Consider the following 72,089-nt stretch of genomic DNA (forward strand, 5'->3'; position numbering starts at 1 on the left):
AGGTGATCAAAGCATTTGGGTTTATACAAGTGGTTGGAGAATCTTGTATTTACAAGAAAGTGAGTGGGAGCTCTGTGGCGTTTCTAATATTATATGTGGATGACATATTACTGATTGGAAACAACGTAGAGCTTTTGGAGAGCATAAAAGGTTACTTGAATAAAAGTTTCTCTATGAAGGACCTAGGAGAAGCTGCTTACATTCTAGGCATTAAGATCTATAGGGATAGATCAAAATGCCTGATAGGACTTTCACAAAGCACATACCTTGATAAAGTTTTGAAGAGGTTCAAAATGGAATAGTCCAAGAAAGGGTTCTTGCCGGTGTTACAAGGTACGAGATTGAGTAAGACTCAGTGCCCAGCAACTGATGAAGATAGAGAGCATATGCGCTCCGTCCCCTATGCTTCAGCCGTAGGCTCTATCATGTATGCAATGTTGTGCACTAGACCGGATGTTAGCCTGGCCATAAGTATGGCAGGTAGGTTCCAGAGTAATCCAGGAGTGGATCACTGGACGGCGGTCAAGAATATCCTGAAGTACCTGAAAAGGACTAAGGAGATGTTTCTCGTGTATGGAGGTGACGAAGAGCTCGCCGTAAAAGGTTACGTCGATGCAAGCTTTGACACAGATCCGGACGACTCTAAGTCGCAAACCGGATACGTATTTATTCTTAATGGGGGTGCAGTAAGCTGGTGCAGTTCCAAGCAAAGCGTCATAGCAGATTCTACATGTGAAGCGGAGTACATGGCTGCCTCGGAGGCGGCTAAGGAGGGTGTCTGGATGAAGCAGTTCATGACGGATCTTGGAGTGGTGCCAAGTGCACTGGATCCAATAACCTTGTTCTGTGACAACACTGGTGCCATTGCCTTAGCAAAGGAACCAAGGTTTCACAAGAAGACCAGACACATCAAACGACGCTTCAACCTCATCCGCGACTACGTCGAGGAGGAGGACGTAAATATATGCAAAGTGCACACGGATCTGAATGTAGCAGACCTGCTGACTAAACCTCTTCCACGGCCAAAACATGATCGACACCAGAACTGTATGGGTGTTAGATTTATTACAATGTAATTCACATGGTGATGTGAGGGCTAGATTATTGACTCTAGTGCAAGTGGGAGACTGTTGGAATTATGCCCTAGAGGCAATAGTAAATGTATAGTTATTATTATAATTCCTGTATCAAGATAATAGTTTATTATCCATGCTATAATTGTATTGAATGAAGACTCATTTACATGTGTGGATACATAGACAAAACACCGTCCCTAGCATGCCTCTAGTTGGCTAGCCAGTTGATCGATGATAGTCAGTGTCCTCTGATTATGAACAAGGTGTTGTTGCTTGATAACTGGATCACGTCATTGGGAGAATCACGTGATGGACTAGACCCAAACTAATAGACGTAGCATGTTGATCGTGTCATTTTGTTGCTACTGTTTTCTGCGTGTCAAGTATTTATTCCTATGACCATGAGATCATATAACTCACTGACACCGGAGGAATGCTTTGTGTGTATCAAACGTCGCAACGTAACTGGGTGACTATAAAGATGCTCTACAGGTATCTCCGAAGGTGTTAGTTGAGTTAGTATGGATCAAGACTGGGATTTGTCACTCCGTGTGACGGAGAGGTATCTCGGGGCCCACTCGGTAATACAACATCGCACACAAGCCTTGCAAGCAATGTAACTTAGTGTAAGTTGCGGGATCTTGTATTACGGAACGAGTAAAGAGACTTGCCGGTAAACGAGATTGAAATAGGTATACGGATACTGACGATCGAATCTCGGGCAAGTAACATACCGAAGGACAAAGGGAATGACATACGGGATTATACGAATCCTTGGCACTGAGGTTCAAACGATAAAGATCTTCGTAGAATATGTAGGATCCAATATGGGCATCCAGGTCCCGCTATTGGATATTGACCGAGGAGTCTCTCGGGTCATGTCTACATAGTTCTCGAACCCGCAGGGTCTGCACACTTAAGGTTCGACGTTGTTTTATGCGTATTTGAGTTATATGGTTGGTTACCGAATGTTGTTCGGAGTCCCGGATGAGATCACGGACGTCAGGAGGGTTTCCGGAATGGTCCGGAAACGAAGATTGATATATAGGATGACCTCATTTGATTACCGGAAGGTTTTTCGGAGTTACCGGGAATGTACCGGGAATGACGAATGGGTTCCGGGAGTTCACCGGAGGGGGGCAACCCACTCCGGGGAAGCCCATAGGCTTTTGGGGGACACACCAGCCCTTAGTGGGCTGGTGGGACAGCCCCAAGGGAGCCTATGCGCCAAGATAAGAAAATCAAAGGAAAAGAAAAAAAAAGAGGGAAGAAGTGGGAAGGGAGGGGGACTCCTCCCACCAAACCAAGTCCAACTCGGTTTGGGGGGGAGTCCTCCCCCCCTTGGCTCGGCCGACCCCTTGGGAGTCCCTTGGACCCCAAGGCAAGGTCCCCCTCCCTCCTCCTATATATATGGGGCTTTTAGGGCAGATTTGAGACGACTTTCTCACGGCTGCCCGACCACATACCTCCATAGTTTTTCCTCTAGATCATGTTTCTGCGGAGCTCGGGCGGAGCCCTGCTGAGACAAGATCATCACCAACCTCCGGAGCGCCGTCACGCTGCCGGAGAACTCTTCTACCTCTCCGTCTCTCTTGCTGGATCAAGAAGGCCGAGATCATCGTCGAGCTGTACGTGTGCTGAATGCGGAGGTGCCGTCCGTTCGGTACTAGATCGTGGGACTGATCGCGGGATTGTTCGCGGGGCGGATCGAGGGACGTGAGGACGTTCCACTACATCAACCGCGTTCTCTAACGCTTCTGCTGTACGATCTACAAGGGTACGTAGGTCACTCATCCCCTCTCGTAGATGGACATCACCATGATAGGTCTTCGTGCGCGTAGGAAAATTTTTGTTTCCCATGCGACGTTCCCCAACATTAATCCCTTCCAATCCTCTCCAAACCCCTTCAATTTTGAAGGAACCGAACAAGGCCTGAAGGGTTAGTGTGATGCTTCCCTCTCCCCCTCTCTCCTATCCCCATTCGCCCAACACCAGCCAACTGCTCAACGACCTCGGGAAACGCATCCATCCATCTCTTTCCTGCAATTTTTAGGGGAGAAGACAAACTTGTGGAAGAATATTTGTGAACAATATTTTCACATGTTTGGGATTACACCGTCGTTCTGGGTACCCATGGCTGCCCTGAATTTTTTAGACTTGGCTCGATTTGGTTACAATCCATCCAAAAATATCTCCCTAAGTTTGATTGTGATGCTTTAATCATGTTGTTGTGCATGCGTTTCAGCCACGGTCGACACCAAATGTTGATCCGACAGTTTTACACTGTCCAACAAACTTCTTCGGTTGCAGATTACATTGAAAAAATCGAATTGATCATTAACCATTTAGAGTTCATATTCTGACATGATCCACCCCTTTTATTTCCTCACTCATTTTGTGGAGAGGTTGCAGAAGGATATCCGGACGGTGGTCCTGGTGTAGCGACCATCCGAGCTGTACAGGCGTGCGCCCTCGCCTTGTTGCAAGAGGAGGTAGCGGATGGGGTGTTCGACACCCTTCCTCGCCCACCCGACCCGACACCGTGACCAGGCATAGGGTTTCCCCTGCCACCACTTGTGAGTCGATCCATCACCATGACGGGAGGCTGGGATCACCACAGCAACGAAGCGGCGCGAGCGGACACATCTAAGGTCAAGGCACTATGGGACTACCGGCGAGCCCAAGGTTTATGCTTCAAGTGCGGCAAACGATGGGGTCCTGTCACGTATGCCCTTCCATTGTGCAACTGCATGTGGTTGAGGCGATTCTTGATCTTTTCGGCATCAACTCCTCTCCTGACAGTGGCAACGAGGTTCATCAAGAGTGTGACACAGACATGGCAATTTCCATACGTGCAATTGATGGCGGTGTTCCACCTAAAGCATTTCAGTTGCTCACCACCATGCAAGACCAAGAGGTGCTCATTTTGGTGGATAGTTGCAGTTCTACTTCCTTCATTAACGATAAGCTAGCTAAACACATGACAGGAACAGTACCTCTGTGGCAGTCTTGCCATCCTAGAGTTGTTAATGGAGGCAAACTTCTCTATTCGGCCTTGATTCCGGCATGTTGTTGGTCTTCCCACGGCCTCGATTTTGTTATGAAGATTATGTTGTTGGGTGTGTATAATGTCATGCTTGTGATGGATTGTTTTGAGCAACACACTCTAACGATAATTGATTGGAAGAACAAGCATCTCCAAATTCCCACTCCGTTGGGCTCGACAAGTTTGTTTGGTCATGAAGCTCGTTCAACCACTTGTCACGTGATCAACAACACTCACTTGCATCAACGACATCATCAAGGCTCCCTTCTACACATTTTCCTCTTGTAACTAGTGAGCACCGACCAGGGGATTGACCAACCAGAACCTTAAGACCAGCAAAATATGTTGGCAGAATTTTCTAATGTGTCCGGGGAACCCAAGGGCCTACCGCCTTGGCGCTCCCGCGATCATACAATCCCTCTCATGCTCGATGCACAACCAGTCAACATCCACGCCTATAGGCGCAAGCCAGAACTTAAGTCCAAAATCGAGCGGCAAGTCCAAGAACTGCTCTAGTCTAAGGTGATTCGGTGCAGTCACGGCAACTTCTCCTCTCCGGTAATCCTCATTAAGAAAAAAAGAAGCTTCCTGGAGGTTGTGCATCGATTACATACATATAAATGACATGACTCGTGTCAGTAAGTTCCATGTGCCAATCATCGAGGAGTTGGTAGATGAATTGCATGGGGCAAGGTGGTTTTTGAAACTAGACTTGCGAGCCAGTTATGACCAAATCAGATTGGCGGAGGGCAAGGAGTTCAAAATGACCTTCCAACCCCATTCGAGGCACTATGAGTTCAAATTGTTATTGTTTGGTCTGGTGGGTGCTCCTGGTATGTTTAATGGAGCCATGACAGATACTCTTCACCCTCTCCTTCGGATTGTGTCCTCGTGTTCTTCGACGACATCTTGGTGTTTAGCAAGTCATGGATGACACGTTTGGAGCATTTGCATCAAGTCCTTGAGCTCTTGCGCTAGTACCAATGCAAAGTTAAGAGGTCCAAATGCGAGTTTGGCAAGCAGCAACTATCGTATTTGGGGCATGTAAGTAGCAGTCAGGGGGGTGGCCACAAATCCTAGCAAGATTCAACTCGTGGAATCATGGTAGACACCAACAGTACAAAGGCAGTGCACAAATTGTTGGGGCTAGAAGGGTACTACCGTCAGGTTCATGCGCGGTTTCGGCATCATCGGTCACTCGTTGTTCAACCTACTAAAGAAAGGCATCCCGTTTGTGTGGATGGTTAACACCAACTAGGCATTTCTCCTCTTGAAGCAGCCATTGATGTCAGCGCCTGTTTTAGCCTTGTCGGATTTCAGTAAACCTTTCACGATAGAGACGATGCATGCGAAAAAGGCATCAGGGCGGTACTACGACACGAAGGCCATCCTATTGCTTTAATGAGCAAGAGCCTCAGTCCTCGCTATCAAGGCTCTCAACTTATGAGAAGGAGTACCTTATGATAGTGGTTGCGGTCGACCAGTGACGGCCATATCAATAGCAAAGTGAGTTTGTCATTTGGACTGATGAGAAAAGTCGCATTCATCTCGAAGAGCAGCGTTTGACGACCCCGTGGCAAAAACGGGATTTCACCAAATTGATAGGGCTTTGGTACATCATCCGTTATAAGAAAGGCTGCGAGAACAAGGCCGCTGATGCTTTTTCACACGCCCAATCTCCGAAACTGCTTTTCGATATTACTACTTGTCAACCGAGCTCACTCGAGGATGTAGCTGCTAGTTACAACTGCAACCCCCATGCACAAAATCTTTTGGAGCTGCCAGTTATATATGCGCAGACCCGAAGGACCGTTTCACTCTCGAGCAATACATGTTGCATTTTCGGGGCAGGATTTGTTTGGGCGGCTCCACATCCATGGAACAGAAGAGCATAGCAGCATTCCATGATAGTCCAATGAGGGGCACACTAGATTTCTAGTAACTTTCCAGCATGTCACGAGTTTGTTTGCTTGGCCCAAGATGAAATCCCATGACATGTGGTATGTGTAGTGTTGTTTTATATTCCAACAAGCCAAGCCCGACCGATCGGCGTCCCCGGGGTTGTTGGAGCCATTGCCCATTCCTCGGCATCCATGGGATATGATCATCATGGACTTCATCGACAGCCTGCCGCGGTCTGAGAAGTTCAATTGCCTCTGGGTGATCGTCGATAAGCGTATGAAATTTGCCCAGTTCTTACATTTGGCACACGCATACACATCATCCAAAGTGGCGCTCCTCTAGATGTCTAGCATCTACAGGATTCATGGGTTCCCTGGCTTAATTTTCTTCGATCATGATCATGTTTTCACCACGCATTTCTGGTGTGAGCTATTCAATTATGCAGTCACAAAACTCCTAATGAGCTCGACTAATCACCCCCACACGAATGGTCAAACAAACGGGTAAATCAGTGTGTCGAAACATATTTGTGATGCTTCGTCCATGCTTGCCCGAGCCACTAGAGCCACTGGATTCCCTTGGCACAGTTCTGGTACAATTCCTCTCATCATTCCAGCATCATGTTCGGGCATGAGCCATGGTAGTGGGGCATTACACCCACCGATGAATGATAGGTCCCTTTCTCTCCATTCTTGTCTAGACAAAAGAGCGATGATATAGGAACTTCTTCATCAACACTTAAACCGGGCGCTGCAACATTTGAAGGCCCAAGCGGACAAGCACAGGTCTCTGCACACCTTTGTCGTCGGTGATCAAGTTTATCTCAAGCTCCAGTCATATATCGAGACTTCCGTGACGCGAAGAGATAATCACAAATTGGCTTTCAAGTACTACGATTCATTCCGCGTTATCGCCAAGATTAATGACGCGGCCTACAAACTGCAACTCCCGAAGCATTCGCAAGTGCACCACGTCTTCCACGTTTCCCAGTTGTATCATTGCTTACTCTTCGATAGGCATTCTTCTTCCGAGCTTCTGTGGTGCCTGTCGCAGTCTTGCAACACCGTTGGTGCAAGAAGAATGGCTCATTGTTCGAGCAGGTGCTCGTTCGTTAGTCTGGTTAAGCTGCTTCCAGCGATAGTTGGGAAGATAAGGAGATGACGCAAACTGTTTCACCGCGGCTGAGGCTTGAGACAAGCCACGTCTCAGAAAAGAGGGGATGTCAACGCCCCTCAATGCTCTGACCGACCATTGCCACTGACAAGAGAGCCCACACGGCTCGCTGCACTCCCTGCCTACCCCAAGACCGTCACGGACCAAGAGGCCCAATTCCCATCCAACGCTGGGCCACAGCGGGTCCAACGAAGCTCGACGGCGTCGAGGACTACCTAAGCTAGAGCGGTTGTTTCTTTGTCTTTTGACAGATATGTTTGGTTGGCTGAGAAATCAAACATTATTTGTACCTGACAATATTTTGAGTTAATAGAGTGTGGGGAATTCTTAAAAAAAAAAAGGCGAGGCGACCATCGTCGGCGGTGGTGTCACGCGGCCGGGCGCGGCAACGGCACGGCCGCTTTTCACACATTGCCGCGGGCGGGACCAAACCAACCAACACATCAATGGGCGCCGTGTGTCCCGCGCCCGCCCGCCCATACACATCAGCGGGCCTTCTAGAACCTACCAGATAATGCATACGGCCCAGCCTCGCCGACGGGGTGAGCCCACGCGTCAAAACCCAGGATACCTCGCGTCGGCGTGCGTATATAGATCTCAGCCCAGAGAGACACGGGGACGTGTACCCCAAGAACCACAGAGCCAACCAAACCAGCTAACCGGGAGCATCTCCGGCCACGCATCAAGCTAAAGCACACGCAAAACAGCCGGCCCCCACGAGTCGGTCACGATACTCACGAGGCTTCTTCCCCTCCGTTCGCTCTCTTGTTTCCCCCATCCCATGGCCACCCCAGCGTCGACGCCGGCGAAGATGCGGGCCGTGCAGTACGACGCCTGCGGCAGTGGCGCCGCCGGCCTCAAGGTAAGCAGTTACTATTCGGGGTAGCGGGTCGAAGCTTGTTAATATTATTGCTTTGCTGTATGTTCGGGTCGGCGCGCGAGATTGGTATGATTGGTGCTGGATGATTTGGCCGATTCACTGGCTAATTGACTAGTTAGTACTACCAAGTAGGAGTATTAGAGTATGGATCCCCTTCTGTGGAGATCGCAGTCAGTTCACCTGAATCCTTTCTTTTGAATTGTTTTCTATGGCAAGACAAGCAGTCATGTAGCTAGCTGTGGCTTGCTGAAGCAATAGAACTTTGCTCTGGTGGCTTTTACTGTATAATTTGTGATGGGCACTGGGTCTGGGTGCTTGTATGATCTGTTGAGTATTTGAGTGGTTTCTTTGGTGGTATGTGTTACACTAGATATATAATATATGAACTCTCTTTCTCGTGTCTACTTGGCTTTAGGAATTAGGAGTAGTTAAGATGTTACAGTGAAATTAGTTGAATGTAGGTCGCGCATACCTGCTGTTGGATGCTCGGAAAAAGCACTGCACAATACTAGTTTTTCGTATTGTGAACCATGAGTCAGCACTCCTGGATCCCAAATATATTCTCATGACGAGTGAGTGCTCATTTGTGAGCGAATCGGATATTTATTATTTAAAAGTTAGCACATGCCCTGAACTCGTGACTCCCGTGTCAGCACCTCTAAATCCTAATAATATTGAGATGACCAAGTCAGTTGTGCGAACACTGATTGTGACTCAGTCGGTTGACAGGGGATTCTTATCACAATCCCTATTTTTAGCTTAGAGAGAATTGACTAACGACTTGACGCTTTTGCCGCTTAACAAACACGTCAAAGGAGTTTGATTTTTGAAAAGAAAGGAAAACATTAAACATCAAGATTTCCTTCTTCCATGAAGATTAAACAGTCAAACCTATAAATATGTGATTCTGAAATCCCTCTGATGCAGCATGTAGAACTCCCCGTCCCTTCAGCAAAGAAGAATGAGGTCCTGTTGAAACTGCAAGCTGCAACCATCAATCCAGTTGACTGGAAGATACAGAAAGGGGACTTGCGGCCTCTGCTGCCTCGTAGACTGCCTTTTATCCCAGGTAACTCCTCGTTCATAGTGTCACTGCGTAGATGCTAGCCATTTTCTATCAATCATGAATTTTGTTTGCAGGTTTCCTATGTACAGAGCAAAATAGCACCAAGGGTAGTTATGAGAACGTTATTTGATCATGTCTGTCTTTCAGTCTTGCTATATGTTATTTGGTTCTCACCTTTAATAACTATCCAGGATGTCTCTTACTCAGGGCCGTCTTCAGGAATTTGAGGCCTCGGTGCGAAATGCAAAATGAAACCCTAAAATATGATAAATCTATATAACTTTAAATGATTTTTTCGGCACCAAAATGGTACTTCCTATTTCTAGACAAGAAGAGAACTGAAATATATCTATTGACCCTTTTTACTGTAGGGCAATGAGTTGTCACAAGAAATTCTGCTTCTACACACTAAGAGCAGCTAAACTAGCTAGAAGAGAGAAAATATCACACAAATAAATCTAAAACCTAGCGACTGATCACACAGAGAAGAAAATATAAACATAGGCCTGAAGTTATAGTATGTGCTTGGATGGAAAATTCTGACTTGATCTCCTGGACCTAGTATATGGCTCTCCTAGATATGGTGTATACGTCGACCAAACTTGCTTCTAAAATATAATACTACGAACAGAATTAGGGCAATAGGGCTCAAATATGGACTCAAGAATTAGGACTCACAAGATGTGAAGGCAAAGACCTTCTGGCCAGCCCAATCGATCGGCTCAACTTGATTGGGCAGACGAAAAGGCAGAGGCATGGCAGGCGGCGCGCCGCGCAGACAAACCGGAGATTAGGAGAATACTTTCACGCCATGTAGATTTAGGGCTGGGCGACTCGGGGATAATTAGCCGAACACAGGACAGATTTTTTCCCTCGGGTAATTGTCGCTAATGGGCCTCCTAATGACACAACGATTTGGGGCCCCCATGTTTTGACGGGCCTCAGGTCGCACATGCCTGTCGACGGCCCTGCTCTTACCTGATAATTAGCTTATGATAAAGATAACATATATGTGTGTGTTGCTCAATTCATCAGACAACTTGCTGATAGCTGCATCTCTACTGCTCCTTTTCCTGCAGTGACTGATGTTGCCGGAGTAGTTGTTGATGTTGGTCCTGGAGTAAAAGGTCTCACAGCAGGCGATCAAGTCGTCGCCATGTTGAACTCTCTTGTGAGTGAACTTCATTAACTCATGACAACATATTTTGTTTGTCATCTTCATACTTTGAAAGAAGATGATTTCAGACTTCATTTAAAAAATAAATTGCTGCAAGCTGATTGATGTGACAATGTTTTTGCTGTTCAAAGCTGATTGATGTGACAATACTTTTGCTGTTACAGAACGGAGGTGGACTCGCAGAGTACGCAGTAGCGTCCGCAAACCTGACTGTCAAAAGGCCAGCTGAGGTTTCTGCAGCTGAGGGTGCTGGGCTTCCCATTGCTGCGGGCACTGCGCTCCAGGCACTGAGGTCCATTGGTGCCAAGTTTGATGGCACCGGCAAGCCATTAAACGTGTTGGTCACCGCTGCCTCTGGCGGCGTAGGCCTGTACTTGGTGCAGCTTGCAAAGCTAGCGAACCTTCATGTTACCGCCACCTGCGGCGCCCGCAACATGGATCTTGTGAAGAGCTTGGGCGCGGATGAGGTGATGGACTACAAGACCCCAGAGGGGACGAGCCTGCAGAGCCCCTCCGGCAGGAAGTACGACGGCGTGGTTCACTGCACCGTCGGTGTCAGCTGGTCGTCTTTCCAGCCATTGCTGACTGACGCCGGGAGAGTTATCGACATCACCCCCAATTTCTCGGCCATCCTCACATCTGCGCTGCACTGGGTGACGTTCTCCAAGAAGCGCCTCGTGCCCCTGCTCCTGTCGCCCAACAAGGCGGACCTGGAGTTCTTGGTCGGGCTGCTCAAGGAAGGCAAGCTGAAGACGGTGATCGACTCGAGGTTCCCCTTGAGCGACGCAGGCAAGGCGTGGCAAAGCAGTATCGATGGCCATGCCACTGGTAAGATTGTTGTTGAGATGGAGAGCTGATTGTCGTCGATGCTTATATAGTACTCCCTCCGTCCGGAAATACTTGTTCTAGAAATGTTTGTTCTAGAAATGTACAAAATGGACGTATCTCCATAACTAAAATAAATCTAGATACATCTATTTCTAGGACAAGTATTTATGAACAGAGGGAGTATTACAAAAGGACTTGCATACAGACAGTGGAGACGAATACGTAGGATGTAAACATACAGACCAGTCATTTGTGCGTTTGTTTATTGTGGTGATGTCCCTTTATTTATCTATCTATCTTATTATAGTACGTATAAGGGTATTGAGAGCTATGAGTTGCAAAAAACTGACTAGTCATTTGTGCGTTTGTTTATTGTGGTGATGTCCCTTTATTTATCTATCTTATTATAGTACGTATAAGGGTATTGAGAGCTATGAGTTGCAAAAAACTGGCTACCATAAGACAATTGCATTGTGCTGTCAAAATACACTTCGCTGATGCTTTGTGCAACCACCACCAAGTGCTGCAACAGTCATGTCTAACGGCATTTCCAACGCCAACCCTCAAACCTCATGCAACGATTGTACTCCCTCCGTTCCTAAATATAAGTCTTTTAAGCGATTTCACTAAAGGGTCACATACGGAGCAAAATGAGTAAATCTACACTCTAAAACATGTCTATATACATCCGTATGTAGTCCTTTAATGAAATATCTAAAAAGACTTATATTACGGATGTAGTCCTTTAGTGAAATATCTAAAAAGACTTATATTATGGGACGGAGGGAGTAGAAGTCATCCAACGCGATGTGGGTGGTTTAGATGTGTTTTCTTGACCGGAGATACACGTGCAACGATTGTACTCCCTCCGTTTCTAAATATAAGTCTTTTAAGATATTTCATTAGAAGTCTACATACGGAGCAAAATGAATGAATCTACATTCTAAAGTATGTCTATATACATTCGTATGTATTCTACTAGTGGAATCTCAAGAAAGACTTATATTTAGGAACGGAGGGAGTAGAAGTCATCCAACGCGATGTGGATGGTTTAGATGTGTTTTCTTCATCGGAGACGCACGTGAAACGTTCTCCACTCTCTTGCCCATCCAAAAAGAAGACGGAGCCCGTGCTATTTAGCATTCCTACGTCAAAAACCGCCACTCTCTTCTTTCATTCCCCATTGCTCTCCGCCCAATTCTCGCTCTTTTCTCCCATCCTCTCATTTCTTTCGCCGTCAATGCATGGAACTGTAAGAGAAGCCGTCGAAAATGGAGCTGACACGGGTGCGTGACGGAGTATTCGAGTATCACACTCGTTCGGAAGATCAGCTCGTCGCCGCGGAAAATTCGACGTGCCAAAGTGAAGGTCGCAAAGGAGGGGAAGCTCAAGAAGTGGTTGGCCGTCGGTGGGCTTGATGGTGGCGATGGGCATGGCCGACGAGGCGGTCGGCGCGGGTGTGGCGGACATCGCAAAACAGACAAACCCACGATATAAACGGCGTCGCGGCTGGAGCCTTACAAGCCTTTGTAGTATTATGCCGCCAAGTAGCTCGGAACCCCCGTTGGTACGCTACCTTACACCATCGACATTAACGCGGTGCCGCTCTTCTCCGAGTATTATTCACCGTAGCTTGTCCAGGCGTAGACGGCGGTCGGGGAGTAGATGGGTGATGGCATGCTATTTGTTGCAATGCTTAGAGTGGGGGAGCCGGCGTACGACGTGGACAGGAAGATGCTCGATATCATCCACGATGGAGGCGAGGGAGGAGGAGGGGGCTACGAGGATGGGCAGGTGGAAAAGTCGGATCCCATCCAGCCCGACAACTACCAGCAACAGTAGTCCTACACCCAGACGGTCACACGTCAGTCCTACACCCAGACCAGTGATGGCATACAACAACAACAACATTGGGTCGCCGAGCAGTAACCGGAGGGGAGGGGAAGGAGAGGAGGAAGGCAACGACGGTGATTCGGATGATACAGTCGGTGATCCGAAGAAGAAAGGTAGAGGAGAAAGCTTCACATGCGGGAGGACGAGCTGTTGTGCGATGCATGGTTGGCCACTAGCATTGATCCGATCCATGGCACGGAGCAAAACACCACAACCTTTTGGGGGAACATTCACATATGGTTCCATTAACACAAGCATTTCGCGCCCTACTCCGACGCGCTTACCCATAACCGTGAATTGAAGTCCCTCAACCAACAATGGTACACCATTCAAGAGGCTGTGTCCAAGAATTGCGGGCAATTGAAGCATCTCATCGCACGATGGCCTAGCGATGCATAAAACACCAAGCAAGTAAGTTGATCCTTTAGTTTTGTTGATCACTAGTCAGACATGTATTGTTTTGTTGCTCACTAGACGGGTATGCATTGTCGACATTGTTTCACTTTGTAGTCTACTCGTGTTTGTGTGTTGTACAAGAAATTGGGGAAGAAGTTCTTCACTTTCATGAGTTGTTGGTTGAAGTTGAATGGGCAACCGAAGTGAAACCTTTTCGTCGCCAAGACCGCCACCCAAGCCAATGAGGATGAAACCGATGACCCTGCCAATCCAACCTAAGAACGCCGAAGAAAGTTACAAGGGCTTTACGGGGGAAGAAGTGGGAGGAAGAGAGGGTGGAGAAGGTGTGACGGCCAAGCTGACGGAGAGGTTTTAGGACATCTTGACGAAGGAGGAAGAGACAAGCGTGAGGCGTTCGCACAGGAGGAGACGACGGAAAGATTCAAATTGTTGATGACAGCAATGGAGAAGAAGCTCAAGCTCGAAGAGAGGAAGGTCATGTTCAAGGAAAAGAGGGTGAAGATCGTCACCAATATAGAAGATTGGTGACACTTAATTTAATATTAAATTGCGACACTTATTTTAAAACGAAGAAAATAATATTTTTATAGTCAATCTTATAGCTAATCTTATTGTATGAGTAACTATAAATGGTAACTATATATGACATGAATAACTATAAGTTGGCTAACCTATTAAGGCCTTGTACAACACCTAGTGCTTATGCACCGGTGCTTAAAGAAAAAGACTAAAGCTGCGTCTCAAAACTTTTGTACCTTACAACGCTAAGTGCTAAATTGCATTGATTAAGGTACAACAAAGCTACTCTTTCTATCATACTCCCTCCGTTCCTAAATATAAGTCTTTAAAGAAGTTTTGTTAATGGACTACATACGAATGTATATAGACATACTTTAGAGTGTAGATTCACTCATTTTGTTCCGTATGTAGACTCCTAGTGAAATATCTTAAAAGACTTATATTTAGAAACAGATGAAGTAGTTTAGAAGATATGCACGTGTATCTAAATCATTAATTTGACTTATATAAAATATATTATTTAACATAAAAATATATCATTAAAAAATAAAACATCTAAAGTTTTTAATGATGTATTTTTTGTTATATATGCCTCTTATTGAGTTGATCAAATTGACGACCTAGTTATAAATGTGCCGGACTTATAAACTGAAACGAAAGGAGTAACTGAGAAGAGCAAGCACCGGCTGGCATCGGGAGCCAAAGTTTGCTTCCATGCCTCTTCCTAAGCACCTGTGCTAAGCAGTCTGATAAAAAAAAACGGGTTTTTCAGTTGAAGCACCTGCATTGCACAGGGCCTAACCATGCTCTTACTCGTTCCCATAATGGGCGGTTTGGTGCAGTGATTTTCAGCAACTCTAAACAATTACGCAACCATTTAATAAAAACTAAACTTAAATGCACAGCAAAGCAAGCTAGTTTCTCTCTCAGTCGTGACGATAATGTAATCGGCCTTGTACTCCGTCTAGTGCGAAGCAAATGACCCACTTTAATAAATAATCAATCAAAAATGCTAAAAATCTGACAACAGAATTTTGATTGTGCCAAATCTTAACTTTTTTGGCGAATTATGATGTGGCGAGGATGGCAATTTTTTTAAGCAAGCAGAGCAATTCCTGACAAAAAAACTAAACGTGGCAATGCTACTTAAAATTGCCATCCATTTGTCATCTCGGATGTTTGATTTGCCACCGTAAGAAAACAGATTTTGATTTGTAACATAATACGTAAATAAAATCCAACGCATCAGCTCAAAAGAATGCCAAAACTTACTAGGACTGCATCTGAATAGATTGTAATATTCTACAATTAGTAACCAATATCACCACTGCTTTCCTTGCCACAAAACAAGGAGAACATCAATTTATGACCTGAATACGCTGACAACGACCTCACAGGAACCCAGCTCACGACACACCTTTTTTGTGAATCTTAGTACGTTCAACGACAATGAAATAGCAAACTTCTACCAACGCATAGCTACCGAACTCACTTTGCGGCTGCCCGGGCACCACCACGACCACCGGTGGCAGAGTGATCGACCCGCTGGTAGCCAACATCACCTCCACGACCTGACCCACCTCTACCACCGCCTCTGCCTCCATACTCAGATCGATAGTTGTACTCGCCCCTTCCATAGCCTCTCCCTCCAGTGTAACTACCACGGCCTCTCATGCCTTCACCTCGGAAGCTGCCACCTCTACCCGGTGGAAACCTTCCCCTGCTACTACCTGAAAGCCAGAAGAAAACAGCACATGTATCAATCAACTGAAGAAAAACAGCAGACATCCATCATTATTTTTTCAAGCAATACGGAAAATGCAATTTGTCATATTTCGAATAAAATTAGATTATGTACAAACAAGGGTGGGTGCTTCAGTGTAAGTTTTAGCCACATCTGCATCTAAAATAATTGCCAGCGATTACATTATGTGCTTCATGTTCATCTCAGAAATTGTAATTTGCACAATATACAAACAAATACATAGTAGTAGACTAAAATGAGAAGTGGCAAGCAGTGGGCTGCAATAATATTAATTTAAACTGGAATAAATGGAAGTGCTAATAATAATACATGTGAGCCAAATATATACTCCATGCCAACATTTCAAATGTCAAAACACTGAAACTTCAAGCATAACCTACATCACAGTGGATTAGTCATGCATTCATTGTCATTATTATCATTAAAAAAGTATATAAATATATATGGAATTTCTCGCACAAGACCAACAACTAGGTAGTACATTATTACAGTCAGGGCCTAGTTCGACTTTCAGAAACATACCACGTGAACCAGGAGTTCTTTTTTCTTCAACATGGCATGGTCGGTCATCAATCGTCACAGGAGAAGCCTAATAAGGGTTAATCAGATAAAATGAAAATGTCAGTATGGAGCTTATGAAATTGATTTAGGCATTTGTGGAAGTCGATTCATTAAGAGAAGAAAACAAAAGCAGATGCATAACTAACAATCCAGGAACATATTTCGTTTAAAATAAGGAGTGTAAACTTAATTGGAATCTGATTACTCCAGAAATGTAAACTGCTTGGTTCAAAATAAGCAATTTAAACTTAATTGGGATCGGATTACTCCAGCGGTGTAAAAGGCATGACCAAAATCAGACACTTGTTTGTCTTAAGCTACGGACTGTAACGTAATTAATTCTTATCTTATCCTCCGCTTGCTTTGTTGGTAAGATGCAACAAAACAAAATCTAACAAAATTGACCTGAAATTGATTTAACCAACCCAATTGATCCCACATCTATTTCACAAATAACAAATCGACCAAGCGAGCAGCGCAGGACAAGCAAATCAAAGCAACCCAAGATCTGACCCTCGGCCGATCTCCACCACATCTACAGCAATGCCAGCTGCATGGCTTGCTCCCGCCACCACTCGACAATATAGTTTGTTCGCAGACGTTCAAGTTCATTCAGGCGTTCTAAGGGTAAAGAATATCAGTGGCCGACAGCCCGACACTGCTCTTTCCATGATGGTGCTTCTCACATGGAGCAACATGTCTCTGCTTCTTGGCAGGAAAGAGGTCAGAGGAAAGGGTATGTGAGTGGGATATGTGATGGATGGAAAAGAGGATTAGGGTGCAGGAAGAGAGAAAAGCGATGCAGCTTTTTTTGTTTCCAGAAGGAGGTGGGTGCAATCATCACCCGTAAAGAGAGGTGTTATCCGACATGGTATTCGTTTACAGCCGAACTGAAACAAACATATGTAACAGTTTAAGTCGCCAAAACTACGGACAAGCACAATCTAGGATGAAGAGGGCACGAGAACAAGTGGAAGCTACAATTAAATGTCGTCACGATAGCATGACCAAAAACAACTATATCAAGCAAAAGAAAAGGTACATTCCTCAAGAACCTTGTAAATGGAACAGCAAAGAGCATGGAAGAGCATTCTCTACAGAGAGTCAGATAGTGAATGACTCGTGAATAGGGTTTGAAATTCCAGCTCACACACTCCCTAACTAAATTGTAGCACTAAATTTTATTTTCTATAAATACATCCATCATTCCAGCTAGTATGTCTATATTAGGAGTTACCTAGTATAACTAGTAACAAAAAAGAGTGATAAAAACTTTATCCGCTAGTCAATAGCTCCATACATCCATCCTTCCCTATCAAGAAATCGAAGTAAGCACCAATCAAGTATATTTCCTGCTGCTCTCCATTTCCCATGATCCTTTGGACCAGAAACCAAAGGCAGCACCAACCAAGTATATAAACAAACTTGCTTTGTTTTTAGTAGTTTAGGTAAGACAAAGTTTTTAAAACAAAGTTTCAAGGCAACAGACATAGAAGGAAAAGAAGAATTAGAAGAACGTTATCACCCAAAACAAACTCACTACAGGTATTCACATTAGCTACACACGGATTATGCAACTAGAATAAAAACTGATAAGCATCGTTCAATAACAGAGAGCAAGCTGACGAATTAATAGGTAGACTAAAATTACCGCGAGTGCACTTTGAACTGAGCTGGCATCCTCAAACTCTATGAAGCCGTAACAGAACCCTTGAATCTGTGTTTTCAAATGAAAATACAAGAGAAGATATTAGTTATGTTTACTGAAGAAAAAAAAAACACTATCATCATGTTGAGATAAGAAAACATACCTTGTGGCTTCTAACTTGGATACCATCATGTTTAATAGTACCAAATCTTTTGAACTCCTCTTCTAATTGGCTTGGTGTGGCATGTAGGGGCAGATTTTTTACATACACCGCAAGCGCATCAACTTTGAAAAAGATTGTCAAGTATTTCTGTCAGATGCTAGTGTACTAAGAAGGTTTTTTATGCAATATTGAATGTAGATAATACCTTCTGGGTCTTGAATGTTGCTGCTCTCAGGATTAGGACTGAAAGTTGGAGCATCAACAGCCACAACAGGAGCAGGAGCAGGAGCTTGCTTCTCCGGTTTTGGTGGTGCAGGCCTGTAAGGAACGGCGGAATTTGGTGGCAGAACTGCTTTCATGACTTTGACCTGGAGCAAAACAATAATGGTAATGATAATTTGATAATCTCAAAAGGTGAATTCATAAGCCAACGTACATATCATCCACAACATCAACAAGCTTCAAACAATTCTTCCACCAAAGGCACTAGATAGACGACAGTGATGTATATAACATGTATTTCCATTTATGTTCTCCAGCAAAAGATAAAGTAAGAACACTCACTAATATTTATTGTGCTCTGTAGTATTGTCAATCCAGAATCAGTTAAGCAACAAAAATAACCCTTAAAAGTGAGACCATAGAAGCTTCATGTGAACATTTACCCTCCAGATTTTAATAAAAGCATTAAAACCCCATAAAATTTAACTATTGATTAAACATCTTCACGCAAGACTTCAATATATGCAGAACCTGTAAAGGACTGACAGTTATATCTTTTCTCTTAGGCTCAGATTTAGAGACTATGAAATATATACAATTTAAATATCAGACATATATGATTTATACGAAAATAACAGGTTACCAAGACCTACAATTGAAGCGTACGACTTCTTAGGGGCCTCCTCATGCGGTACAGGGGGAGACGAAACCGGTATGGAGGTTGCTACATTATTTGGCACTTCATCTATGACCTCAGGAACCGGTGTTTCCTCCACAACAGGCACCTCCGCCTCATTCGGTGGGTTGTAAACCTCCTCCTTGGGATCATCCTCCTCGTTAGGACGAGGCACAGACTCAGAGAGAATCGGCTCTGGCTGCGGCGAAGCCTCTACAAACAGTACAATGTGCAATTTAACAAAGGATCACGTGGTTCACAGGAAAATAATTGTAAAGAAATTCGAGATGTTACACACTACGCACCCTGCTCGCGAGGCACAGTCTCCGCAGGGGCAACAGTACCATTTGCCAGGGCGGCAGCAGGGGCAACCACTGCATCCAACTCCGGTGCCGGCAGCTGCTGCTGAGGGGGCGGCAATGACGGGTCGGCCTCACCCTGGCCGACATAACGTAATATGTCGTTGAGCACGAAGTAACCCTTCTCCTGCGGCGCAAGGAAGAAGGACTGCGCGAACTCGCGGCAGACGTCGTCCTTCCCAGTGAGGTGGCCCGTGACGAGCACGGTCACACCGCCACATAGCGACTCCTGCGCGTCCACACCCCTGATCTCCGCCCGCGCGATGTCCATGGACATGATCTTCTCGTTAATCGCCTGCAGGAAGAAACCATTCAGAACCCCTGAGAAAGTCTCCCAACATTCAAGGCCAGCCCCCAGATGCCCAGATCTGAACCGAGGGAACAAGGGACGGGGAGTGAGCGGTACCTCCATGGTGGTGACGGTATCCATGTCGGCACCGGTGGTGGCGGGGCGGCCGATGCGGCTGGCCTCCTGGTAGAAGCGGAAGACGAGCTCCGGGGACTGGTGGAGGATGTTGTAGTACTGCTGCACGAAGGCGTTGCCCACCTGGAAGACGAACACCGTACGCGAATCGGGTCAGGGCGGATCGAGCCAGCTCGGCAACGGACGGATCGGGAGGGGGAGTCGCCAGCTTACCACTTGCGCCGGCGGCGTCGGTCCTGGCGCGGCGGCGGCGGGGGCGGGGGCGGGGGCGGCGGGCGGAGGCGTCGGCGCGGCCATCGTATGAGGAGGAGGAGGAGGAGGGGCGAGGGTTTTGGCAAGGGGGAGGCGGCGTGCGGGAGGAGGGTTTCTCCGGGTGGCGTCGCGTTTCCCGCAAAATTTGGCCAAGGGAGGAAGAGAGGGGGAGGAGCGGCGGCGGCTGCGGGAGTTATACGGGAATGGGAGAGTGGTGGAGGGTGGAGTGGGGTGAGGCGAGGGCTGGCGCGGGGGGCGAGCCCGCGGCCGTTGCGTGGGAGATTCGACGGCCGCGATGGGACGGCCAGGGAGTGCGTGTGTTTTCCCCACTGGTTTTTGCCCATTTGGGGCTGGGGTTTCAAGCCAGTGGCACTCATCCGTGATCTGCTCCAGCCGGCCGAGGATGTGAGATGCGCGCCGTGCTTTCGGTTGCCGCGATCTGATCTGACGCACGCCACACACCCGTGTAACGTGTCAGGGTAGGATTTGAATTAGATTTTGACCAACCCCAACTCCACAAAAAGGTGGAGCCTCCCCGGTCCTACTCCTACCTTGTGTACTTGTGTCAGCTCCGTTGTGTTTCGTTTGGTACCTACTAGTACAAATGGCCGTGCGTTGCAACGGGCTAAAAATATCGTAAAACTTGCTCCATGTGTTAGTTTTTTATATCCGGTTCCGATAAACATCGGTTATAGTTTATAATCTTATTGTTTTTCGGAGTATGACGCGACCTGATGATGGAGTCCCACGCGCTCGTCCAGAAACCAGGCGGTCTGACGGACATCTTGTTATACAAAGAATTCTTCTAATTTTGTGACATTTGAATATATAATGATTCTTACCTGGACACTGGGGCTTCTGTCATGAAAATCTTGGTTTCAAAACTCTAAAGATGTTCTACCTGGTGGAATTTAGCGAGTGTCACACAAGTACTCCCTGTAAACTAATATAAGACATTTTAGATCACTAATAAAGTAATGTTTTAAAACGTCTTATATTGGTTGACAAGTATAACACAACTTGTGCCATAACCATGTAAGGAGTTGGGGCCCATGAGCATCCTGCAATTATGAGGCGTTTCGTGTATTGAGTCTCAGTGATCATGCCTAAGTAGTTTCCTTCCCGCCATCAGAAAAGCTGAACCTCCGACTTTTTTTTCATGCCATGTGTTCGATCCTGCTATGCCCCGTCAGATTATAATGTGTCTGCTCGCTCGAAGGGGTGTTGACGAGTGTTGGATGGGAGTCATACGATCTTGACTATACACAAATACCCCCTCCATTTCTAAATATAAGTTTTTTAAAATATTTTAATATTCTACATACTGACTAAAGTGAGTGAATCTTATATTTTAATATATATATACGTCCCTATGAAGTTAAAAGATCTCTAAAAAAACTTGTATTTAGAAACGGAGAGAGTAAATGATAAGCTGTGATAATTATGTCAATAAACAAAACCATGAAACAATTCTAAGTCGACTCCCATTTATACCTCTCTCTTGCATCACACAGAAAATTTACACAGATGGTCTTCAACTTAACTGGAGAACGTATATGCAAACTTAATCTAATGATGACGAGGGCATTTCCTAAGTAATCAACCCAGTGGAGTGAGAAAACAAAATGATAATAGAACACAAATTGGCTCAATCCTTGTCAACAAATGCCAACTGCTATAATAGGTACATGCCTCTCTCAACAATTCATCTCATTATCTTACTCTCCAACGTTGATGTCAATCCCAAATTTGTTATCCTTCTTCCGATGATCAACCTGCACAAGATTGTACATCAAAATCAGCCTTCCAACTCAGATTCCTACGGCCCTCCAAATCGTCTATCAGGGGAAAACCATTGAAAACAATTGCTCATACACCTTATTAACCCTAATGTCCTTACCCCTAATAACAGATCCTTGCATGGAATAAGGGAAGAGGTAATGTAAACTGACCTCTGCGGAAAGAACCAAGGTAGCGTGTTGGTTGATTCTCTCCTCCAAAAGAGCGGAAATTGTGCCATTGGTATCTACCTTCCCCCTCAGACGACTCTGCAATGTTGAGCCATAGTGTCATTAAGCTTTTCACATATGAATTAACTGCAAACTCAAATACACTTCAACAGAAACAGTATTTTAAAAGACAAGTGTGTGTGTGATTCTTTTGTTACGGGAAGTTTCACAGAAATAGTCGAATATGCCCCAAATTTGCGGCTACTTCTATGTTCTAAAAGTCTTGCCAAGGTGATGAATGCCATCAAACATGAAAAAACTCTCAATAGTACGCCTGTCTCCAGGAATAACCATAAATAAATAAATAAAACTCGCGGTTACATCTGCAGTCATGATTGTACGTGAAATCCAATACATGGTTACATCTACTATCATATCATTGTACATGAAATCCGATGCATGGGCAAAACAAAAACATGTCAAACAAACTATCAATGCATATAGAATACCTATCTCATGATATAATCATAACCCACACTTGCTGTTACATCTTTTGACATATGATTGTACATGAAATCAGTAGCAAGGGAAACCTGCATAAAGAAGATTGCGTATTAGAAGAAGATAACAACACAAAAAAGTTTCAAAATGCTACAACAGAAACGTAACCTTTTCAGATACTTTCTGAACATAACTGAGTGAAACCAGTCCAGTGCTTGCAATTTGTCCAGTTTGCAACCTGAAGATATCAATGCATGGCTCTCAGATAATAAGAAATATAATATAATATACTGTAGTTTTTAATTTGTTGTCTATCCAATCATCCACCATCAATTGTGATAATAAAGTAATATCAGCATCAGTTCTAGAGTACATCTCGTGACAACTTATAGTGAGAAAGAACTATTTCACAGAGGCTTGAAAAGAGGTCAAATTTATTACTAATCACCTAAATGAACAACCTGACTTTACCATGTGCACGAGATGATACCCTACACAAAACATAGAATCACAACTATGGCGTACTTGTCACATGATACAAAGCAAGAGAAATACTTGAGCATTCGTAACGCTTCAACCATGAGAATCAGAAACTCTGGAAAGTGTAGTGACTCAATGGAGGCTGGGACTAAAATAAATGCTTATAAATTTGCACCATTATTACTATTTTCCAAGAGGAATTAGCTTGGCACAGTTATTAACTGACTGGTAGTTAGATTTCATCAATACACAGCAAACCGAGTGATTTAGGTCCAGTTTCCTGCACTTAATTTTCACTATTAACACAAGGTGGATACTTTGTGCTTTTCCACACTGGACGTTTTCTTAGCTTCCAGATAATTCAGGATTAGAATCTCATAAATCAGCATGTATTGTTCCAATATTAGCAACCTGAACTAAATGTTGTTGGGTAACAATGTGTAAAATGGCATATCTAACCATGGTCAAAAGGATCAGCAGGCAAAACCTGATCAAGCGACAAGTGCTCAAATGCAGTTTTTAGGCCATAAATATGATTGTAAAATCAATGCATCATAAACTCCTAATGCCTAGTATTTTATATGGATCATGGTTATGAACAGTTCAAAAAACTTTACCATTTTCTTCGTGTCATATCTAGCAAGAAATCCAACTCCTGATTTCCTTTGTTGTCCAAGCCAAAAACCTTCAGTTCCCAGGGATAGGTTCTTTGTTACACACTGAAATGCAAGTAAAATATGTTACAATAGTCTAAGTAACAAAAGGATGGAACAGAAAAATATTCACAGAATATATTGTCTGAGTTTTTTTGTTATTGTAAGTTGTATTTTAAATTGACAATTGTATGCTGTCTTCTCTATGTGATTCATTTTTCCAGCTTCCAGTATACGCAACAAACTATGAGGGAAATATGACTGCCCAACTAAGATTGGAATGATAGATCTATGGTTATTATATTGGTAGCGTTTGGCTTGGAAACATGCTTGGGTCTGCTTAATATGAATGCCAAGCTTCTTTGGACACGTAAACTTTGAGCAGACTAAGAAAAAAGGAAAATCTTCACTTTTAGACTAAAATTGTCTGAAGTAGTAATTCCTATGCACAAAGAGTGGTCTACTGATGCACATTGAGAGCGTACCCATCTACTGCATCTACACCCTGCCAGCCTACTGCACACCATACCGTCGTTACCCTGAGTATTTTAGTTGCAAACACAATACTTTATATTTATCAGCATGACCGTTCTGCTATAACAATGGGAATTTAACTTCACCTCCATGCATAAATGGGCAATAGTTTTCCTCAATAGTTGCTTAAATCACAATGGATTTTAGCAAGGTGCATCAATGCTAAAAACTACAGAATTCATACTGCCATTAACATTTTGTTTAAGAATAACCATATTTTCCAAATGTAGTCACAAAAGGTGGATGCTAGTGAGTTGTCATCAAATAGATACAAAGGCTCTATTCATGATACCCAAACATAGTAAATTGTTCTCACTACTTAATGGTCTTTATGTGCAAACAATTGACACAAATCGGTGCATCATCTAACCTGGATGTAGTTCGCTCCATAGAAGCCATTATTCCCGAATTGACATTGGGTTCTAAAATCTTTTCCCTGGAATAAATGACACAAGAGAAAAATAAGTTATGAAATCATGCAGATCTTCAGATAGATAAACTAAGAGTACATCAGATTTAGGAGGTAAAATACCAAATATGATACTATTGAACATTAAGAACCTAACAACTACATATTGTAGTTGGGTATCTATAGGTTTTCTGACACCAATAACGGAAGACTACAAAATATTATCAGAAACAACAAATGCATCAATACCAACATTCACACGATCAACAATTCATGTGTAACTTGTGCTACCATTACATGTACCACAAAAGGCATCTTGGATAGACTATAAATTCAACGGAATATTTGAGGAAAGAGATAACTAAACATGATATCCTCCAGCCGGTCCCTCCCAACCAGCATGCCATCCTCCACCAGAAGCCTTCTGTCGTCGTCGAACACCTCTACCAGGAAGGCCGAATGCCGCACGTCCTTGATGCTCACGTAGAACAACTCCGGGTGGCGCACCAGCAGCGCGCGCAGCCGGTTGGGCAGCCCGAAGTCCCTGCGGAAGTGCGTGAGGTGGTACACCAGCGTCCGCTTCTCCACCGTCATCTCGAGAACCTCCCGCACCACCGCGCACGCCCGCCGCTCCGTCGTCTCCGCGCTCGCGCCCTCCTCCAGCGGCTCGAACGAGGAGGTCTCGGGCAGGCTGTGGAACCGGAGGAGGTAGTCCCGGTGCGCGCGGCGGAGGTTGAGCCCGCGGCGGAGCGGGAGGTGCGGGAACCTCCGCGGCCGGTCGATGAGGCGGTCGGTCCGGACGGCTGGGCGGAGCGGCAGAGGGAGCGGCGGCGCACGTCGGTGAGGAGGGGTGGAGCGAGGCGGGGCTGGAGTCCAAATGGGATGAGGAAGCGGCGAAGGGGGCGGCGGCGCACGTCGGTGAGGAGGGGTGGGGCGAGGCGGGGCTGGAGTCGAGATGGGATCGAGAGGAAGGGTCGTGCTGCTGTTTTTTTTTCTTGCACGTAACGCTTCAGGTTCACTTAATGCGAGGATTGCGGGTTTATTCAGCCAAACGACAGGGACTTTTTTGTAAAATTGCTGCGGCGGAAATTCCGACAGAAGCGATAGCCTCTTTATTATTAGGTAAAGATGTAATGACACGGTTGACACTGTTTCACTTCGTTAAAATCAGCTTCACTTTTTTAAATTCATTTTAAAAGAGTTTTATACAAAAACTATAACACTACAAAGAGAATGTTCGACTTCCATCTAACTTTAACTTCAAGAAAGAAAAAAAGGTAAAAAGAATTTATTTGATTGGTTGAGGGGGAAGACGTGAAGGGATATCCGCTTACTAGTGATAGTGATGGGTAATTTTCCCCCAACTTCACCTTATAGAGTTTATTGGGTGAGGTCGGTGAGCTCCAGCACTGAGCCAGCCTAAGGGAACGCCGCCTCCCAGGTCCGAGTTAGGCCCCTGGTGACAGCGTGGATGGCTCAGGCGCACGTTGTCGGACGCGCTCCTCCGCCTCCCTCTCTAGATGCTCCTTCTCCTCCGCCTAGCGGCACTCCAGCTCCATATGTCGTTCGGCCTGGGCACGCTCTGATACGTTCATTTTGCATCATGATTTTTTATTGGATATTTATATTATTCTTGGTCATTATTTCACATTATGATGCAATTATTATGCCTTTTCTTTCTGAACTTATAAGGTACATCACAAAGCGATAAATTGCCGGAATCTGGAATTCTAGACCTAAAAAATCAAGAAAAATGCTGAAAATTCACTGGACTCCAAATGACCTGAAATTTCACGGAGAATTTTTGGAGCAAAAATATACCAAAGAGGGGCACCTATTGGTGCCAAGCTAATAGGGGGCACCCACCCACTCGGCCCTGATGGCTTGAGACCACCTCCTAGGTGCCCCGATCTCCCTCTTCTACTATTAGATGGGTTTTGACCTGCAAAAAAATAAGAAGGAAATTTTGGGACGACGTGCCACCGTCTCAAGGCGGAAACCTGGGCAGAGCGCCTTTTGCTCTTCGGCAGAGTGATTCTGTCGCGGAAACTTCCCTCCGGGAGGAAGAAATCTAAGTCATCGTTATCACCAATGATTCCTTCTTTGTGGGAGGACAAATCTTCATCAACATCTTCACCAACACCATCTCATCTCAAACCCTAGTTCATCTATTGTATTCAATCTAAGTCTCAAAATCTCAGATTGGTACATGTGGGTTACTAGTAGCGTTGATTACATCTTGTAGTTGATGCTAGTTGGTTTATTTGGTGGACAATCATATGTTGAGATCCTTAATCATAGTTATTATACCTCTAATAATGAACATGGTGGTGATTTATGAGTAGTTACTTTTTCTCCTGAGGACATGAGAGAAGTCTTGTTATAAGTAATCATGTGAAGTTGGTATTCGTTCGATATTTTTATGATATGAATGTTGTTGCTTCTCTTAGTGATGTCGTGTGAACGTCGACTATACAACACGTCACCATGTTATGGGCCTAAGGGGGGCATTGTTGAGTAATAAGATGAACATGACTAGACAAAAAATCCCATGTGTCCTCGAGGGCGCCTTGCTTCATATAAGAGTACTCTCAGACCTGTCCTTTGCTATAAAGAGTATTGGGCTATCTTGTTGCACACATGCTACTATTGTTACTTGTCACTTGTTATGAATTATCTTGCTACAAAACTATCTATCACCGTTACTTACAACACTTGCAGAAAATACCTTATTGAAAATTGCTTATCATTTCCTTCTGGTCCTCGCTGGGTTCGACACTCTTACTTATCAAAAGGACTACGATTGACCCCCTATACTTGTGGGTCATCAAGACTCTTTTCTCGTGTCGTTGCTGAGGAGTGAAATGCCTTTGGTAAGTGGAATTTCGTCATTTTTGGTATATGGTGAATTTATTGTGGCTTGTTACTATGGATAATAATCCTTTGAAGGGTCTGTTTGGGGTATCTTCATCCTAACCAAAAGTGGAAAAGTTGCCCCTCAACCTACTGAACTTTCTGAAAATATTTATTATGAGATTCTTTCGGGTATGTTAGAGAAACTACTAGCTAATACTTATGCAGGAGACGGTACAACTCATCCTGATTACCGCTTGATATATGTAAATGAGATTTGTGGATTGTTTCATCTTGCAGGTTTATTCAAGGACAAAGTCAAGAAGAAGGTTTTCCCTTTATCTTTGGAGGAAAAGCATTGTTGTGGTATAGGCTATTGGATGATATTGGATCATGGGACTCGAATCGCTTGAAACTGGAATTTCATCAGAAGTTTTATCATATGCATCTAGTTCATCGTGATCGGAACTATATATATATATATATATATATATATATATATATATATATATATATATATATATATATATATATATAATTTCTGGTGTCGTGAAGGAGAAAGCATCGCTCATGCTTGGGGGTACTTAAATCTATGACGCACACTTGCCCCAATCATGAGCTCTCAAGAGAAATGATTATACAAAACTTTTATGCTCGGCTTTCTCGTGATGATCAATTAATACTCGATTCTTCTTCCATTGGTTCCTACAAGAAGAGAACTATTGAATTCAAATGAGATCTTCTCGAAAGAACTAAATGCAACTCTGAATATTGGGAACTCAACAAAGGTAAAGAGTCAGGTATAAAGCTTGAATTTGATTGTGTTACATCTTTTATGGAAACTGATACCTTTCATAAGTTTAGCAATAAATATGGACTTGACTCTTAGATAGTAGCTTCTTTTTGTGAATCATTTTCTACTCATGTTGATCTCCCTAAGGAGAAGTGGTTTTAATTTCATCCACCTATTGAAAAATTATTAGAGGAACCCATTAAAGTTAAGGAAGAAACTATTGTTTACCATGTCGATCTAGTTGTGCCTACTCCTTATATTAAGAAACCACCTTTTCATGTTAGTATTAAGGAACATGCTAAAGATGTAACTATGGTTAACAAAAGTCGTGTTAGGACACCTAAATTTCTGAACAAATAAAAGTGGAACCCAATATTGCTATGGTTAAAGATCTCCTAGCTGATAATATTGATGGACATGTTATTTACTTCTGTGAATTTGCTAATTGCGAAACCTATTACAAACAAGTAGGATTAGTTGGATAAAAATAAACCAATTATTGGCATGCATGTTGTTTGTGTTAAGATTGGAGATCATTGTTATCATGGCTTATGTGACATGGGTGCTAATGTTAGTGTTATACCTTTTACCTTATATCAAGAAATTATGAATGACATAACACACTCTCAGATTGAAGATATTGATATCACTATTAAACTTGCAAACAGAGACACTATTTCACCACTTGGGATTGTTAGAGATATTGTAGTCTTGTGTTGAAAAATTAAATATCCTACTGAATTCTTAGTACTTGGTTCACAACAAGATAATTTTTGTCCCATTATATTTGGTAGACCTTTCTTGAATACCGTTAATGGTAAAACTAATTGTGTTACCGAGAAGGTTAAAGTAAACTTTGGTGATGTGTCGCGTGAATTTAATTTCTCTAAGTTTGGTAGACAACCACATGATAAAGAGTTATCTAGCAAAAATGAAATTATTGGTCTTGCTTCTATTGTTGTGCCTCCTACTGATCCACTAGAACAATATATGCTAGACCATGAAAATGATATGCATATGAATGAAGGAAATGGAATAAATGAGATATTCTTTAGACAAACACCTATTCTTAAACACAACTTGCATGTTGATATTTTAGGGGATCCTCCTCCACCTAAGGGAGATCCCGTGTTTGAACTAAATAAATTACATGATACTTTGAAATATGTGATATATCGTGTTATTATTAGTGCTAACCATTGAGAGCATGAGGAAAAGAGATTACTTAAACCTCTAAAGAAGCACAAAGCCTCTATTGGATATGGGCATCAGTCCCACTCCATGTGAGCACAAGATTAATATGGAACCGAATGCTAAACCTGTCATTGTTCATCAGTGTTGCTCAAATTCTAAGATGAAGGAGGTGGTAAGAACTGGAAAACTAAAGCTTCTCGAGGCATGTATAATTTATCCTATTGCTCATAGTAGATGGGTAAGTCATGTTCATTGCGTTTGTAAGAAAGGAGGTATAACTGTTGTTCCTAATCATAAAAATGAACTTATCCCACAAGGAAATGTAACTGGTTATAGGATGGCAATTGATTTCAGGAAATTAAACAAAGCTACTAGAAAAGATCATTACCCCTTGCCATTTATTGATAAAATGTTCGAAAGATTATCTAAGCACACACACTATTGTTTTTTTTATGAATATTCTGGGTTTTTTCAAATACATGTGTGAAAGGAAGACCAAGAGAAAACTACTTTCACATGCCCTTTTGGAACTTATGCTTATAGACGTATGCCTTTTGGTTTATGCAATGCACATGCTACTTTTCAAAGATGTATGAATGTTATATTCACTAATTTTTGTGAAAAGATTGATGAGGTATTCATGGATGATTTTTCTATTTATGGGACTTCTTTTGATGATTGCTTGAGCAACCTTGATCGAGTTTTGCAGAGATTGAAGAAACTAATCTTGTCTTGAATTGGGAGAAGTGCCACTTTATGGTGAATGAAGGTATAGTGCTTGGGAATAAGATTTCTGAACAAGGTATTGAGGTAGACAAAGCTAAAGTTGATGCAATAGAGAAAATGCCATGTCCTATAGATGTTAAAGGTATAAGAAGCTTTCTTGGCCATGCTAGTTTCTATAGGCGTTTCATTAAAGATTTTAGGCCATTAACTAATCTTCTTCAAAATGATATCCATTTATTTTTTATGATGATTGTGTAGAAGCCTTTGAAATACTTAAGAAAGCTTTAATTTCTGCACCTATTGTTCAACCACCTATTTGGAATTTACCATTTGAAATTATGTGTGATGCTAGTGATTATTCTGTTAGTGTTGTTCTAGGACAAAGAGTAGACAAGAAAATGAATGTTATCCATTATGCCAGTAAAACTCTAGACAGTGCCCAAAGAAATTTTGCTACTACTAAGAATGATTTTTTAGGAGTTGTGTTTGCGTGTGATAAGTTTAGACCTTATATTATGGATTCCAATGTTACTATTCACATTGATCATTATGCTATTAAATACCTTACAAAAAAGAAAGATGCTAATACTAGATTGATTAGGTGGGTGCTTTTACTTCAGCCATTTGATATGCATATTGTTGATAGAAAGGGAGCTGCAAACCCGGTAGAAAATAATTTGTCTAGGATGGAAAATATTCTCGACGACCCGCTGCGTATTGATGATAATTTACCTCATGAGCAATTAGCTGTTATAAGTGCTTCCCATAGTACTCCCTGGTATGCAGATTATGCTAATTACATTGATGCTAAATATATACCACCTATCTTTACATACCAACAAAATAAAAAGTTCTTCTATGATTTAAGGCATTACTTTTGGGATGACCCACATCTTTATAAAGAAGGAGTAGATGGTGTTATTAGACATTGTGTGCCTCAGCATTAACACGGACAAATCCTACAGAAGTGTCATTCTGAGGCCTATGGAGGGCACCACGTCGGTGACAGAACTACACACAAGGTATTACAGTTTGGTTTTTATCGGCCTACTCTTTTCAAAGATGCTCATAAGCATGTCCTCTCTTGCGATGAATGTCATAGAATTGGTAACATTGGTAGACATCAGGAAATATTGCTTATGAATTATTCACTTGCTATTGAACCATTTGATGTGTGGGGTTTCGATTATATGGGACCTTTTCCTTCCTGTAATGGGTATACTCATATTTTAGTTGTTGTTGGTTATGTTACTAAGTGGTTAGAAGCTATATCCAACTAGTAGTGCTGAAAAACAATTCTATTAAACTCCTAGATATTTAATGACTCATGGTGGTTCACATTTTATACATGGTGATTTCCATAAACTTCTAGCTAAATATGATCTTAAGCATAGAATTACATCGCCTTATCATCCTCAGCCTAGCGGTCAAGTTGAGTTGAGTAACCAAGAAAAAAATTGATCTTGCAAAAGACTGTTAATAGATCTAGAAGGAATTGGTGTGAGAAACTTGATGATGCTTTATGGGCTTATAGAACTGCTTATAAGAATCATATGGGAATGTCGCCATATAACATGGTATATGGAAAAGCATGCCATTTACCTCTTGAGTTAGAACACAAAGCTTATTAGGCAATTAAAGAACTTAACTATGATTTAAAACTTGCGAGTGAAAATAGGTTATTTGATATTAGCTCTTGGAGAATAAGCCTACTACCTCACCACCACCATCACCCAAGAAGGACACCCGAGTACATGGGTATGAGCAGCACCCTTAGATTGTTCCAAGCTTGGGGAAGGTGCCCCGGTTGTTAGGGCATATTTATGCCTAAGTAATTTTGGTGATTGATGATAGTACCTTAATGGACTAATCGTGTGCATTGAGCATTTCGGATAATACATGACAAAGGCACAAGACGATTCGGCACCCCCCATGGAATAGAAGCATGGTGTCTTCTACAATTCTCTTTGGTGGTTTTTGAGTCGTAGGAACACCGTACTATTAAGAGGGGATCCATATTGGGAAGGTTTCGGTGGAATCAATCTTGCACGCACACACTTTATCTCCATCCCCTTACCCTGCAACTTTGGAGCTTTTCCCATCTCTCGTTTTTCTCCTCTTGCAAAAAAGTCACCTAGCGGTAGTACCGCTAGAGCTGGCGGTAGTACCGCTATCCCTAGTGGTAGTACCGCTAGAGCTGGCAGTAGTGCCGCTGGCCCAGCGGTAGTACCACCCCTCGTCAGCGATAGTACTGCTCCACGACTTTAGTACCGCCATCCTTGCGGCTGTCCTTCGTCGGACTTTTCGCGAAGACTTTCTTGGCGGTGGTTGGCCCGGTAGTATCTTTGCGCTACCATGGGCTCAGCGGTAGTACTGTTGCAGCCAGCGGTAGTACCGCTGGAATGCCAACGGTAGTACCGCTGGGCTCGTGTTGTGAGTGGGAAAACGGTTGGATTCCCTCGCCCGCTATATAAAGGGTTCTTCTTGCTCAAGAACCCTACCTTTGACCCTCCCAAGCTCCATTGTTGCTCCCTAAGCTCAAAAGTGTCTGATCTCTCTCCCTAGCCAATCAAACTTGTTGATTTCCTAGGGATTGATTGACAAGGCCTAGATCTACACTTCCACCAAGAGAAAATTGATTCCCCCCACTAATCCCTTGCGGATCTTGTTACTCTTGGGTGTTTGAGCACCCTAGACGGTTGAGGTCACCTCGGAGCCACATTCCATTGTGGTGAAGCTCCGTGGTCTTGTTGGGAGCCTCCAAGCTTTGTGTGGAGTTTGCCCCAACCTTGTTTGTAAAGGTTTGGTCGCCACCTTCAAGAGCACCTATAGTGGAATCACGACACCTTGCATTGTGTGAGGGTGTTAGGAGAATACGGTGGCCCTAGTGGCTTATTGGGGAGCATTGTGCCTCCACACCACTCCAACGGAGACGTACTTCCTGTCAAAGGGAAGGAACTTCGGTAACACATCCTCGTCTTCATTGGTTCCACTTGCGGTTATCTCTAACCTTTAGGTTGTGTTTGTTTTTGTTGTAGACTATTTCTTACTTGCCTTAGTGATTATAGTTGGTAGCATCATATAGGTTCTTCACCGTGTTGTCATTTTAGAGAACCTTTATGTTGCTAACCCTAAATTTTTAGATTAATTAAAAAGTGGTAGTTTCCTATTCACCCCCCTCTAGTCAACCATATCGATCCTTTCAATTGGTATCAGAGCCACGTCTCTTTATTAAGGGTTTCACTACCCGAAGAGTATGGAAGATGATGAGGGAGTACCCCATGGGCAACCCGAGGCCATGGCCTTGACTTCGGTCACAAGGGACGACTTGAATACGGCTATGGCCGCCCTCAAGACGTCCTTGACGAACAAAGTCAAAACCATGCTTCAAGAGTTAACTGAGGGAATCAAAGGTTCACCCGAACCGGCGTTGGTGGTTAAACCCGCCAACACAGATTCGGTGGCCTATTCCTCTAAGGAAGCGGCTAAAGGTATGCGACCTTCTTCCCCTCTCGAAAATGATGGGATTGGAACCTATGCGTGAGTTCCACCTCCTATGGTCTATGGAGGACATGTTCCTACACCGCGTCTTAACCCTGTTGGTCCTCCTCCTAAGCTTGTTAAGGGTGATTTTGCTAACTGGGTGTTTCTATTAAGTCTCATTTGAATCATAGCTCAACAAATTTCTGGAGAATCATCGAGCAAGGCTACTATCCTCATGACCCAAGCAACCTCACTCCAAGAGAAGAAGCGGACAATCAATATAATCACTCCGCATTGTTTATTCTACAGTCCGCGGTACCTCCTGAAGATCTTCCTCACTTGCGCGCCTTCACTCTGGCTAAGGACTATTGGGAGCACATTATGGTGTTGTACAAGGGAAGCTCAAGCATTCAACAGTCCAACTATGAAGTGGTGCTTGATAAGGTCGATGAGTTTGTGATGAAGGAAGATGAGGACCCTCGTGATCTCTATCGAAGGGTGACTGCTATTGTTGTTGCTCTCAAGGATCATGGGAGCAAGGATGTGGATGACACATGGATCAAGCGCAAGTTTCTCAAGGCCATCATGCCTTTCAACAAAGCCATGTCATCAGTCATTCGACAACGACTAGATTTCCACTCCTTGTCTTCCAGTGAGGTGTTGGATGAATTCATTGCAATGTCAATCATGAACGAGACCGCTGACAATGCACTTGCTCGCGTTCGGTCAAAGACAACTTCACCAAACCTTGCTTTAAAGGCAAAGGCTGCTTCTAAAGAAGAAGAAGAGGATGAGGAAGAGGAGAGCTGCCCTGAAGACACGAAGTATGCTTATCACGAGCACATGGCTCTTGCGTCAAGGCAATTCTGGGGCAACAAGAGGAACTCAAGACCCAACTTCACCAAGAACAACTCAAGTGGGTTCAAATCCAAGCAACGTGTGAGGACATGCTATAACTACGATAATGTGAGTCACTTCATGGCAGAATGTCCCTATGAGAAGAGGGAAGACAACGGGGGCAAGCTCATTCGCAAAAACAAAACCAAGTCATTCCCAAACAAGAACAACTTTGTCAAGAAACCCCACCCAAAGGGTATGGTGGCCCTTGAAGAGTACCCCTCCGATGATGATGACGATGACGATGTGATGGAACCTGCAAATGTTGCCATTGCCACCCCTTCTCCCAAGAATGTGTCTCTCTTCAACGCCCCCAATGATAACCACATCGCCAAGTGCCTCATGGCCAAAGGTATCGATCAGGTAACACCCAACATTAAGACCAACATCACTACTGCTCCTTCATTGTTGAATTGTGTTGATGATAGTGATGTTGTGGAACTTAACGAGCATGATCTTGACAAGTTTCTGTGTACGATCAAAGGAGAACCCAAGAAGCACTTTGTTGCTCTTTTGGAACAACTGGGTGAGGCTAATGACCTCATCGAGTCTCATGAGGAGACCATCTCCGAGCTGCAAGGACATAGTCGTGACTATGCTGATGAGATTGTTGAATTATCTATTGCACTAGAAAAGGAGCGCACTCTTCGTTTAGCTCTTGAGGAGTCATACAACGATGACCATGCTAAATTTCAAAAGGAACTAGATCATGCTACTATTCTTACTCGTGCGCTTAAGTGTGAAAAGGCTACACTTGGGGTTGGCCATGACAGACTCAAAGTGGAGTTTGACACACTTGACAAGGCTCACAAAGTCTTGAAAGGTGCTCATTTCTCCCTGAAAGAGTCTCATGATCAACTCCAAGCAAAGCTTACCAAGGAGATCTCTACTTGTCCTCTTTTCGTTATAATTGATAATGCTTGTACAACTAACCCTTGTTGTGAGCATGTACATCTTGTGAAGGAAAATGCCAAGTTGAAGGATCAACTTGAGAAGGGCCTTGTGTCATGCATCCAAGGCGAGAAGAAACTCAACGACCTCTTGAGCAATCAAAAGGGTGTTGTAGGAAAGGAGGGACTTGGACTTACATCCAAGTCAAAAAGAAAAAGGAAGAACAGGAACAAACGATCCTCTACCCTCATGGACATCTTTGTCAAAGAGGGCGAAGGGACTCAGGAGGAGAACAGGAACAAGGTGGAGAATGGTAGCGCCAAAAAGGGCAAAACCATTCCTACCAACACAGTCGGCAAACTCAATCCATTCTATGTTTTATGTCGTGCTGGTGATGGGCATGTTTATGCCAGATTTGTTGGTTCTCATTATGAGTCCATTGAATGGGCTATTTGGGTTCCTAAGACCCTTGTCTCTAACATTAAAGGACCCATTCAAAAATGGGTACCTAAAACCAAGCCTTGATCTATTGCAGGAATTTGCTTCCGGTGGGGTGTCATGGTTGCTCGATAGTGGAGCAAAAAATCATATGACCGGAAGCAAGGACTTAGTGGTGGATGTGCATCCTTCCCCATCTATGCCCACCCATGTCCAATTCGCCGATGCATCATCGTCAAAGGTATTGGGATTTGGTAAGGTGGTCATCTCTCAAGAGTTATCTATTGAGAAGGTCATTCTTGTTGAGTCCCTTGCTTACAATTTACTCTCGGTTCGTCAACTTGCTATTATGGGTTTGCCCACTTTCTTTAATCTTGATACCGTGGTCCTTTTGTGGAGCAAGAATCTTAAAGTAGCATATGTTGGATATGTCGAAAATGGTCTCTATGTGGTGAACTTTTCAAAGCGACCCACTAAGACTGCGACTTGTCTAATGGCTAAAGTTGATGTGGGCTGGCTTTGGCATCGCCGACTAGCTCATGTCAATATGAGATCTTTGCAAAGTCTCCTCAAAGGGGACCATATTCGTGGACTAACGAATGTGAGTTTTGCTAGATATCGTGCTTGTAGTGCCTGCATTGAAGGGAAGATTCATGAAACTGCTCATCGTCCAACGACTCTCGTTTACACTAAGAGGCCATTGGAGCTCCTTCATATGGATCTCTTCGGTCCTCCATCATTTGATAGTCTTGGGGGCAGAAAGTACTGCTTGGTGATTGCTGATGACTACTCAAGATACACCTGGGTATATTTCTTCAAGAGGAAGAGTGAGACTCAACAAACTGTCATCAACTTTGCTAATGAAGCTCAACGTCAACATGAATCAAAGATTTTGATGATTAGAAGTGACAATGGCACCGAGTTCAAGAACTACACCTTGGATGAGTTTCTAGGTGATGAGGCAATAAAACATCAATATTCAGCACCATACACCCTTCAACAAAACGGTGTGGCGGAAAGGAAGAACCGGACGTTGATGGACGCGGCAAGAACAATGATGGCGGAATTCAAATCTCCATATAACTTTTGGGCCGAAGCCATCAAGAGAGCATGTCATGCGTCCAATCGGCTCTATATCCGCAAAGGCTTGAACAAGACCCCATATGGGATTCTCACCAGAAACAAACCCAATCTCAAGTACTTCCGGGTATTCGGGTGTAAGTGTTTCATTCTCAAGAAAGGTGCACGTTTAGCTAAATTTGATTCGAGAGCACCAGAGGGCATCTTTGTTGGTTATGCTACAAACTCTCATGCTTACCGTGTCCTCAACAAGTACACCGGGCTTATTGAGGAAATGTGTAACGTGGAGTTTGATGAAAATAATGGCTCCCAAGTGGAGCAAAGTGGTCTTTGTGATGTAGGTGATGAAATTCCTCCCCAAGCCATAAGAAGAATGGGGATTGGTCAAATACTCCCCATTGAGGAACCCCTTGTGTCCGAAGGAGAATGACAATGCTCTACTCAAGTGGAGCCATCATCCTCACAAGCCCCACACGCTTCCGATGAACAAAGAGAAGACCCTCAACCAGTTGAACAAGTTCAAGGACAAGATCAATTGCTCAAAGATGGTGATGTTCCCCATGATGTCCAAGTGCTTACACAAGGTTCCGAATCCGCTCAAGATCAAATCAAGTGCAACTACAAGATCCAGACCAAATAGAAGCACAAGATCAAGATCAAGAGCAACCACAAGATCAAGGACAAACCAGTGAGCCTGCTCAAGTCGAAAATCAAGTTGATCAGGATGTTGTCTCTCAATTCCCTTCTGCGGCACCTAAGAGGGCTACTGGTGCCAAGGGAGGATCAAAACGCAAGGGCAAGCGAAGTAATCAAGTTGATGCTCCCCAGTTATCCAATGCAGAACTCTTGGAGCATCGCGCAACCAAGATTGCGAACAAGCTGAGAGTCAAGTCACATCTTATGAAGAATGTGCTTGGCAGTTTGAAAAGGGGAGTATCCACTCGTCAACAAATTTGGAATTATTGTGAGCATCACGCGTTTGTTTCGTATTGTGAACCTCAACAGGTACATGAAGTGCCCGATGATGAGGATTTGCTTATGGCCATACATGAAGAACTCAACAACTTCGAGCGTAATCAAGTCTGGAATTTAGTGCCAAGACCAAAGGAGGAACATAATGTCATCGGGACCAAATGGATCTTCAAAAACAAGCAAGATGCCAATGGGATTGTGGTTCGAAACAAGGCAAGATTTGTGGCTCAAGGCTACTCCCAAGTCGAGGGTATCGACTACGGTGAAACCTTTGCCCCTGTTACTCGTCTAGAATCTATTCTCATGCTGGTTGCATTTCCTTCTCATCATAATTTCAAATTACAACAAATGGATGTGAAAAGTGCTTTTCTTAATGGTACTTTAAATGGGTTAGTCTATGTCAAACAACCCCCGGGGTTCGAACATCCCAAGCTCCCCAATCATGTGTATAAACTTAATAAGGCACTCTATGGCCTTAAACAAGCCCCACGTGCATGGTATGAGTACCTTACTCAGTTGTTACAAGATCGTGGGTTTGAAATTGGGAAGATAGATCCCACTCTTTTTACTAAGAAGGACAAAGGGGATTTGTTTATTTGCCAACTATATGTTGATGATATCATTTTTGGTTCCCCTAACGAATCTTTCAATGAAGAATTTGCTGCACTAATGACCGAGAAATTTGAGATGTCTATGATGGGTGAGTTGAAGTTCTTCCTCGGGTTCGAGATTAAACAAGGCTTAGAAGGGACCTTCATCAAACAAGCCAAGTACACTCAAGACATGCTCAAGAGGTTCGAGCTAGAGAATGTCAAGCCGGTCAAGTTTCCCATGCTATCAAGATGCAAGCTTGACAGTGATCCCAATGGTAAAACAGTGGATCAAAAGGTATATCGCTCCATGATTGGATCCCTTCTTTACCTTTGTGCATCTAGACCGGATATCATGTTGAGTGTAGGGATTTGTGCACGGTTTCAATCTGCACCAAAAGAAAGCCATTTTATGGCTGTTAAGCGAATCTTTCGATATTTGGCTCATACCCCAAACTTTGGTCTATGGTATGCCAAAGGAGCAAACTTCAACCTAGTGGGCTATTCTGACTCAGATTGGGCGGGAGACTGTGTGGAGAGGAAGTCAACTTCTGGAGGATGTCAATTCCTTGGTCATTCACTGGTAAGTTGCTCTTCAAAGAAGCAGAATTGTGTCTCACTATCTTTCACCGAAGCTGAGTATGTGGCAGATGCAAGTTGTTGTGCACAATTGCTATGGATGAGGTAAACTTTACATGATTACGGTGTCACTTGTGACAAAGTGACTCTTCTATGTGACAATCAAAGTGCTATCAAGATTTCCCTCAATCTGGTGCAACATAGAGAGACCAAGCATATTGATATTCGCCATCACTTCATTCGTGAACATATCAAGCGAGGTGATATTGAGGTTCACTTCATCAACACTGAAGAGCAACTTGCAGATATTTTCACTAAGCCCCTATATGAAGCAAGGTTCCGGGAGTTAAGGCATGAGCTAAATATCATTGATTCAAGTAATGTGGATTGAAACTAGGCACTTTGCACCTCACTCTGCATTACATCTTGTTCTAGGTGTAGGCATGGACATAGTGGCAGTGTTGTTCTCTCAATGAACTTTCCCTCCCCCCATTATGCATAAATTGATCAAGTCTTTCACTTTGGCCATTATTAAATGGCACTTGTGCTTCAAAGACGAGCGTTGGTCATGAACCCAAGGATAATTCTTCGCGGTGTCATACCTTTGTCTCAAACATAGGTGGCTTCGGCCACCGCCCCCGCCTTTCTCTCGTGTTGAAGAAAGGATACAAAATGACTAGTTAGTATATCTTGCCGGTGTTACCTTTTTGTTACACTGACTAGTCGTTGCCCACATCATTTCCACGAAGTCCTATGTCTCGTTGTGCCTTTTTGAGCGGTACTACCACCAGGGGTAGCGGTACTACCGCCAGGACCCCAGCGTTACTACCGTCAGGGGTAGCGGTACTACTGCCAGGACTCCAGCAGTACTACCGTCAGAGGTAGCGGTAATACCGCCAGGACCCCAGCCTATCGAGGCTTGACTAGGGCTTTTTAGGGCTGTATCAAGGGGGAGCGGTACTACCGCTAGGACGGCGGTACTACCGCTAGGACCCCAGCTGTACTACCGCCAGGGTAGTTGTACTACCGCCATGACCCAGGGTACTACCGCTGGGCCCATACACCTTGGACTATATAAAGGAGGGGGGGCCGTTTTTTCTTGCCCTGCTTCTTCTTCCTCGTGGCTCTCTCTCCCTCTACACCGAACTCCCCCGGTTTAGATATCTCTCTGCGGAGCCCCTCCTCTCCTTTCAATTGGAGGGTTTGCTCCCCTCCTCCTTCCTCCATCAAGTGCCATGGACTCCGGTAAAGCTCGTCCCCTTCTTCTCTTGGTTGGTGTGTTTGTTTCTAGGGTTAGGAGCTTGTTGATTTGGATCCATGGATATGATTTGTGCTTAGTTTTTGGATGGAACGAGGGAGATATCTTAGGGGATTTTAGGTCTAATGTTCTTCATTGTAAATATTTTGACATGCCCTAGTTCTCCATGTTTTAGATCTAGTAGCTCTTATCACAAATCTCATGGATTTGATCTAAAACTTGGATCCCATTGACTAGGCTTGTCTCCATCTAGATGATCTCGAGTTCCACATGTGTTAGGGCCATGGTGATTCTTGTAATGAGTTTATTGATTACCGTGGATCTCTTGAAATGAATCTAGTAGTTTTTGTGGGTTCAAATATGTCCAGATCTGAAAGTCAACCCCCTAGCGGTACTACCGCCAGCCTGGCGGTACTACCGCCAGGACCCCCAGCAGTACTACCTCCAGGGGGAGCGGTACTACTGCCAAGGCCCCAACGGTACTACCGCCAGGGCGAACAGTACTACCACCAGGAGGTTTTTTATTATTATTTTGATTTCCCTTGGCAATATGTGTTTCTTCTTATGATTTTTGAACATTGCCAGGACTCCTTTTGTCGCCCTTTTTGGTGTGTGTGTCTTGTGTGTCACAGGTGGTCCTCGTCGCTCAAATCTTGCACGTAACATGCAACCAAAGCAGCATCGCACTCCAGAGGCTCCAGAAGGTTCCACAACTTCCAGTCTGAATCCTAAGAAGAGGTCCTTCAAGAAGTCTGCTACCAAGTCCAAAGGGGTCAACGTTCGCACTATGCCCCCTAAGGATTTTCTGGCACTCCGCTCCCGTGATCCCTCATGACCCAGAAGTATAGGGGATCAATCGTAGTCCTTTCGATAAGTAAGAGTGTCGAACCCAACGAGGAGCAGAAGGCTCCGATAAACGGTTTTCAGCAAGGTAATAACTGAAAGCACTGAAAGTAGCGGTAACAAGTGATGGTGTAGTGAGGTGAAACGTAGCAAGTGAAAAGTAACAAGTAACAAGTAGTAGCAACGGTGCAACAAAGTGGCCCAATCCCTTTTGTAGCAAGGGACAAGCCTGAACAAAGTCTTATAGGAGGAAAAGCGCTCCCGAGGACACACGAGAACTTCTGTCATGCTAGTTTCATCATGTTCATATGATTCACGTTCGTTACCTTGATAGTTTGATATGTGGGTGGACCGGCGCTTGGGTACTTCCCTTACTTGGACAAGCATCCCACTTATGATTAACCCCTCTCGCAAGCATCCGCAACTACAAAAGAAGAATTAAGACAACGTCTAACCATAGCATTAAACTAGTGGATCCAAATCAGCCCATTACGAAGCAACGCATAGACTGGGGTTTAAGCTTCTGTCACTCTAGCAACCCATCATCTACTTACTACTCCCCAATGCCTTCCTCTAGGCCCAAATATGGTGAAGTGTTATGTAGTCGACGTTCACATAACACCACTAGAGGAAAAGACAACATACAACATATCAAAATACCGAACGAATACCAAATTCACATGACTATTATCAGCATGACTTATCCCATGTCCTCAGGAACAAAAGTAACTACTCACAAAGCATAATCATAATCATGATCAGAGGTGTAATGAGTAGCATCAAGGATCTGAACATAAACTCTTCCACCAAGTAATCCAACTAGCATCAACTACAAAGAGTAATCAACACTACTAGCAACCTTACAAGTACCAATCCGAGTCGCGAGACGAAGATTGGTTACAAGAGATGAACTAGGGTTTGGAGAAGAGATGGTGTTGATGAAGATGTTGATGGAGATGACTCCCCTCCGACGAGAGGAGTGTTGGAGATGACGATGTCGACGATTTCCCCCTCCGGGAGGGAAGTTTCCCCGGCAGGATCGTCCTGTCGGAGCCCTAGATTGGTTCTGCTCAAGTTCCGCCTGGTGGCGTCGGAGAACCCACGAAAAAGCTCCACCCTAATTTTTTCCTGGACGAAACCCTTCATATAGCAAAAGAGGGGGACCAGTGGGCCACCAGGGTGCCCACAAGCCCTGTAGCCGACGCCAGGGGGGCAGGTGGCGGCTACCAGGCTTGTGGGCCCCTGGTAGCTCCCCTCTGGCACTTCTTTCGCCCAGTATTTTTTATATATTCCCAAAAAATTCCATGTTGATTTTCAGGGCATTTGGAGTTGTGTAGAATAGAGGACTCAGACTTGCTCCTTTTCCAGTCCAGAATTCCAGCTGTCGGTATTCTCCCTCTTCAAATAAACCTTGCAAAATAAGAGAGAAAATGCATAAGTATGGTACCACAAAGTAATATAACATACCATAAAGCGATAAATATCAAAATGAAAGCATGATGCAAAATGGACGTATCAACTCCCCCAAGCTTAGACCTCGCTTGTCCTCAAGAGAAAACCAAGATCCATAAACATGTCCACATGTTTAGGGATGAAGGTGTCGAAAAAAACATAATACGGACATGAGGACATAATGATCACACATAGAACAACGATACATCATAAAGATTCTTATGGGAAAGTAACAATTCCTTCACAAAGCAAAGTATGAAGCAAAAACCTTGCCGAGAAGTAGCCAACAAAAGTCCATAGTCATTGAAGCAGTTGCAATTTATCATAACATCAGAAAGAGTCAAATAAGAGCTTGTAAAGCAAACCCACATACTCAATCATCTCTTTTGTTTTCCACAATTGTTACAACTCACGTGGTACTCATGGTATCAAAGTTTCAGCTGGACACAGAGAAAGATAGGGGCTTATAGTTTTGCCTCCCAACCATTGACCTCAAGGGTAAAGTCAACAATAATAAAGCATAAGTACTAACCTCCAAGTTGATATATGAATATAGATCTTTCCCTAGCTTGTGATGGTAACCAAGAAAAAGGCAAAATAAAGAATTGGTGAAGATCACCATGACTCTTTCAAGGGAAAAAAGTAAAGGTACAAGATAGGCCCTTCGCAGAGGGAAGCAGAGGTTGTCATGCTCTTTTGAGGTTTGGATGCGTGTCCTCTTAGTGCAGAGGAACGTCACTTTATATTGCCTCCTGTGATAAAGAACTTTATTATGCAGTCTGTCGCTTTTATGTCTTCCTCATCGCAGGTTCGTACAAAGCTTATTTTCCACACACTAATAGATCATACATATTAGAGAGCAATTTTTATTGCTTGCATCGATGACAACTTACTTGAGGGATCTTATTCAATCCATAGGTAGGTATGGTGGACACTCAAGGCAAAACTGGGTTGAAGGTTTATGGATGCACAAGTAGTATCTCTACTTGGTGCGGGAGTTTTGGCTAATATGAGGTGGAAGCAATCGTCACATGCTAAGGGATCTCTAGGCATATAACATTGTTTGGAACCAAGCAAACACAATTCATTATGTTGTCTTCCTTGTCCAACATCTACTTCTAAGCATGTAATAGTTTGGTGAGTGCTCACAATTATAGAAAGTGTCTAAGATGATATATTTATATGTGAACCTCTCTTTCCTTATTACTTCTTATTAAAAGAAACAATGACTGGGGTCTATGTTGGTCTATTCTCAACAAGTTTCAATCATCATACTTGTTATATGTGAAGCTATCACTTTCCATAAGATCATCTCATGATCTTTCATGCTATCACTCTTTTAATACTTTTGATCACGGCACAAGATAAAGCCCTTGACTAAGATACTCTTTATTATATAGCTCGCAAGCTCGAATACATCGGGGGAGACACAAGGCAAAAGACTCAAACTAAACACAAAAAACTTATTCCACTAAGAGAAGAAATAAAAACTGAAAAGGAAAGAACTAAAACAAAGGTAAAAGCAAAAGATATAAAGGTGATACGATACCAGGGCAACTCCCCCAAGCTTGGCAAAAGCCAAGAGGATTGCCCATACCAATGCTTAGTTGTCTTCCTTTGGTGGTGATGGTGGTGGTGTTGTTGAAGCAGTCTTGAGCTTGTTTAGTTTCCACTTGAGCATAAAGTTCTGCTCCCTCAGATCGTCATTTTCCTCCTCAAGCTTCAACACTCTATGGCAAAGTTCCTGCTTACTCTCCTGCAAGAAACGAGAAGGGATAAACAAGGTCTTAGGCTTCTTCCTTTGGTCAGGGAGGCTTGACTTCTTGAACTCCACATGAGTGCGTACAGGTTGAGGTAGAGGAGCCTCCTCTTCGTCGGAACTCGTTTGTTCCTTCCCCTTGGGCTCATAGTCCTCTTCCTCGCCAGTGGTCCAGCCATATTGTTCCAAGTCCCCATAGACCTTGGGGTTAGCAAGGTAATCAGCCACATAGCTCTCCCCTTCTGAATCCTGAGAAGACATCTTGACCTAGATGTGCGGCAGAAACAGGCTCGAAACAAAAACAGAGGAAAACTACACGATACGGAGATCAAAACCCTCGGGCGTATATATAATGATTTTTCTGGACCAGAAGGAGTGCTCCGCAAGAAAACGGAGTCCGGGAGGCACACGAGGTGCCCACAAGCCCTGTAGCCGTTGCCAGGGGGGTAGGTGGCGGCTACCAAGCTTGTGGCCGCCTCGTGCGCTCTCCGGACTGCTTTTTATTTTTCTAATTTTCCAAAAATTCCAAAACGGAGAAAATTTCCTATTGGAAAAGTTTCGGAGTCCAATTACTTACCAAAACACATACTTCTTCGTTTTCAGGGTTAGAAACAGGCTGATAAACATCCCTTATGTACTCCTCTGGAGTTATGATATTGATGATATTGGTCTCAACATTTATGGGAGTACCAGAGATATAATGCTTGATTCTTTGCCCATTTACCACTCTAGGAAAATTACCTTCCATGTTATTGATTTTGATGGCACCGGAACGATATACTTCCTCGACAATGTAAGGACCTTCCCATTTAGAGAGGAGCTTGCCTGCGAAGAATCTTAAGCAAGAATTGTATAGCAGGACATAGTCTCCTACATTGAACTCTTGTTTTTGTATTCTTTTATCGTGCCATCTCTTAACCTTTTCCTTGAACAACTTGGCATTCTCGTATTCCTGGGCCCTCCATTCATCTAATGAGCTAATATCAAACAATCGCTTCTCATCGGCAAGTTTGAAATCGAAGTTGAGCTCTTTGATTGCCCAATAAGCTTTGTGTTCCAGCTCAAGAGGTAAATGACAGGCCTTACCGTAAACCATTTTATACGGCGACATGCCCATGGGATTCTTATAAGCAGTCCTATAAGCCCATAGTGCATCGTCAAGTTTGCTAGACCAATTCTTTCGAGATCTATTGACAGTCTTTTGTAAGATAAATTTGATCTCCCTATTACTCAACTCCACTTGACCACTAGACTGAGGATGATAAGGAGATGCAACTCTATGGTTGACATCATACTTAGCAAGCATCTTGCGGAAAACACCATGAATGAAGTGTGAACCGCCATCAGTCATCAGATATCTAGGGACTCCAAATCTTGGGAAAATGACTTCTTTAAGCATCTTAATAGAGGTGTGATGATCAACATTTCTAGTGGGGATAGCTTCTACCCACTTAGTGATGTATCCACAACAACTAAGATGTGAGTATACCCATTGGAACTCGGGAAGGGTCCCATATAATCAAAGCCCCAGACATCAAATGGTTCAATGACAAGTGAGTAGTTCATAGGCATTTCCTGACGCTTACTGATGTTCCCTATTATTTGGCATTCGTCACAAGACAAGACAAACTTACGGGCATCCTTGAAGAGAGTGGGCCAATAGAAACCTGATTGCAATACCTTATGAGCAGTTCTATCTCTAGCATGGTGTTCTCCGTAGGCTTCGGAATGACACTTCTGCAGGATCTGTCCCTGTTCATGCTCGGGCACACAACGTTTAATGACACCATCTACTACTTCCTTATAAAGGTGAGGATCATCCCAAAAGTAGTGACTCAAGTCAAAGAAGAATTTCTTCTTTTGCTGGTAGGTGAAACTGGGTGGTATGTATTTGGCTACGATATAGTTTGTGTGATCAGCATACCACGGTGCACTATGTGAAGTGTGAATGACATTTAGTTGCTCATCAGGAAAACTGTCATCAATAGGTCGTGGGTCATCAAGGACATTCTCTAGCCTGGACAAGTTATCTGCTACAGGGTTATCAGCACCCTTTCGGTCAACAACGTGCAAATCAAATTCATGTAGCAAGAGAACCCATCTGATTAGCCTAGGCTTAGCGTCCTTCTTCTCCATAAGGTACTTAATAGCAGCATGATCAGAGTGAATAGTGACTTTGGAGTCAACTATATAAGATCTGAACTTTTCACATGCAAACACGACTGCTAAAAACTCCTTCTCCGTAGTGGCATAGTTTCTTTGGGCACTATCTAGAGTTTTACTAGCGTAGTGAATAACATTCAACTTCTTGTCAACTCTTTGTCCTAGAACAGCACCGACAGCATAATCACTAGCATCGCACATGATTGCAAAGGGCAAGTTCCAATCAGGTGGTTGAACAATAGGTGCGGTTATCAAGGCCTTCTTAAGTATTTTGAAAGCTTCCTCACAATCCTCATCAAAAACAAAAGGAACATCCTTCTGCAAGAGGTTGGTAAGAGGCCTAGAAATCTTAGAGAAGTCTTTAATGAACCTTCTATAGACACCAACGTGACCTAGGAAACTTCGTATACCTCTGATATCTGTGGGGCAACACATTTTCTCAATTGCATCAACCTTAGCCTTATCTACCTCAATGCCTTTCTCAGAGATTTTGTGTCCTAAGACGATGCCTTCATTAACCATGAAGTGGCACTTCTCCCAGTTCAAGACGAGGTTGGTATCTTTGCATCTCTGTAAGACTCGATCAAGGTTGCTGAGGCAATCATCAAAGGAAGAGCCGTAAACGGAGAAATTATTCATAAAAACCTCAACAATCTTTTCACAAAAGTCAAAGAATATAGCCATCATACATCTTTGAAAGGTGGCAGGTGCATTGCATAAGCCAAAAGGCATACGTCTATAAGCAAAGGTACCGAAGGGGCAGGTGAAAGTGGTTTTCTCCTGATCAAATTGTGCAACAGCTATTTGCGAGAAACCTGAATAACCGTCTAGAAAGCAGAAGTGTGTGTGTTTAGATAGCCTTTCTAGCATTTGGTCTATAAACGGCAAAGGATAATGGTCTTTCCTGGTTGCCTTATTCAGTTTTAGGAAGTCTATCACCATCCTATAGCCAGTAATAATCCTCTGTGGGATTAGTTCATTCTTATCATTAGGAACGACGGTGATACCTCCCTTCTTAGGTACGCAATGTACTGGACTTACCCAATCACTATGAGCAACAGGATAAATGATTCTTGCTTCCAGAAGCTTTAATATTTCTTTTCTCACTATCTCTTTCATCCTAGGATTTAATCTCCTTTGATGATCAACAACTGGTTTAGAATCAGGATCAGTTTTAATCTTGTGCTGACATAGAGTGGGACTAATACCCTTAAGATCATCAAGAGTATATCCAATAGCCGCACGGTGCTTCCTCAAAGTTTTTAATAACTTCTTCTCTTCGTGATTCGAGAGGTGAGCACTAATAATAACAGGATATATCTCCTTCTCATCAAGGTAGGCATACTTAAGAGTATCTGGTAACTATTTTAGCTTGAACACATGATCACCCTTTGGTGGGGGAGGATCCCCAAGCAGTTCAACAGGCAGATTATTCTTGAGAATAGGTTATTGTTCTAAAACACTTTTATCTATCTCATCTCTTTCATCCATATGCATATCATTTTCATGCTCAAGCAGATATTGCTCTAAAGGATCTGTAGGAGGTACGACAATAGAGGCAAGAGCAATGATTTCATCCCTACCAGACGACTCTTTTTCATGGGGTTGTCTTCCAAACTTGGAGAAGTTAAATTCATGAGACACACCCTCAAAACTAAAAGTGATAGTGTGTTTAATGCAATCAATATGAGCATTGACAGTGTTGAGAAAGGGTCTACCAAATATGATGGGACAAAAGCTATCTTGTGTAGTAGCAAGGACGAGGAAATCAGTAGGGTACTTCGTCTTACCACACAAGACTTCTACATCTCGCACAATTCCGACAGGGCAGATAGTGTCTCTTTTAGCTAGCGTAATAGTAACATCAATGGGTTCTAACTCAGCAGGTGCAATCTCATCTTTGATTTCATCGTATAGGGACCGAGGTATTGCACTAACACTAGCACCCATATCACTTAACCCATGATAACAATGATCTCCTATCTTGACAAAAACAACGGGCAGGCCAACTACAGGTCCGTATTTGTCTTTCGCGTGAGGTTTAGCAATTCTAGCGGAGTCCTCACAGAATTTGATAACATGCCCGTTTATGTCTTCGGCTAAGAGATCTTTGATAATAGAAACACTAGGTTCAACTCTAATTTCCTCAGGGGGTGCAAGTGGTCTAATGTAACCCCTACGTATCACAGTTGGAGCTTTAGAATAATCCTTTTTCCTAGCAGGGTAAGGTGGTTTCTCAGCGTAGGTACAAGGAACAATAGGATCATTAAAGGCAATGCCTTTCTCTTCAACTAGATTGGGTTTAACTATGTTGACTTCTACAGGAGGATGATACTTAAACCATTTCTCTTTGGGAAGATCAACATGAGCAGCAAAAGATTCACATAGAGAAGCTACTATCTCAGAGTCAAGTCCATACTTAGCGCTAAAATCTCTAGAAGTGTTTGTTTCAACAAAAGATTTAACGCAATCATACTGGAAATTCATACCTAACTCCTTACCTTCTTCAAGATCCCAATCTTCAGAGTTACGTTTGATTCTTTCCAATAAATTCCACTTGTGGTCAATATCCTTCTTCATAAAAGAACCGGTACACGAAGTGTCAAGCATGGTACGATCATCTTGAGAAAGCCGAGCATAAAAGTTTTGAGTGATAATTTCTCTCGAGAGCTCATGATTGGGGCATGAATATAGAATTGATTTAAGCCTCCCCCAAGCTTGAGCTATGCTTTCCCTTTCACGAGGCCAAAAGTTATAAATATAATTACGATCACGATGTACTAAATGCATAGGATAAAACTTTTGATGAAATTCCAATTTCAACCGATTGTAGTCCCATGATCCAGTATCATCACATAGCCTATACCATGTCAACGCCTTATCCTTCAAAGATAAAGGAAAGACTTTCTTCTTTACCTCATCCTCGGGCAAACCTGCAAGCTTAAATAAACCACAAACTTCATCTACATAGATCGGATGCAAGTCTCGATGTGATGATCCATCTCTTGTAAAAGGATTAGCCAGCAGTTTCTCAAGCATACCCGAAGGAATTTCATAAAAGATATTTTCAGTAGGTACCTCAGGTTGAGGAGCAACCCCTCATGCTTCCGTTCGTGGTGAAGATACCCCGAACAAATTCCTCAAAGGAATAGTTTCCATAGTGACAAGCGACAATAAATTTCAGCACGGTATATAAATGTTTCCTTACCAAATTCCACTTACCAAAGGCGCTTCACTCCCCGGCAACGGCGCCAGAAAAGAGTCTTGATGACCCAAAAGTATAGGGGATCAATCGTAGTCCTTTCGATAAGTAAGAGTGTCGAACCCAACGAGGAGGAGAAGGCTCTGATAAATGGTTTTCAGCAAGGTAATAACTGCAAGCACTGAAAGTAGCGGTAACAAGTGATGGTGTAGTGAGGTGAAACGTAGCAAATGAAAAGTAACAAGTAACAAGTACTAGCAACGGTGCAGCAAAGTGGAACAATCCCTTTTGTAGCAAGGGACAAGCCTGAACAAAGTCTTATAGGAGGAAAAGCGCTCCTGAGGACACAGGAATTTCTGTCATGCTAGTTTCATCATGTTCATATGATTCACGTTCGTTACTTTGATAGTTTGATATGTGGGTGGACCGGCGCTTGGGTACTGTCCTTACTTGGCAAGCATCCCACTTATGATTAACCCCTCTCGCAAGCATCCGCAACTACGAAAGAAGAATTAAGAAAACGTCTAACCATAGCATTAAACTAGTGGATCTAAACCAGCCCCTTACGAAGCAACGCATAGACTAGGGTTTAAGCTTCTGTCACTCTAGCAACCCATCATCTACTTACTACTTCCCAATGCCTTCCTCTAGGCCCAAATATGGTGAAGTGTTATGTAGTCGACGTTCACATAACACCACTAGAGGAAAAGACAACATACAACATATCAAAATACCGAACGAATACCAAATTCACATGACTATTATCAGCATGACTTATCCCATGTCCTCAGGAACAAAAGTAACTACTCACAAAGCATAATCATAATCATAATCACAGGTGTAATGAGTATCATCAAGGATCTGAACATAAACTCTTCCACCAAGTAATCCAACTAGCATCAACTACAAAGAGCAATCAACACTACTAGCAACCTTACAAGTACCAATCGGAGTCGCGAGACGGAGATTGGTTACAAGATATGAACTAGGGTTTGGAGAAGAGATGGTGATGATGAAGATGTTTATGGAGATGACTCCCCTCCGACGAGAGGAGTGTTGGTGATGACGATGGCAACGATTTCCCCCTCCGGGAGGGAAGTTTCCCCGGCAGGATCGTCCTGCCGGAGCCCTAGATTGGTTCTGCTCAAGTTCCGCCTCGTAGCGGCGGAGAATCCACGAAAAAGATCCACACTGATTTTTTCCTAGACGAAACCCTTCATATAGCAAAAGAGGGGGACTAGTGGGCCACCAGGGTGCCCGCAAGCCCTGTAGCCACCGCCAGGGGTGCAGGTGGCGGCTACCAGGCTTGTGGGCCCCTGGTAGCTCCCCTCTGGCACTTCTTTCGCCCAGTATTTTTTATATATTCCCAAAAAATTCCACGTTGATTTTCAGGGCATTTGGAGTTGCACAGAATAGAGGACTCAGACTTGCTCGTTTTCCAGTCCAGAATTCCAGCTGCCGGTATTCTCCCTCTTCAAATAAACCTTGCAAAATAAGAGAGAAAAGGCATAAGTATGGTACCACAAAGTAATATAACAGACCATAAAGCGATAAATATCAACATGAAAGCATGATGCAAAATGGACGTATCAATCCCTATGTTGATGACAAGGCTCAGTTCAAGGGCATAGATCATGTTTGGTCACGGGAACATGCAATGATCTATCGTGACATCATCGTGCCCTTCAAGAAGATCTTCGTCCCAGTGCAGTGGATCGACCTCGCTCACTTTCGGCGGCATCCGGACTACTTTGGCTGGGCTCTCTCCTTGATTGAAAAGCTTGGCCTTACAAATATCATAACCTTCAGAAAGGACTTCGATCCATATATTGTGGCCCAGTTTTATGTCACTATTCACTTTCAACCTGATGACGTGCACACCATGACCTAGATGACCGGTAGTCATAAGCTGACTGGTACGTGGGCAGAGTTCATGCAGTTCCTCAATGTCGACTTCCAGGGGGAAGAAAATGTTCTTGGGTTGCGTCTTCATGCTCCAACTTCGTCTACTGCCACCCCCAAGGACAAGCTGCAACAACATTACATAAAAAAAGGTGTGCTCCCCACGCATGTGGATATCATGCATCGTATCTTCCGCAACTCCCTGTTCCCTCGTATTGGAACCAAGGACGACGTGCATGGTCATCTGGCTGAGATGCTTCTGCTGTGTGAGGAGGCAAGGACTAAGGAAATTGCGCCTCTCGACATAGCTGATGTGATGTTCCATGAGCTCTGGAATTGCATCATGAACCGTAAGGTTCCCATCTACGGGCCTTACCTATTTGGCTATATTCAGAAGAGGTGGAACGATATCTATCTGATAGATCCCTTCCCTATTCAAGCTGACTATTTTGTGCATGATCCTATCAAGTTGCATATAAAGGACCAATGGGCCAACCCATCAACTTCTTCTTAGCCCATGGATACGGACACAGAGACAACTGCTGGAGGAGGACCTGCTTCGCATACCCGCTCTTCTGCTATTCCCTCTTGGGATGTGAAGCTGAAGGATCAAATGAAGACTCTCTTCTGTATGCAGGCCAAGGGACAATATCAGTCTCATGTGGCCCAGAAGGAGAACCGTCAGAGGCACAAGCGTGTCTTAAGGACCCTTGATGTGGCAATCTCAAGTGGATCAGAGGACGACATCACTCCAGAGACTGAGTGGATGAGGGCTCAAGGTTACCAGTGGAATGGGTCGGATGCTAAAGAGGAGTCTTCTGAGGAGGACATTGAGGAGGCGCAGGACGAGCAGGATCCGGATGCCACGGATGAGTCTGGGGATGAGGAGTGACCACGTGTGTCTTAGGTGTGCCCCTTTTTGGTGTCTTGGTGCCAAAGGGGGAGAGAATCTAGGAGTTGGATTTGCTTGCTTTATCTTTATCGTGTTTGCTTTGAGCTTGGTTTGATCGTCTTTGCTATCTTTACTATGTGTGATGTGAGACTTGTTTTTTATTGTGAGACCTATTTTTATCATATGCTGTGAGTCATATGCTCTTCAATTATCTCTATTAAATTATCTATATGATCACGTGCTTTCTACTGTGCAAATCCGGTATTGTCATCAATCCACCAAAAAGGGGGAGATTGTTAGGGCATATTTATGCCTAAGTAATTTTGGTGATTGATGATAGTACCTTAATGGACTAATCGTGTGCATTGAGCATTTCAGATAATACATGACAAAGGCACAAGACAATTCGGCACCCTCCGTGGAATAGAAGCACGGTGTCTTCTACGATTCTCTTTGGTGGTTTTTGAGTCGTAGGAACGCCGTATTATTAAGAGGGGATCCGTATTGGGAAGGTTTGGTTGGAATCAATCTTGCATGCACACACTTTATCTCCATCCCCTTTCCCTGCAACTTTGGAGCTTTTCTCATCTCTGGTTTTTCTCCTCTTGCAAAAAAGTCACCTAGCGGTAGTACCGCTAGAGGTGGCGGTAGTACTGCTCGCCCAGCGGTAGTACCGCCCCTGGTCAGCAGTAGTACCGCTCTAGGACTTTAGTACCACCATCCTTGCGGCTGTACTTCGTCGGACTTTTTGCGAAGACTTTCTTGGCGGTGGTTGGCCCGGTAGTATCTTTGCGCTACCATGGGCTCAGCGGTAGTACCGCTGCAGCCAGCGGTAGTACCGCTGGAGTGCCAGTGGTAGTACCGTTGAAGCCAGCAGTAGTACCGCTGGGCTCGTGCTGTGAGTGGGAAACGGCTGGATTTCCCCCCGCTATATAAAGGGTTCTTCTTGCTCAAGAACCCTACCTTTGACTCTCCCAAGCTCCATTGTTGCTCCCTAAGCTCAAAAGTGCCCGATCTCTCTCCCTATCCAATCAAACTTGTTGATTTCCTAGGGATTGGTTGAGAAGGCCTAGATCTACAGTTCCACCAAGAGAAAATTGATTCCCCCCACTAATCCCTTGCGGATCTTGTTACTCTTGGGTGTTTGAGCACCCTAGATGGTTGAGGTCACCTTGGATCCACATTCCATTGCGGTGAAGCTCCATGGTCTTGTTGGGAGCCTCCAAGCTTTGTGTGGAGTTTGCCCCAACCTTGTTTGTAAAGGTTTGGTCGCCGCCTTCAAGAGCACCTATAGTGGAATCACGACACATTGCATTGTGTGAGGGCGTGAGGAGAATACGGTGGCCCTAGTGTCTTATTGGGGAGCATTGTGCCTCCACACCGCTCCAATGGAGACGTACTTCCTGTCAAAGGGAAGGAACTTTGGTAACACATCCTCGTCTTCATTGCTTCCACTTGCGGTTATCTCTAACATTTACATTGTGTTTGTTTTTTTTGTAGACTATTTCTTACTTGCCTTAGTGATTATAGTTGGTAGCATCATATAGGTTCTTCACCGTGTTGTCATTTTAGAGAACCTTTATGTTGCTAACCCTAACTTGTTAAGATTAATTAAAAAGTGGTCGTTGCCTATTCACCCCCCTCTAGTCAACCATATCGATCCTTTCACCGGTATTGTATCAACATCACTTTCATCATTATCATCTATCTTAGTTCGATCCTTAGTTATGAGTAATTTAGAGAAATAAAATTTCAGTATTGCTTTGCTTAGAGTGTTTGCCTTAAGATCTATCTATCCTTGTGAATCAAGTGTGAGAGTTATATAATAAATATTAGTTTGAGATTGCTTGCTTTACTATCATGTATCAATCATAGCAGTAAAATAAAAGAAATAGAAAAATCATATGCTAATTCCATGGGGAGTAATGACTTCAGAAAAAGTATGATGATAAAAGTTGTTGGGGGTGAACAAACATAGCACTAGCCATTGATACAATCCATGCAAAATTATGATAGAGTAGAGGATATTCACATACTAATATACTATCTTGGACATCTTTATGATTGTGAGCCCCCACCAAATATTATATATTGATCGAAGTGTTTATGTTGGACATGGAAGACAGCGCAATGAGTTATATTTGTTTACATTCACATAGAAGTTATATTATCATGGATCCTCTGACATGTGGTGCTTTCTTAGGATCCTTTACTATCCCAAAAAATCGCACTAAGTAGAAATACTACTTGTGCATCCATAACCCTTAAACCCAATTTCTTGCCATGAGAGTCCACCATACCTACCTATGGATTGAATAAGATCCTTCAACTAAGTTTTGATAGGTGTACAAAGCAATAAAAATTGCTCCTAGTCATGTATGATCTTTTATTATAAGGGAAAATAAGCTTTGTACGATCTTGTGATGGCAAAGAAATAGAAGTGACAGACTGCATAATAAAGGTTGCTATCATAAGGGGCAATACAAAGTGACATTACTTTACATTAAGAGTTTGCGCATCCTAAATTAAAAAGCACATGACAACCTTTGTTTCCCTCTGGGAAGGGCCTATCTTTTACTTTCATGTATTTACTTTTGTGCAAGAGCCAATAATTTTTATCCCTATTCCTACCTATTAACTCTCTAGTTGGCAAGCATAATGTGTTGGGGAAAGATCCATATATATATATATAGTTGGATGTAGGTGATCACGAGTCATTATTGTTGACATTATCCTTGACGGTAAATGAGTTGGGCGACAAATACAATAAATACCATATCTTCCTATGTGTCCGATGGAAACACTAGCTCCAAAAGTATGCAATGAGTGTCAGCAATCATAGAAGACTAAATGATAGTTGAGTATGTGAACTTTCTGAAATGAAAGATCTTACATAGACTCTTCTCTAAAATATGATGAATTGTGATTGTCTTAATGACTAAGAACATAGTTTGTCGATTCTCAATAAACTTTATGCTTCATACTTCAATAATTCTGGATAGATTGTTGCTTGTCTATGAGAAGTTATATGATGAGAAAATTGTTGTTGTGTTAATATTCATGATGTTGTCATGTCCGTATTCTGTTTTTATCGACACCTCTCCCTCAAATTATGTGGTCATTATTACCGAGTTCGGCTTTCGCTTGAGGACAAGCGAGGTCTAAGCTTGGCGGAGTTGATACTTCCATTTCGCATCATGATTTTCTATTGATATTTATATTATTCTCGGTCATTATTACACATTATTATGCAATTTTTATGCCTTTTATCTCTAAACTTGCAAGGTACACCACAAAGAGGAAAATTGTTGGAAACTAGAATTCTGGACCTAAAAACCAAGAAAAAGGCTGAAAAATCACTGGAATCCAAATGACCTGAAACTTCATAAAGAATTTTTGTGGAATATATGAGAATTTATGGAGCAAAAATATACCTGAGGGGGCACCTATTAGTGCCAAGCTAACAGGGGGCGCCCTGATGGCTTGGGAACACCTCTGAGGTGCCCTGGCCTCCCTCTTCTGCTACAAGATGGGTTTTGAGCTACAAAAAAAGGAAATTTCGGGACGAAGCGCCGCCATCTCGAGGCGGAAACCTGGGCAAAGCCCCTTTTTCTTTCCGGTAGAGTGATTCTATCGGGGAATCATCCCTCCAGGAGGGGGAAATTGAAGTCATCATCATCACCAATGCTTCCGCCTCTGTGGGAGGACAAATCTTCATCAACATCTTCACCATCACCATCTCATATCAAACCCTAGTTCGTTCCTTGTATTCAATCTTTGTCTCAGAATCTCAGATTGGTACATGTGGGTTACTAGTAGTGTTGATTACAATTGATGATAGGTTGGGGCTAACTCCACACAAAGCTTGGAGGCTCCCAACAAGACCACAGAGCTTCACCAGAATGGAATGTGGCTCCGAGGTGACCTCAACCATCTAGGGTGCTCAAACACCCGAGAGTAACAAGATCCGCAAGGGATTAGTGGGGGGAATCAATTTTCTCTTGGTGGAAGTGTAGATCTTGGCCTTCTCAACCAATCTCTAGGAAATCAACAAGTTTGATTTGCTAGGGAGAGAGGTTGGGCACTTATGAGCTTAGGGAGCAACAATGGAGCTTGGGAGGGTCAAAGGTAGGGTTCTTGAGAAATAAGAACCCTTTATATAGTGGGGGAACGAATCCAACCGTTATCCTCATTCACAGCACGAGCCCCGCGGTACTACTGTTGGCAGCAGCGGTACTACCGCCAACCCTCCAGCGGTACTACCGCCGGGCCTATGGTAGCGCAAAGATACTACCGGGCCAACCACCACCAAGAAAGTCTTCGCAAAAAGTCCGATGTAGAAAAGCCGCAAGGATGGCGGTACTAAAGTCCTGGAGTGGTACTACCGCTGACTAGGAGCGGTACTACCGTTGGGCCAACGGTACTACCGGTAGCTCCAGCGGTACTACCGCAAGCCCAGCGGTACTAACGCCAGAGGACATTTTGCAAAAAGAGAAAGACCAGAGAGGGGAGAAGCTCCATAGTTGCAAGGAAAAGGAGATGGATAAAAAGTGTGTGTGTGTGCAAGATTGATTCAACCCAAACCTTCCTAATACGGATCCCCTCTTAATAGTACGGCGTTCCTACGACTCAAAACCAACAAAGAGAATCGTAGAAGACACCATGCTTCTATTCCATGGAGGGTGCCGAATTGTCTTATGCCTTTGTCATGTATTATTTGAAATGCTCAATGCACACGATTAGTCCACTAAGGTACTGTCATCAATCATCAAAATTACTTAGGCATAAACATGCCCTAACAATCTCCCCCTTTTTGGTGGATTGATGACAATACCGGATTTGCAAAGTAGAAAGTATGAGAGCATAAAGATAATTTAATAGAGATAAATGAAGAGCATATGACTCACAGCATATGACTAAAATAGGTCTCACAATAAAAACAAGTCTCACATCACACCTAGTAAAGATATCAAACACGATCAAACCAAGTTCAAAGCAAACACGATAAAGCAAGAAAATCCAACTCCTAGACTCTCTCCCCCTTTGGCACCAAGACACCAAAAAGGGGCACACCTAAGACACAGGTGGTCACTCCTCATCATTAGACTCATCCGTGGCATCTGGATCCTGCTCGTCCTGCTCCTCCTCAATGTCCTCGCCAGAAATCTCCTCCTCAGCATCAGACCCATTCCATTGGTAACCTTGAGCCCTCAGCCAGTCAGTCTCCAGAGTGATGTCGTACTCTGAGACGCTCGAGATCGCCACATCAAGTGTCCTTAAGACACGCTTGTGCCTGTGACGGTTCTCCTTCTGGGCCACATGAGACTGATACTGTCCTTTGGCCTGCATACAAAAGAGAGTCTTCATGTGATCCTTCAGCTTCACAACCCAAGATGGCATAGCAGAAGAGCGGGTATGCGAAGCAGGTCCTCTGATAACCCACAAGTATAGGGGATCGCAACAGTTTTCGAGGGTAGAGTATTCAACCCATTTTTTTTGATTCGACACAAGGGGAAGGCAAAGAATATTCTCGAGTATTAGCAGTTGAGTTGTCTATTCAACCACACCTGAAAGACTTAGTATCTGCAACAAAGTATTAGTAGCAAAGTGGTGTGATAGCAACAGTAGCAACAATAGCAGTAGCAGCAAAGTGACAGCAGTAGCAGCAGTAGCGGCAAAGTAACGTAGCAAGGACCGGTAGGAAAAACTCGTAGGCATTGGATTGGTGATGGATGATTATGCCGGATGGTATTCATCATGCAACGGTTATAACACGGAGAGATATGTAATTAGCTCCACTTCATCAATATAATGTAGGCATGTATTCCGTATGTAGTCATACGTGCTTAGGGAAAAGAACTTGCATGACATCTATTGTCCATCCCTCCCGTGGCAGCGGGGTCCTAATGGAAACTACAGGATATTAAGGTTCTCCTTTTAATAAAGAACCGGACCAACGCATTAACACTTAGTGAATACATGAACTCCTCATACTATGGTCATCTCCGGGAGTGGTTCCGGCTATTGTCACTCCGGGGTTGCCGGGTCATAACACATAGTAGGTGACTACAACTTGGAAGATAGGATCAAGAACACACATATATTGACGACAACATAATAGGTTCAGATCTGAAATCATGGCACTCGGGCCCTAGTGACAAGCATTAAGCATGGCAAAGTAGCAGAAACATGAATCTCAGAACATAGTGGATACTAGGGATCAATCCCCGTCAAAACTAACTCGATTACATGATAGATCTCATCCAACCCATCACCGTCCAGCAAGCCTACGATGAGATTACTCATGAACGGTGAAGAACATCATGGAATTGGCGATGAAGTAAGGTTGGTGATGACGATGGCGACGATCTCCCCTCTCCGGAGCCCAGAACGGACTCCAGATCTGCCCTTGAGAGGAAGAACAAGAGGTGGCGCCGCCTCCGTATCGTAAAACGCGATGAACTATTCTCCTTGATTTTTTCGGACGAAAGGGACTAAATAGATCTGGGATTGGAGGCGGTGGAGCAACGTGGGCCCCACAAGCCTGCCACGCTCGGCCAGGGGGGGGGGGCGCCTGGTGGGCTTGTGGGCTCCACGATCCACCCCTCCGGTTGATTCTTGCGCGAGTACTTTTTATATATTCCACAAAAAATCCCCATAAATTTCCAGTTCATTCTGAGAACTTTTATTTCTGCGCAAAAACAACACCATGGCAATTCTGTGAAAACAACGTTAGTCCGGGTTAGTCCCATCCAAATCATGCAAATTAGAGTCCAAAACAAGGGCAAAAGAGTTTGGAAAAGTAGATACGATGGAGACGTATCAACTCCCCCAAGCTTAAAACCTTGCTTGTCCTCAAGCAATTCAGTTGACAAACTGAAAGGGACAAAAGAAAAAACTTTTATGAACTCTGTTTGATCTTGTTGTTGCAACTATGTCTAACTCATATCCAGAATTTCAGCAAGATCACAAGCAAACCACATAAGCAAATGACATCTAGGTCTCATGGTAAACTCATATCAATGGCATAATCAACTAGCGAGCAATAATAATAAGTTTCAAATGTCAACACTTCCAATCAAAACAATCATGAAGCAGTGTGAACGGATGATATCTCGCTATCTCTTTCTGAGACCGCAAAACAAAAATGCAGAGCACCTTCAAAGACCAAGGGTTGACTAAACATTGTAATTCATGGCAAAGAAGATCCAGTCACAGTCATACTCAATATCAGTCAAAAGCAAAGCATAAAAATGACAGGGGTGCTCTCTACTTGGTGCTTTTGTAAGAAGAGGATGACTCAACAGGAACATAAATAGACAGGCCCTTCACAGAGGGAAGCATTGATTTGCAGAGGTGCCAGAGTTCAAGCTTTTAAAACAGAGATAAATAATTTTGGGTGGCATGCTTTCATTGTCAACGCAATGACCAAGAGTTTTCACCATCTTCCACGCTACACATGCTATAGGCGGTTCCCAAACAGAAAAGTAAAGTTTTGACTCCCCCACCATCGATCAATCACACTCCACGACTAGCCGAATACTCGGGTGCCGTCCATACCAACATCAATCCAGGGGGAGTTTTGTTTGCAATTATCTTTTCGATTTGAGCATGGAACTGGGCATTCCAATTACTGGCCCCTTTCTCGTGAGTGATAGTGAATAAACACATATCGAGGATAACACACCTAGCATGGAAGATACTGATAGCCCCCTGTCACCACATGAGCGGTTCGGGCATGCAAAACAGATTGTTTCTTGAAGATCTAGAGAGTGGCACATGCAAATTTACTTGGAATGACAGGGAGATACCGCATATAGGTAGGTATTGTGGACTCATATGGAACAACTTTGGGTGTATGGAAGTGGATGCACAAGCAGTATTCCCGCTTAGTACAAGTGAAGGCTAGCAAAAGACTGGGAAGCGACCAACTAGAGAGCGACAAAAGTCATCAAAATGCATTGTGATTAACCAACATTGAGTGCAAGATGAGTAGGACATAAATCACCATGAACATGAATATCATAGAGGCTATGTTGATTTTGTTTCAACTACATGCGTAAACATGCGCCAAGTCAAGCCACTTGAATCATTCAAAGGAGGATACCATCCTATCATACTACATCATAATCATCTCAAGATTCATGTTGGCATCCAAGAAAAACCATTATAAGCTCCTAGCTAATTAAGCATGGCATCAGAAACTATGATCTCTAAGTTGTCATTGCAAACATGTTTCTCTCACAACAAAGCTGAATTGGGAATGATGAGCTAGTCATATTTACAGAAACAAAATAGATCGAGTTCATACCAGCTTTTCCAGGCTCAGTCACTTCATCATATATCGTCATTATTGTCTTTCACTTGCACGACCGAATGATGCAAACAATAATAAGAGTGCTCGTGCATTGGACTAAGGTGGAATCTGCAAGCAAACACAACGGAGAAGACAAAGTAACATGGCTCTTTGATAGATATGCATGCGAGAGCCACTAAACATTGTAACCATGGTCTTCTACCTTGACCCAAAGAAAAAGAAAAACTATTTACACGGTAAAGCTCCCAACAAGCAAAAGAAGAACGAGAAATCTTTTTGGGTTTTCTCAAACTAGACAAACACACGGGAAGAAAGCGAGAAAAAGAAATAAACTAGCATGGATGATACAGTGGCAAAGTGTGAACACCGACTAACAAAGTGAAAGCGTAAGCAAGAATATAAGGTCGGTGAGAAACACGTACTCCCCCAAGCTTAGGCTTTTGGCCTAAGTTGGTATACTCCCATGGAGGGAAATAACCATCTCCGGGGTACTCCGGAGTGGCCTGAGGATGCCACTGCTGTGTGAGCTCCTCTGTCACCCACTGATAAACTGGCGTCTGGTACTCGACTGGTAGCTCGGGCACGGGCACCTGTGGTTGGGCTATGCCCCAATATGCGTAGATGTTCGAGGGCATAATAATGTACCTGCCTAGATGAAGATTGACAAAGAAGGAGCAGGCAAAGTAATAGTCTCACGAGTACCCTTACTGAATACTAGGTTATAAATCATCCTCTTATTTATATCTTTATCAAGAAAGTCATGGCGAACCATGCTATCATAATCTAGATATCTCTCAGGAAGAAGAATCTCTTCTTCCTCGTCCATTCTAATAGGTATCTCAAAATGTCTAGCAAGACGAGTAGCATAGATACCTCCATAGACAACGCCTTTAGAACGGTTCATGTTCAACCGTTGAGCTACTATAGCGCCCAAGCTATAAGTTTTATCATTATAAAGGGCTTCGTGCAAAACCGCAAGATCCGGGGAGCTAAGGGCCCCAGCTTTCGCACGGTCAATCAAACATTTTCCATGAATAATGAGAAGTACCAAAGCACGGGAAAATGTATGCTAGCAGCTCTAGCGCAAGACACTCCTCTCTCCTCTCCTACAACAATAGTATCGATGAAAGCCTCCAAGTCCCGTGGGCGAGGTTCATGAATATCCCCAACATAAGGTAATTTGCAAACATTGCAAAAATCCTGAAGTGACATGCGCTGGGGGATATGATATAATTTGAACTCAACCATAGGAGGACTCTTCCTTGGATAGAAATTAAAGCTTTGCACGAAGATATTAGTGAGGAGGAGGTATTGCGGACACTTATCTTCAACGAAGGCGGTAAGGCCTGCATTTTCCACTAGGTAGTAAAAGTCCTCATATAGTCCGGCAGCGCGTAAGAACACATCGCTTGGCCAGTCGCACGCTCGAACTTTTGCAACTCGGGGGACCGGATACTTGGGTTTCTTCTTATCACTTTCATCATCCTTGGGGTCACGGCTTGAAGAGCCTCTTAAGAACCTTCTCATCTTTTCCTTTTCCTTGCGCTGAATTTTTTTGAAAATTTTAGTGACTCTAAGAAAAGTGAACAAGGCTCAATGAAACTCATAGCAACTACTCCAATAAGTGTCTAGAGGCCATATCATGCATCAAAACTACTTGGGACCAGCTAAAATTAGCATGCAAATCTCAAGAACAGGGTCACCAAGGCAGCAAAAATACGTGACGTATAAGGCACTAGAGCAAAAACTAATTGGACCAATGAAGGAGTCACATACCAAGGAGCAATTTCCCCAAAACAGCTTGGTGAATGGTGCTTTGCACAAGGAGATCGAAAGTCACAGCAAGAAGAGCAAGAACACGGGTTTGAGCTGCGAAACGATTTTTTCTGGAGGTAGGAGAAGAAGATGGGAGCTAGAATAAGTGGAGGGGGTACACGTGGGCCCCACAAGCCTGGTAGGCGCGACCAGGGGGGGGGTGCCCGCGCCTCCAGGGCTTGTGGCCCACTGGTGCAGCTCCCTGATTAGCTCTTCGTCTCATAATTTTTCAAAAATTCCAGAAAAATCATACTTGATTTTCACGACATTCGGAGAACTTTTTTTTCGGGGTACTTTTCTACGGGACGCAAAAATAGAAAACAGGGAAAACTAAACTAGATCTATCATTTTTCTTCTAAGAAACCGAAGGTGAAAGCTTGGAACAGAGGTTTGTGACTCCTCGACTCATCCGTCTCATGGTCATCGAAAGAAATCCGTTAATGAGGTTGATCAAGTCTCCTTGACAAACTTTTTCGATTCACAAAAGAAAACGGAGAATTTTCGAATAGTCACTAGGTTACCTCAATGGGGATGTGCATATCCCCAACAAGCAAATCATACTTCATCTTAATAGTAGGTATAGGGCATTCAAAGCTCCCAATAAGAATCGATGAAGTTTTTTCAATAGCATTGATGCAATGTACTCGATATTGTTTCTTTGGAAAGTGCACCGTATGCTCATTACCGTTGACATGGAAAGTGACATTGACTTTGTTGCAATCAATAACAGCCCCTGCAGTGTTTAAAAAGGGTCTTCCAAGGATGACCGCCATGGCATCATCCTTGGGAATATCCAGAATAACAAAGTCCGTTAATATAGTAACGTTAGCAACCACAACAGGCACATCCTCACAAATGCCGATAGGGAAAGCAGTTGATTTGTCGGCCATTTGCAGAGAGATTTCAGTGTGTGTCAACTTATCCAGTTCAAGTGTACGATAAAGAGAGAGAGGCATAACACTAACACCGGCTCCAAGGTCGCATAAATAAGTTCTAACGTAGTTGCCTTTAATGGAGCAAGGTATAGTGGGCACTCCGGGATCACCTAGTTTCTTGGGAGTTCCACCCTTGAAAGTGTAGTTGGCAAGCATGGTGGAAATCTCAACTTCAGGTATCCTCCTCTTATTAGTCACAATATCCTTCATGTACTTAGCATACAGAGACATTTTGAGCATATCTGTCAAACGCATTTGCAGAAAGACAGGTCTAATCATTTCAACAAATCGCTCAAAATCCTCATCATCCTTTTTCTTGGATGGTTTGGGAGGAAAGGGCATGGGTTTCTGAACCCATGGTTCCCTTTCTTTACCATGCTTCCTAGCAGCGAAATCGTTCTTATCGTATCTCCTATTCTTAGGCTGTGGGTTATCAAGATCAACAGGTTCAATCTCCGCATCCTTATCATTGCTAGGTTGAGCATCAACATGAACATTACTATCGATATTATCATTAGGCTCATGTTCATCACCAGATTGTGTTTCGGCATCAGAAACAAAGACATCTTTTGTATTCTCGGGTGTAACAACAATAGGGTTGCTAGCGTGCAAGTTCCTATCATCTTTCTTTTTCTTTCTAGGATGACTAGGTGCATCAGTGCTAACTCCTTGAGAATCTTGTTCAATTCTCTTAATATGACCCTCAGGATACAAAGGTTCCTGGGTCATTCTACCGCCTCTAGTGACGACTCTGACAGAATTGTCATTCAACTCATTGAGCAAGTCATTTTGAGCCTTAAGTACTTGTTCTACTTGAGTAGTAACCATAGAGGCATGTTTACTCAAGAGCTTAAGATCATTGACGTTTCTGTCCACACAAGCACTTAAATGACTAAGCATACGAGCATTCTGTTCCAATTGTATGCTAACATAATCATTGAAACTCTGTTGTTTGGCAAAAAAGTTATCAAATTCATCCATGCATAAGCTAGCTGGTTTATGAAAAGGAATATCACTCTCATTGAATCTACGAAGAGAATTTACCTCTACTACGTGTATCGGGTTATCAAGACCATGGATCTCTTTGATAGGTGGTGGATTTTTGACATCTTCAGATTTAATGCCTTTCTCTTTCATAGATTTCTTAGCTTCTTGCATATCTTCAGGACTGAGGAATAGGATACCTCTTTTCTTGGGAGTTGGCTTTGGAGGTGGTTTGGGAATAGTCCAAGCATTCTCATTGCACAAGATATTATTCAATAGGATCTCAGCTTGTTCTACGGTTCGTTCCCTAAAAACACAACCAACACAATTATCTAGGTGGTCTCTAGAAGCATCGGTTAGTCCATTATAGAAGATATCAAGTATTTCATTCTTCTCAAGAGGATGATGAGGCAAAGCATTCAGTAGCTGGACAAGCCTCCCCCAAGCTTGTGGGAGACTCTCTTCTTCAACTTGCACAAAGTTGTATATTTCCTGCAAGGCAGCTTGCTTCTTATGGGCAGGGAAATATTTCTCAAAGAAGTAGTAGATCATATCCTGGGGGCTACACACACAACCAGGAGCAAGAGAAGTGAACCAAGTCTTAGCATCATCTTTTAGCGAGAAAGGAAACAACTTAAGGATATAGTAGTGGCGGATCTTTTCCTCACTCGTGAATAGGGTGGCTATATCGTGCAGTTTGGTAAGATGGGCTACAACCATTTCAGACTCATAACCGTGAAATGGATTAGATTTGACCAGAGTGATTAACTCAGGGTCGACAAAGAATTCATAATCCTTATCGGTCACAAAGATAGGCGAAGTAGCAAACTTCGGGTCGTATTTCATCCTTGCGTTCAGAGATTTTTCTTTCCACTTGCGCAGTAATTTCTCAACATCATAGCTATCCTTACAAGCAAGAAAGTCCTCAGCTATCTCTCCCTCCATAACATAACCCTCAGGCATATCAGGCAATTCATATCTAGGAGAGCTAGTTCTAACAGGCGAAATAGCAGGTTCTACTTCAATAATCTCAGCAGTTTCAGAAGTATCATCACATCTAGCAGCAACTCTAGCAATTTGTGCATCAAGGAATGCACCTAGTGGCAAAGAAGTATCAAGCATAGCATCATCACAAGCATCATGGACAACAGAAGTAGCATCATCAAGCACAGGGAGAAATGAGCACTTTTCAAGACCTTGTGAGCCTTGTCAAGTGTGTCAAACTCCGCATTGAGTCTATCATGTCCAACCCCAAGTGTATCCTTTTCAGACTTAAGCACACGAGTAAGAACAATAGCATGATCTAGTTCATTTTGCAATTTAGCGCAGTCATCGTTGTATGACTCCTCAAGAGACAAACGAAGAGTGCGCTCCTTTTCTAGTGCAATAGATAATTCAACAATCTCATCGGCATAGTCACGACTATGTCCTTCCAGCTCGGAGATAGTCTCCTCATGAGACTCGATGAGGTCATTAGCCTCACCTAGTTGTTCCAAAAGAGCAACAAAGTGCTTCTTGGGTTCTCCTTTGTTGGTACACAGAAATTTGTCAAGATCATGCTCATTAAGTTCCACAACATCACTATCATCAACACAATTCAACAATGAAGGAGCAATAGTGATGGTGGTCTTAACTCTGGGTGTTACCTGATCGATACCTTTGGCCATGAGGCACTTGGCGATGTGGTTATCGTTGGAGGCGTTGAAGAGAGACATATTGGGAGAAGGGGTGGCAATGGCTACAGTCACAGTTGCCACCATATCGTCATCGTCATCATCTTCAGAGGGGTACTCTTCAAGTGCCACCATACCCTTTGGCTGGGGTTTCTTGACAAAGTTGTTCTTGTTTGGGAATGACTTGGTTTTGTCTTTGCGAATGAGCTTGCCCCTGTTGTCTTCCCTCTTCTCATAGGGACATTCTGCCACGAAGTGACTCACATTGCTGCAGTTATAGCATGTCCTCACACGTTGCTTGGACTTGAACCCACTTGAGTTATTCTTGGAGAAGTTGGGCCTTGAGTTCCTCTTGTTGCTCCAGAATTGCCTTGTGCTACCTCGTGAGCTTGCATTGGTTTTTACCTTGAAGAGGAAAGGGTGATGCAACACAGTAGCATCAAGTATTTTCCTCAGTTTGAGAACCAAGGTATCAATCCAGTAGGAGTATCAAGACAAGTCACCAATGTACCTGCGCAAAAACAAACAAACTTGCACCCAACGCTATAAAGGGGTTGTCAATCCCTTCACGACTAATTGCAAGGTGAGATCTGAAGGTGGAAAGTGCAACAAAGTAAAAGTGTAGAGCTGAAAATATGATGTGAAGTAGCCCCGAGGGCCATAGTGTTCACTAGAGGCTTCTCTCATGATAGCAAGTATTACGGTGGGTGAACGAATTACTGTCGAGCAATTGATAGAATCGCGCAAAGTCATGATGATATCTAAGGCAATGATCATACATATAGGCATCACGTCCGATACAAGTAGACCGATACTGTCTACATCTACTACTATTACTCCACACATCGACCTCTATCCAGCATGCATCTAGTGTATTGAGTTCATAACAAACAGAGTAACGCCTTAAACAAGATGACATGATGTAGAGGGATAAATTCATGCAATAGATATAAACCCCATGTTTTTACCCCTCATGGAAACAACACGATACGTGCCTTGCTACCCCTTTTGTCACTGGGTGAGGACACCGCACGGTATGAACCCAAAACCAAGCACTTCTCCCACTGCAGGAATTATAGATGAAGTTGGCCAAACAAAACCCACAACTCAAAGAGAATTACAAGGATACGAAATCATGCATATAAGAGATCAGAGGAGACTCTAATAATATTCATAGATAATCTGATCATAAATCCACAATTCATCAGATCTCGACAAACACACCGCAAAAGAAGATTACATCGGATAGATCTCCATGAAGATCATGGAGAACTTTGTATTGAAGATCCAAGAGAGAGAAGAAGCCATGTAGCTACTAGCTATGGACCCGAAGGTCTGTGGTGAACCACTCACGCATCATCGGAGAGGCAATGGTGTTGATGAAGAAGCCCTCCGTGTTCGAATCCCCCTCTGCCAAGGCACCAGAACGGTCCCCAGATGGGATCTTGCGGAGACAGAAGCTTGCGGCGGCGGAAAAGTATTTTCGTGGCTCTCTCTGGCAGTTTTGGATTTTTAGAGAATTTATAGGCGGAAGAAGTAGGGCAAAGGAGCCACGGGGGGCCCACAAGCCTGCTAGGCGCGGCCCCCAGGCCGCGGCTAGGGGGCTTGTGACCTCCCCCGAGGTCCTTTTCCTTGGTTCTCAAGTCCCGTGCGTATCTTCTGTTATGGAAAAAATCATTCCGCCTGTTTTATTCCGTTTGGACTCCGTTTAATATTCTCCTCTGAAAAAGGTCAAAAACACGGAAAAACAGAAACTGACACTTGGCACTGATTTAGTAGGTTAGTCCCAAAAAAGATATAAAATAGCATGTTCATGCATACAAAACATCCAAAGTTGACAAGATAATAGCATGGAACCATGAAAAATTATAGATACGTTGGAGACGTATCAAGCATCCCCAAGCTTAACTCATGCTCGTCCTCGAGTAGGGAAGTGATAAAGACTGAATTTTTGATGTGGAATGCTACCTAACATATTTGTCCTTTGTAACTTATTTCTTGCGACATGAATGTTCAGATCCGTAAGATTCAAAACAATAGTTTACTATTGACATGAAAACAATAATACTTCAAGCAAACTAGCAAGGTAATCATGAACTTTTGAAATAACAAGGCCAAGGAAAGTTTTCCCTACAAAATCATATAGTCTGGCTATGCTCCATCATCCCCACACAACGAATTTAAATCATGCACAACCCTGGTATTGGCCAAGTAATTGTTTTCGCACTCTTACTTCCTCAAACTTTTTCAACTCACACGCAATACATGAGCGTAAGCCATGGATATAGCACTATAGGTGAAATAAAAGTGTGGTGGAGGTTGTGAGGCAAAAAAGGAGGAGATGGTCACATCGACTCGGCGTATCAACGGGCTATGGAGATGCCCATCAATAGATATCAATGTGAATGAGTAGGGATTACCATGCAACGGATGCACTTAGAGCTATAAGTGTGTGAAAGCTCAAAAGGAGAACTAGTGGGTGTGCACCCAACTTGCTTGCTCACGAAGACCTAGGGCAATTTTGAGGAAGCCCATCATTGGACTATACAAGCCAAGTTATATAATGAAAATTCCCACTAGTAAAAGTGTCAAAGCAAGAGACTCTCAATCATGAAGAACATAGTGCTATTGTGAAGCACAAGTGTGGAAAAAGTTAGTAGCATTGTCCCTTCTCTCTTTTTCTCTCATTTTTTTGTTTGGGCTCTTTGGCTTATTTTCATTTATCCTCACATGGGACAATGCTCTAATAATGATGATCATCAGAATTTTATTTACTCTCAACTCAATACTTAGAACAATGATGACTCTATAGGAAATGCCTCTGGCAGTGTACCGGGATGTGCAACGATCTAGCTTAGCGTATGACGTTGAAACATCTCGCTAGCTATCTTACGATCATGCAATGGAAATATGTAAGTGACGACACAAGTCATAAGATGGAACGATGGGAGTTGCATGGCAATATATCTCGGAATGGCTATGAAAATGCCATAATAGGTAGGTATGGTGGCTGTTTTGAGGAAGGTATATGGTGGGTTTGTGCACCGGCGAAAGTTGCACGACACTAGAGAGGCTAGCAATGGTGGAAGGTGAAAGTGCATATATACCATGGACTCACATTAGTCATGAAGAACTCATATACTTATTGCCAAAGTTTTATTAGTAATCGAAACAAAGTGCTAAACGCATACTCCTAGGGGAAGGGTTGGTAGGTGTTAACCATCGCGCGATCCTGACCGCCACACAAAGGATGGCAATCAATAAATCAATTATGCTCTAAGTTCCTAACATAGTGGTTCACCATACGTGCATGCTACGGGAATCACTAACTTCAACGCAAGTATTTCTAGATTCACAACACCCTACTAACATAACTCTAATATTACCAAATCCATATCTCAAAACTTAATTGTTAGGAATCAAACTTCTCTTACTAATCAATGCACTTGAATATGGAAGTTTTTATTATATCCTCTTTGGATGCCTATCATATTTAGGACTAATTTCATAGCCCACGCCAATTACCAAGTTACTTAGAGAGAGCACTCTCAAAAAGATATAAGTGAAGATCGAGAGTTTTTATTTCTTCAAAATATGACACCGTCGTTCTCTAAAAAGATCTAAGTGAAGCACTAGAGAAAAGTTATCTAGCTCAAAAGATATAAGTGAAGCTCAATGAGTATTCTAGCAAATTCACGATGAGTGCATGTCTCTATCAAAAAGGTGTGCAGCAAGGATGATTGCGACGAAACAAAAAGAAAAGACTCCTATAATACACGATGCTCCAAGCAAAACACATATCATGCCGTGAATAAAAATATATCTCCAAGTAACGTTACCGATGGATTGAAGACGAAAGAGGGGATGCCTTCCCGGGGCATCCCCAAGCTTAGGCTTTTTGGTGTCCTTGAATTTGGCTTGGGATGCCTTGGGAATCCCAAGCTTGAGCTCTTTCCACTCTTTATCCCATTGTCCATGAGAACATCACCCCAAACTTGAAAACTTCACAACACAAAACTTAAACAGAAACTCGTCATATCATTAGCATAAGAAAACAAACTACCAACTATTTAGGTACCGTGGTTAACTTGATTTCTATTTAGATTGATGTTAGATTACTGTATTCTCACTTTTCCATGGCTTGTACCCCCCAATACTATCCATAGTTTCATCAAAATAAGCAATCAAAACAACAAAAACAGAATCTGTCAAAAATAGACTAGGCTGTAGCAATCTGTATACTTCGTATACTTCTGGTATCTCAAAAATTCTGGAAAATTATGACAATTAGGGCAATTGGCATATCAACCAGCATAAAAAAACTCAAAAGCTCTTTATGGATAGGAATTAAAAATAATTTTGTGAGCGCAAAGTTTCTGTCTTTTTCAGCAAGATCTAACAACCATCACCAAAACTAGTCATAAAGGTTTTACTTGGCTCAAACACAAAAAACACAATCATAACAGAATTATGATGGTGTGGACACAACAAAACAAAAAGCAAAAAGCAAAAAGCAAAGATAAATTCATTGGGTTGCCTCAACAAGTGCTATTGTTTAACGCCCTTAGCTAGGCATAAGGCGATAGAATCAAGTATCGTCGTCTTTGGTGCTCAAACCACAAGTAGGGTGAACACTCAACATTTTAAGATCTTCATCTCTCTTACTAGATGGTTCACCATTGTTTTTAGGAACAAAACAAAATTGGTGGCCTTATTGTGGGCAAAATTTGGAGTGTTCGGAACAACGGCAAAAGCGGAACCCAAGTTGGTTATGACAGCCTCTAGTTTGCCAATTCTAGCGGAATCATGACCTAGTTTTTCGTTAACTGTGGGTTCCCTCTCCTTTAAATTTTTGAAAGTCATTACCACCTTGGATCCATACTGAGTGATTTGATTGTGGATCTTTTTATCCATATTTTCAATGAGTTCAATCGTAGCAACTTTATTTTCAATGATATCCAGCCTACGCATCACATGTTCCAAAGTTAAGGTAGTTCCATTAACCATGAGTGGGGGTGAGCCTACCAAATTTATTAAGGAACCGTAAGAATCAACGGTATGGCTACCCAAGAAATTTCCACCTACGATTGTGTCAAGAACATATCTATTCCAAGGGGAAATACCCACATAAAAGTTGCGAAGCAGAACGGTAGTAGATTGCTTACGAGTAGATCTATTCTGAGCATTGCAAATACTATACCAAGCATCCTTTAAGTTTTCTCCCTCATTCTGTTTGAAATTAAGAACTTCACTCTCGGGAGTATCGTTCAAAGCGATAGGACTAGCCATAAAGATAGGTAGACTATCCCGCACAAGCAAACAGAAAGCAAGCGAAAGAAAACGACGAACGAAAAAGGCAAATATTTTTGTAAATTTTTGTTTTTCCGAAGTGGGGGAGAGGAAAACGAGAGGCACAAGGCAAATAATGTAAATGCAAGAGATGAGTTTGCGATAGTTACTTGGATATGCTTCACTTTGAATACTCCCCGACAACGGCGTCAGAAATTGGCACGTTGACGGGAGACTATTCTTGACTTGATCCTCCCCGGCAACGGCGCCAGAAATTGGCACGTTGACGGGAGACTATTCTTGACTTGATTCTCCCCGGCAACGGCGCCAGAAATTCTTCTTGCTACCTCTTGAGCTTGCGTTGGTTTTTCCCTTGAAGAGGAAAGGGTGATGCAGCACAGTAGCAGTAAGTATTTCCCTTAGTTTGAGAACCAAGGTATCAATCCAGTGGGAGTATCAAGACAAGTCACCAATGTACCTGCGCAAAAACAAACAAACTTGCACCCAACGCTATAAACGGGTTGTCAATCTCTTCA

General features: G+C 43.3%; 2 protein-coding genes across 3 annotated transcripts; one reads left to right on the plus strand and one right to left on the minus strand.

The window, feature by feature from the left end:
* The first annotated feature begins 7,794 nt into the window (after nucleotides 1-7,794).
* On the plus strand, nucleotides 7,795-11,320 carry LOC123426481 (chloroplast envelope quinone oxidoreductase homolog). The gene is made up of 4 exons (XM_045110319.1): nucleotides 7,795-8,059; nucleotides 9,005-9,146; nucleotides 10,223-10,314; nucleotides 10,485-11,320. The coding sequence occupies exons 1-4, from the start codon at nucleotides 7,979-7,981 to the stop codon at nucleotides 11,175-11,177; spliced, it is 1,008 nt and encodes a 335-aa protein (XP_044966254.1). The 5' UTR covers nucleotides 7,795-7,978; the 3' UTR covers nucleotides 11,178-11,320.
* Nucleotides 11,321-15,227: 3,907 nt separating this feature from the next.
* LOC123426482 (nuclear transport factor 2-like) lies at nucleotides 15,228-20,417 on the minus strand. Of its 2 annotated transcripts, XM_045110322.1 has the most exons (9): nucleotides 20,009-20,417; nucleotides 19,778-19,918; nucleotides 19,318-19,666; nucleotides 18,990-19,225; nucleotides 18,320-18,482; nucleotides 18,115-18,236; nucleotides 17,955-18,020; nucleotides 16,265-16,331; nucleotides 15,228-15,707 (listed from the first exon to the last, which is right to left on the minus strand). In XM_045110322.1, the coding sequence occupies exons 1-9, from the start codon at nucleotides 20,090-20,092 to the stop codon at nucleotides 15,466-15,468; spliced, it is 1,470 nt and encodes a 489-aa protein (XP_044966257.1). In that variant the 5' UTR covers nucleotides 20,093-20,417; the 3' UTR covers nucleotides 15,228-15,465. The 2 variants fall into 2 exon arrangements, with proteins under 2 accessions (XP_044966257.1, XP_044966256.1); XM_045110321.1 differs by having other exon boundaries at nucleotides 19,318-19,918.
* Between the last annotated feature and the right edge of the window lie 51,672 nt (nucleotides 20,418-72,089).

Source organism: Hordeum vulgare, chromosome 2H (assembly GCF_904849725.1).
Source record: "Hordeum vulgare subsp. vulgare chromosome 2H, MorexV3_pseudomolecules_assembly, whole genome shotgun sequence".
In the NCBI taxonomy this organism is placed as follows: Eukaryota; Viridiplantae; Streptophyta; class Magnoliopsida; order Poales; family Poaceae; genus Hordeum; species Hordeum vulgare.

Coding starts and splice junctions, on each gene's coding strand:
- LOC123426481 (XM_045110319.1), top strand. CDS start 7,979: ATGGCCACCCCAGCGTCGACGCCGGCGAAGATGCGGGCCGTGCAGTAC. Junction 8,060..9,004: donor GTGGCGCCGCCGGCCTCAAG/GTAAGCAGTTAC, acceptor CCTCTGATGCAG/CATGTAGAACTCCCCGTCCC. Junction 9,147..10,222: donor TAGACTGCCTTTTATCCCAG/GTAACTCCTCGT, acceptor CTTTTCCTGCAG/TGACTGATGTTGCCGGAGTA.
- LOC123426482 (XM_045110321.1), bottom strand. CDS start 20,092: ATGGCCGCGCCGACGCCTCCGCCCGCCGCCCCCGCCCCCGCCCCCGCC. Junction 18,021..18,114: donor TCCAAGTTAGAAGCCACAAG/GTATGTTTTCTT, acceptor TTGAAAACACAG/ATTCAAGGGTTCTGTTACGG. Junction 15,708..16,264: donor AAGAACTCCTGGTTCACGTG/GTATGTTTCTGA, acceptor TCTGGCTTTCAG/GTAGTAGCAGGGGAAGGTTT.